Source organism: Panulirus ornatus, chromosome 3 (genome assembly GCF_036320965.1).
Source record: "Panulirus ornatus isolate Po-2019 chromosome 3, ASM3632096v1, whole genome shotgun sequence".
NCBI classification, from domain to species: Eukaryota; Metazoa; Arthropoda; class Malacostraca; order Decapoda; family Palinuridae; genus Panulirus; species Panulirus ornatus.
Window position 1 is genome coordinate 71,198,313 of NC_092226.1, and position 72,089 is coordinate 71,270,401.

The 72,089-nt window shown below is 45.8% G+C and overlaps 3 protein-coding genes across 6 annotated transcripts in view; all 3 read left to right on the plus strand.

Moving 5' to 3' along the window:
* LOC139763269 (uncharacterized) overlaps positions 1-1,513 on the plus strand; it is a 36,897-nt gene extending 35,384 nt beyond the window's left edge. For all 4 annotated transcript variants that reach the window (XM_071689235.1, XM_071689216.1, XM_071689229.1 and 1 more), the window contains exon 4: positions 1-1,513. This exon is cut by the window's left edge and continues 6,927 nt beyond it. The gene's annotated coding sequence lies outside the window, so the exon portion shown is untranslated.
* A 21,577-nt stretch (positions 1,514-23,090) lies between these two features.
* On the plus strand, positions 23,091-32,369 carry LOC139759594 (dipeptidase 1-like). The gene is made up of 10 exons (XM_071681902.1): positions 23,091-23,164; positions 24,201-24,351; positions 24,611-24,743; positions 25,498-25,648; positions 28,722-28,764; positions 29,247-29,303; positions 29,527-29,611; positions 30,110-30,185; positions 31,267-31,405; positions 32,067-32,369. Exons 1-10 carry the CDS (start codon positions 23,091-23,093, stop codon positions 32,163-32,165), a joined length of 1,008 nt encoding a protein of 335 aa, XP_071538003.1. The 3' UTR covers positions 32,166-32,369.
* Positions 32,370-32,516: 147 nt separating this feature from the next.
* Positions 32,517-43,062, plus strand: LOC139763287 (cubilin-like). Its single transcript, XM_071689250.1, has 8 exons — positions 32,517-32,786; positions 36,574-36,871; positions 37,907-38,046; positions 38,708-38,832; positions 40,528-40,594; positions 41,373-41,540; positions 41,923-42,036; positions 42,591-43,062. Exons 2-8 carry the CDS (start codon positions 36,670-36,672, stop codon positions 42,756-42,758), a joined length of 984 nt encoding a protein of 327 aa, XP_071545351.1. The 5' UTR covers positions 32,517-32,786; positions 36,574-36,669; the 3' UTR covers positions 42,759-43,062.
* The last annotated feature ends 29,027 nt before the right edge of the window (positions 43,063-72,089 follow it).

Here is a 72,089-nt window from a genome sequence, read left to right on the forward strand (position 1 = left end):
TGGTCAAGGGTCGTACCGTCTTGGTCAAGGAGGTTAATAACACATGCCTTATCATGCATTTCTTGACGCCATCTGACCCATCACAACATTCATAACCTCTCCAGTTAGTATAGACTCGTTACATTTACCACTGAATGATTTGCACATATTTCATTCACATTACGTCCTTCCAGAGAGAGAGAAAAAAAATCATAAAAGAGCAAGAAAGATCAAATATTCATTCCAGTCCAAACCAATATGCATATGAGAAAATACTATGTTAGTTACATTCACCAATATATAGGTCATGTAATTCCCCATACAGTCTTGTTCTCTCCATTGTGTATATTCCTCTCTAACGGGACTATGGTTAAAACTGGGCTGTTAGGTCTAGCTCCTGTAGTCGATTTCGTTACAAGAATAAATCCGTCATTATTGTTGATGAATCAGCTAAATCGTTTGTTACCATCGTGGCTATAAGATCCAATTCCATGTTATCTAATTTCATGAGAGCCAATCCCATGTGATCCAGTACCATGAAATCCAATCCCATATAATCCTATCCATGAGATCCAGTCCCATGTGATCCTATCCCATGAGATACAATCCCATAGAACGTAAGAAGGAGAAGGAGCAGGCTCTCCTCTTACAAACTATTATGTCTACCAACAGAACACTTCCATTTAACGGATCATCTTTCGAAAAGACTCAGAAGACAAACGCTGTTCAACTTCATTTGATCATTTGTAGAAAAAATACTGATGCAGTTTATGTCAGATATTTCCATCTTTACAATGTAATGTCATCAAGAAGAAATACAAGGCTTCCTGGGTGTCGAATCACAGAGGCGATGTTTCCATAAAGTTTCTTCTCTGTGCGACAAATATGTATGTAAGAACATGTTTAGTATAGTTAGGCATACACTTCGGAAGATTTATTCCGTTTTCTTTGGTATTATTTAGAGCACGAATGTTTTGGCGAGCCTAAACTGATGTGTTGTACGTGTGCATGAAGTATGTCCAGAGATAAGCATTAAGGTTGATAATCCTAGCTTTATATGCTTGAGATTTATTGTTAGTGCAGACAAGCAGGGGTAGAAATATGATATGAATTGCTAGCTAAACCAGTGCAAGGGTCACTCTGGATGTTCAGCTGATCACTACCGATGGGACGACCTTTGAGTACGACCTATGACCATGACGGTAAGGCCTTTGATGTGACCTTAACGGTCAAGGGAAAAAGGCCAGACTATCAAGCATCGTACCGTCGTTGCTCAAGGGTCGTCCTGACGTGCTCAAGGGTTTGTTAAAGTTCCGAATCACGTGATACATTTCTATCCACCAAAAACAAGAAATTCACGCAGGGAAGAAAAGCCAGGAACGTCTTCTTACTAATGGAATACAAACATTGACCCAGACTTTTGATTAGAGAGAGAAAGAGAGAGAGAGAGAGAGAGAGAGAGAGAGAGAGAGAGAGAGAGAGAGAGAGAGAGAGAGAGAGAGAGAGAGAGAGAGAGAGAGAGAGAGAGAGAGACCGGTCATAGCGCCCATCATGATGCTCTGAGCGAGGATGTCGCCCATCAAACTTTTCAGGGCACTGAACACATTCCCCTTTTGAGGATATTACTGAGCGCCTCCCACGATGACACCCTGTGTGTGTGTGTGTGTGTGTGTGTGTGTGTGTGTGTGTGTGTGTGTGCATCCCTCGCCACCCCCTGGCTCTCCACCCTCGCATTCTCCCCTAACTAGACAAACCCCACACAGCAACCCCATCTTTGCTCTACCCTTTAACCCAACCCATCCCCTACCCCTTACATCTGGCACCCCCATCTTACCCCCTCTCCCCCAGTGGCACTGTTGGCACCCTCTTCCCGCCCTCAGAGACTCGACCCCTGGCACTATCTACAACATGGCAGCTCCTGAGCATATTTTATTGTAAGAGAACCTCGATATATTAATAAAAACAATGTTTTCAGACGTCTTTGATTATCCCCTACTAATGACAGTGTCTGTGTCTAATGATCATCATCTCATTAGCTGTAGTTCTTAATTACCTGTGAGGTTAATTTTTGAGGTACATTTAATCCCAAGAGTTAAAAAATTTAGACAAAAATAAATCAAAGAACATGAATGAAAAATAAACCCATGATTTGGGAAGAAATCTGGGGTAGGTCTCCACCATATGGGGCGAGACGCCACCGTTGCCCCTCTTTCCCACACCCCACAGGTAGGGCTGTATCAAGGCTGTGAGGGGGCGCCCCTCTAACACGATACAACCTGATCCTAATCTTAAGGTTAACCTTGTCCTACCTACGTCAGGGGATGTCTCCATGACACCTTCAACATCACTGGCCTTACGTCTGAGACGCAGGCTCGGGTGGAAAGCCACAAAATAAAGGGAAGATACATTGTCTGTACCTCCATGAGGAGGTCAGGTCAGATGTATCTTTACTGTGTACATATAAAGACTGAGAGGGTTTGCGGTTGGGAAGAAGAACACAAGTACGGAAGAACACAAACACATGACTGTTTTTCTTACAAAGTCTTTATGGTCGGGAAGACGAAGACACTGAAACATAACAGTAAATCTACGATTGTTTTCTCCTGTGGGAAACGTAAAATGCATTAAAAATACACCCCCACTCCTCTCCCATCATTTCTTTTTAGTTCTTTATAACAGACCAGACACAATATCTCTCCCACAATAGACCACCACGAAGGTATATATGTAAATCATATATATATATATATATATATATATATATATATATATATATATATATATAGATCCTAAAACACAAAGCAACATTTAATTCCTTCTGTCCCCAGATCACATTTCCGCCCTAATCCAACACCCTCTCATGATCAACGACAGAACAATGTATATATATAACATCACCACCAAACTAACATCCCAGTGACACACTCTCACCTTCTCAGAACACAGCTACAACACTCGAAGGTTCAAGCCTGTAAACCAAAGGTCCCAAGATGTTACAGATAAAGACATTGATATGAAAAAAAATTCATTAAACTATTGATCGCGTCGAGGGCCAAGTATACTCATGGTAGGTTGTGAGGGCTGGCCTGATGATGTGGTGAGTGTGTGTGTGTGTGTGTGTGTGTGTACCTCAGCCGCTGGGGAGAAATGATGGGTGTCGAGGGATTTGATCAGTCACGTAACTATGGCTTCTTTTTTTTCTAGAGAAATCAGTGTGGGTGATTTACTATTGGGTGATGGTGATCGGATTACATTAATGATTACATTTAAGCTGTGGGTGATTCTGTGATCTTCATCACATCCCCTAATTACATTGACTGGTGGAGGATGGTGATCTAATGACATTAACTGGTGGAGGATGACCTAATTACATAGACTAGTGGATGATGGTGATCTAATCACATTAATTGGTGGAGGACGGTGATCTAATTATATTTACTGGTGGATGATGACCTAATTACATTAACTTTTGGATGATGGTGATCTAATCACATTAACTAATGGGCGACGGGGGATCTATGATGAAGTAGATATGACGAATGGAGGGTGAAACCACATTAGACAATCACTAATTCTCTGTACTGGCAGGGACTGTCTACGATCATGGCATATGTGTGGAACTACTCCCATGGTACACATGAGTGGGACTAGACCCATGGTGTGCATGTGTGGAGCTTCCCCCATGGTACACATGAGTGGGACTAGACCCATGGTGTGCATGTGTGGAGCTTCCCCCATGGTACACATGAGTGGGACTAGACCCATGGTGTGCATGTGTGGGACTAGACCCATGGTGTGCATGTGTGGAGCTTCTCCCATGGTACACATGAGTGGGGCTACTTTCATGGTGCACATGTGTGGGACTGCCACCTCGGTGCACACGATTCCTGGACATGATGAAAGACACTAAAATTGTTTACCCTCCCACTCGTCCAGTCATTCCTCGTTGTTTACCTTTGGTTGCATCAATGCAGGGATTGTAAGGATCACAATGCCTCGTGTGGGGCAGAGGGCCGGTATATAAGCCCTCCCTCAACACCTCCCTAGCATATAGTGTGTCTGTGGAGGAGGACATGGACGACCAGCTGCTGCTACTCCCGGTGGTCCTGCTGCTGGGGTCGGCCCTCCTCAGCCCGGGTCTAGCCGAGACATTCTTGCGTCGCCAGTGTGAGGAGGTCGACGGTGACTTCTACCAGTTCTCCGCCAGGAGGCTCAACGATTCCCAGCTCATCAGCTTTGAGGAGTATCGGAACAAGGTAGGTCGTGGTCCTTGTGTTGCTGTAGCTTGCTTGCACTTGCACTGGTGGTGTCCACCTGGAGACGCTAAGTGAAACATGCAGTGAGTATGACTCGATCTTACCTCAAAAAATTGTTTATCTTATACGTAATGTACTTCTTGGAACTCCTTGGGTATTCCTGGGGTTGTCCTTCCTGTGATCCATGAGATGAATGACTTGATTATTCCTATTCACGTGAATGATTGTGTCTCATGTGGTCGTAACTAATGCACGGTTTTGTATCGCCAACAGCCAGTCTTGACTGAGGCTGATTATGTTTTCAATGTTTCTCTTGTTTCTAACACTTCCCTTCCCTGTACCTTCATCCCAGACAGCCACTGACACAGTCCCAGTGGTCATAGGGCATGTCCTGTGTGGACAGACGAGCCCCACTCTTGCCATAACACAGTGTCCTCATACCTACATTCTAGTACACCAGTTGTCATGTCATATATGTCATGTGGTCTCCTCAAGACACGACTACCAACTTCATGTCCCTCACAACACAACAGATTATCACTAGGTTCTTCCATAGACTCTTACAACCAACAACCTCCAGGAATGCTATGACATATAACTCTAAATCTATAATAATAATAACCTCCTGCCCTCATTCACCTCTCCAAATTAACAACAAACATCCTTCAGGGCATGCAAAAAAAAAATTCCCATTTTTCTTGCATGTTTGACGTCTTAGGTAATGTGATCCACTGACCTGTCTGTCCCTGCAGGTGTTGCTGGTGGTGAACGTGGCCACGTACTGAGGCCTCACTACCGACTCCTACCTCCAGATGAATGCACTGGCGCACTCCTTCGCCGACGAAGACTTCGCCATCCTCGCCTTCCCCTGCAACCAGTTTGGTCAAGTGAGTCACAGAAAGTTCCTCTCGTGCATTCCCGAGTTCCCATGATATATTCACGTGGCTAATATGATAACAGAAAGTATATTATGAGATCTGGCTAATATGATAAGAGAAAGTATATTATGATATGTGGCTAATATGATAAGAGAAAGTATATTATGATATGTGGCTTATATGATAAGAGAAAGTATATTATGATATCTGGCTAATATGATAAGAGAAAGTATATTATGATATCTGGCTAATATGATAACAGAAAGTATATTATGCTGTCTGGCTAACATGATGATAGAAAGTATATTATGATATCTGGCTAATATGATAACAGAAAGTATATTATGATATCTGGCTAATATGATAACAGAAAGTATATTATGATATCTGGCTAATATGATAACAGAAAGTATATTATGATATGTGGCTTATATGATAAGAGAAAGTATATTATGATATCTGGCTAATATGATAACAGAAAGTATATTATGATATCTGGCTAATATGATAACAGAAAGTATATTATGATATCTGGCTAATATGATAAGAGAAAGTATATTATGATATCTGGCTAATATGATAACAGAAAGTATATTATGATATCTGGCTAATATGATAAGAGAAAGTATATTATGATATCTGGCTAATATGATAACAGAAAGTATATTATGATATCTGGCTAATATGATAAGAGAAAGTATATTATGATATCTGGCTAATATGATAACAGAAAGTATATTATGATATCTGGCTAATATGATAACAGAAAGTATATTATGATATCTGGCTAATATGATAACAGAAAGTATATTATGATATCTGGCTAATATGATAACAGAAAGTATATTATGATATCTGGCTAATATGATAACAGAAAGTATATTATGATATCTGGCTAATATGATAACAGAAAGTATATTATGATATCTGGCTAATATGATAAGAGAAAGTATATTATGATATCTGGCTAATATGATAACAGAAAGTATATTATGATATCTGGCTAATATGATAAGAGAAAGTATATTATGATATCTGGCTAATATGATAACAGAAAGTATATTATGATATCTGGCTAATATGATAAGAGAAAGTATATTATGATATGTGGCTAATATGATAACAGAAAGTATATTATGATATCTGGCTAATATGATAAGAGAAAGTATATTATGATATGTGGCTAATATGATAACAGAAAGTATATTATGATATCTGGCTAATATGATAACAGAAAGTATATTATGATATCTGGCTAATATGATAACAGAAAGTATATTATGATATCTGGCTAATATGATAACAGAAAGTATATTATGATATCTGGCTAATATGATAACAGAAAGTATATTATGATATCTGGCTAATATGATAAGAGAAAGTATATTATGATATCTGGCTAATATGATAACAGAAAGTATATTATGATATCTGGCTAATATGATAAGAGAAAGTATATTATGATATCTGGCTAATATGATAACAGAAAGTATATTATGATATCTGGCTAATATGATAACAGAAAGTATATTATGATATCTGGCTAATATGATAAGAGAAAGTATATTATGATATCTGGCTAATATGATAACAGAAAGTATATTATGATATCTGGCTAATATGATAAGAGAAAGTATATTATGATATCTGGCTAATATGATAACAGAAAGTATATTATGATATCTGGCTAATATGATAACAGAAAGTATATTATGATATCTGGCTAATATGATAACAGAAAGTATATTATGATATCTGGCTAATATGATAACAGAAAGTATATTATGATATCTGGCTAATATGATAACAGAAAGTATATTATGATATCTGGCTAATATGATAACAGAAAGTATATTATGATATCTGGCTAATATGATAACAGAAAGTATATTATGATATCTGGCTAATATGATAACAGAAAGTATATTATGATATCTGGCTAATATGATAAGAGAAAGTATATTATGATATCTGGCTAATATGATAAGAGAAAGTATATTATGATATCTGGCTAATATGATAAGAGAAAGTATATTATGATATCTGGCTAATATGATAAGAGAAAGTATATTATGATATCTGGCTAATATGATAAGAGAAAGTATATTATGATATCTGGCTAATATGATAACAGAAAGTATATTATGATATCTGGCTAATATGATAAGAGAAAGTATATTATGATATCTGGCTAATATGATAAGAGAAAGTATATTATGATATCTGGCTAATATGATAAGAGAAAGTATATTATGATATCTGGCTAATATGATAAGAGAAAGTATATTATGATATCTGGCTAATATGATAAGAGAAAGTATATTATGATATCTGGCTAATATGATAACAGAAAGTATATTATGATATCTGGCTAATATGATAACAGAAAGTATATTATGATATCTGGCTAATATGATAAGAGAAAGTATATTATGATATCTGGCTAATATGATAAGAGAAAGTATATTATGATATCTGGCTAATATGATAAGAGAAAGTATATTATGATATCTGGCTAATATGATAACAGAAAGTATATTATGATATCTGGCTAATATGATAAGAGAAAGTATATTATGATATCTGGCTAATATGATAACAGAAAGTATATTATGATATCTGGCTAATATGATAAGAGAAAGTATATTATGATATCTGGCTAATATGATAACAGAAAGTATATTATGATATCTGGCTAATATGATAAGAGAAAGTATATTATGATATCTGGCTAATATGATAACAGAAAGTATATTATGATATCTGGCTAATATGATAACAGAAAGTATATTATGATATCTGGCTAATATGATAAGAGAAAGTATATTATGATATCTGGCTAATATGATAAGAGAAAGTATATTATGATATCTGGCTAATATGATAAGAGAAAGTATATTATGATATCTGGCTAATATGATAAGAGAAAGTATATTATGATATCTGGCTAATATGATAACAGAAAGTATATTATGATATCTGGCTAATATGATAACAGAAAGTATATTATGATATCTGGCTAATATGATAAGAAAAGTATATTATGATATCTGGCTAATATGATAAGAGAAAGTATATTATGATATCTGGCTAATATGATAAGAGAAAGTATATTATGATATCTGGCTAATATGATAAGAGAAAGTATATTATGATATCTGGCTAATATGATAAGAGAAAGTATATTATGATATCTGGCTAATATGATAAGAGAAAGTATATTATGATATCTGGCTAATATGATAAGAGAAAGTATATTATGATATCTGGCTAATATGATAAGAGAAAGTATATTATGATATCTGGCTAATATGATAAGAGAAAGTATATTATGATATCTGGCTAATATGATAAGAGAAAGTATATTATGATATCTGGCTAATATGATAAGAGAAAGTATATTATGATATCTGGCTAATATGATAAGAGAAAGTATATTATGATATCTGGCTAATATGATAAGAGAAAGTATATTATGATATCTGGCTAATATGATAAGAGAAAGTATATTATGATATCTGGCTAATATGATAACAGAAAGTATATTATGATATCTGGCTAATATGATAAGAGAAAGTATATTATGATATCTGGCTAATATGATAAGAGAAAGTATATTATGATATCTGGCTAATATGATAACAGAAAGTATATTATGATATCTGGCTAATATGATAAGAGAAAGTATATTATGATATCTGGCTAATATGATAAGAGAAAGTATATTATGATATCTGGCTAATATGATAAGAGAAAGTATATTATGATATCTGGCTAATATGATAAGAGAAAGTATATTATGATATCTGGCTAATATGATAACAGAAAGTATATTATGATATCTGGCTAATATGATAACAGAAAGTATATTATGATATCTGGCTAATATGATAAGAGAAAGTATATTATGATATCTGGCTAATATGATAAGAGAAAGTATATTATGATATCTGGCTAATATGATAAGAGAAAGTATATTATGATATCTGGCTAATATGATAAGAGAAAGTATATTATGATATCTGGCTAATATGATAACAGAAAGTATATTATGATATCTGGCTAATATGATAAGAGAAAGTATATTATGATATCTGGCTAATATGATAAGAGAAAGTATATTATGATATCTGGCTAATATGATAAGAGAAAGTATATTATGATATCTGGCTAATATGATAACAGAAAGTATATTATGATATCTGGCTAATATGATAAGAGAAAGTATATTATGATATCTGGCTAATATGATAAGAGAAAGTATATTATGATATCTGGCTAATATGATAAGAGAAAGTATATTATGATATCTGGCTAATATGATAAGAGAAAGTATATTATGATATCTGGCTAATATGATAAGAGAAAGTATATTATGATATCTGGCTAATATGATAACAGAAAGTATATTATGATATCTGGCTAATATGATAAGAGAAAGTATATTATGATATCTGGCTAATATGATAAGAGAAAGTATATTATGATATCTGGCTAATATGATAACAGAAAGTATATTATGATATCTGGCTAATATGATAAGAGAAAGTATATTATGATATCTGGCTAATATGATAAGAGAAAGTATATTATGATATCTGGCTAATATGATAAGAGAAAGTATATTATGATATCTGGCTAATATGATAAGAGAAAGTATATTATGATATCTGGCTAATATGATAACAGAAAGTATATTATGATATCTGGCTAATATGATAAGAGAAAGTATATTATGATATCTGGCTAATATGATAAGAGAAAGTATATTATGATATCTGGCTAATATGATAAGAGAAAGTATATTATGATATCTGGCTAATATGATAAGAGAAAGTATATTATGATATCTGGCTAATATGATAAGAGAAAGTATATTATGATATCTGGCTAATATGATAAGAGAAAGTATATTAGTATTGTTTTATTTACACATTTGGCCCGGATTTTCCACACACACACACACACACACGGGCCTTCGTGGTGTAGTGGCTACTGTTACTGACCATGAGTCACCAAGGGTTACCCAGAGGTCGGATCCGCATGGGTTCGAATCTGCGGCGTGAAAAACCGGCCTACACCCAACCCAGGTGTTCATCCTCCCCTTGCCAATGGCTACCTATCTTACCCATGTGTGTGTGTGTGTGTGTGTGTGTGTGCATACATATATGGGAGTAAAAACATGGTATACATGTACATGGATAAGAGACGGGGGCAACACTAGTGTTAAAACTCTTGAGTCGGATCCCCACGAGTGTAAACTCCCTCCCAGTACGGCAGAAACTGGCTCTAACATCACGAAACGATTAATTAGAGAGAAAAAAAAGAAGACGATTACTCAAAACTTCATGGTTAAGGTTCCCACACATCACTTGGCATTAGAACCACGACTGCGAAGTCTGTGGATGACAATGTAGGCAACATCTTGTCCCATCTCCTCTCTCATTATACTCAGGGCTTATCATCAAAGCTTCTAGACAATTAGAAATTAGAAAACCTTCGATGTATTGAAGGAAAAGCGACGCTGTGTGGCGCGTGACGAAGAGCTTCCTCGAACGCATATGCATTCGAGCGTCGAACAGAGGAGGCTGTGGAGAGGTAAATATTGAAAGCTGGCTGGTGCACCATGGGCGAACCTGTCGCCACGTAGCTACGGGACGGGCAGGTGGGGGAGGTATCTGGGGGAGAGGAGAGAGAGAGAGAGAGAGAGAGAGAGAGAGAGAGAGAGAGAGAGAGAGAGAGAGAGAGAGAGAGAGAGAGAGAGACGTAGAAGGGCATGTCGGGAGAGGAGGGAGGTGAAGAGGCATGTGGGGAGAGGCAGTGAGCAACTATGAGAGGCAGGTAAACACTCGAACCTGCAACAAACACTTGAAGGAGGAATGTCATTCTCTCTGAAGGCCAACACTGGATCCCCAAGTTAGCGATGGCGATTCCATGACTCTCAAGAGATTCATTTTCCTGATTCCCTCATCCAACGAATCACGGAATGACGTTGTAAGTTCATGATAAGTCATTGTTTTGCTTATCTCTTGGCTGTGAGATCTGCCCTTCGATATATAATCCTGTGTCTCCTACTGACGAGATCATGACTGGAGATCACACCGTTATGGGTCATCGAAGTCCCTCCTCTCTGTCATATGTCCTCATTGCCTTCATGTTTCGGTGGTCGTTATACAGCCGACATGGCGGAGGTTTGATGCTCCCCAGAGAGAAGAAGGAGGGAAGGAGGAGGAGGAGGTGGTTTGTCTGCCGTTATCTCGATAAAGGCGGCGTCCCATGTGACCCTGGCGCCTGGCATAGTCTCCAGGCATGCCACATCTGTCACCTTTCCCGAGGTGTCACACACCTGACGCTCTCCCGTATGTACTGGCTGGGGTGTCGGGGGGAGGTGAGGAGTGATACTAAGGAGGGAGAGGTGGCTGGACCTGTGTGAGGCGAGGGGTGAGGAGAGGAGTTGTGGTGTGTATACCGGCAGGGGTAAGGACCGAGGTTTGGTTCTGGGGGACGTCGTTGTATGGGGTCGTGTGTGCTGATCCCAAGGAGGAGGGAGAGGAGGGACAGGGACTTAGGGGCTGGTGTTGGGGACCACTTGAAGGGGTCGTCTGTGACCTAGGGATGGGAGTGGGAGGGAGTGAGTTAGGTGGGGTGGCTGGTATTAGCGGCAGCCGGTGTTGGGAAAACAGATAAGATCACACAGAACAAGAGCCGAGACAGAGCAATGGCCACGCCAGATGTTTATAGTGAAGCAATCGGGAATTCGACAGTGTGTGTGTGTGTGTGTGTGTGTGTGTGTGTGTGTGTGTGTGTGTGTGTTGCTCAACCTGCTTGCTGGTAGTGAGGAAGAAGCATGATAATCTACCCGTCTGTACGAGTATGCTGACATACTATCATGCTTGTATACTGTGATGTCTGTGTAAACAAGTTTTTATACTTGCGTGAGGCGATGGTGCGGCTCCAACTGGTCGTCAAGGACTTCTTGATGGTTGACATGAATCTGGTGTACTGTCTTGCTGGGGGGGAGAGAGAGAGAGAGAGAGAGAGAGAGAGAGAGAGAGAGAGAATTTGGTTATCATGGTGTCATCTGTGTAGACATGGGGCCCCCACGGGTGGAAAACTCTCTCCCTGTAAAGTACAAATAGGTATTTACACATACACACACATGCACACACACACACACCCACACACACACACACACACACACACACACACGGGCCTTCGTGGTGTAGTGGCTACTGTTACTGACCATGAGTCACCAAGGGTTACCCAGAGGTCGGATCCGCATGGGTTCGAATCTGCGGCGTGAAAAACCGGCCTACACCCAACCCAGGTGTTCATCCTTCCCTTGCCAATGGCTACCTGTCTTACCCATGTGTGTGTGTGTGTGTGTGTGTGTGTGTGTGTGTGTGTGTGTGCATACATATGGGAGTAAAAACATGGTATACATGTACATGGTTAAGAGACGGGGGCAACACTAGTGTGAAAACTCTTGAGTCAGATCCCCACGAGTGTAAACTCCCTCCCAGTACGGCAGAAACTGGCCATAACATCAAGAAACGATAATTAGAGAAAAAAAAGAAGACGATTACTCAAAACTTCATGGTTAAGGTTGCCACACATCATTTGGCATTAGAACCACGACTGCGAAGTCTGTGGATGACAATGTAGGCAACATCTTGTCCCATCTCCTCTCTCATTATACTCAGGACTTATCATCAAAGCTCCTAGACAATTAATAATTAGAAAACCTTCGTTGTATTGAAGCAAAAGCGACGCTGTGTGGCGCGTGACGAAGAGCTTCCTCGAACGCATATGCATCAAGTAGCTAAGGGACGGGCAGGTGGGGAAGGTATCTGGGAGAGAGAGAGAGAGAGAGAGAGAGAGAGAGAGAGAGAGAGAGAGACGTAGAAGGGCATGTCGGGAGAGGAGGGAGGTGAAGAGGCATGTGGGGAGAGGCAGTGAGCAACTATGAGAGGCAGGTAAACACTCGAACCTGCAACAAACACTTGAAGGAGGAATGTCATTCTCTCTGAAGGCCAACACTGGATCCCCAAGTTAGCGATGGCGATTCCATGACTCTCAAGAGATTTATTTTCCTGATTCCCTCATCCAACGAATCACGGAATGACGTTGTAAGTTCATGATAAGTCATTGTTTTGCTTATCTCTTGGCTGTGAGATCTGCCCTTCGATATATAATCCTGTGTCTCCTACTGACGAGATCATGACTGGAGATCACACCGTTATGGGTCATCGAAGTCCCTCCTCTCTGTCATATGTCCTCATTGCCTTCATGTTTCGGTGGTCGTTATACAGCCGACATGGCGGAGGTTTGGTGCTCCCCAGAGAGAAGAAGGAGGGAAGGAGGAGGAGGAGGTGGTTTGTCTGCCGTTATCTCGATAAAGGCGGCGTCCCATGTGACCCTGGCGCCTGGCATAGTCTCCAGGCACGCCACATCTGTCGCCTTTCCCGAGGTGTCACACACCTGACGCTCTCCCGTATGTACTGGCTGGGGTGTCGGGGGGAGGTGAGGAGTGATACTAAGGAGGGAGAGGTGGCTGGACCTGTCTGTGTAGGGAGACGACGGGTGAGGAGAGGAGTTGTGGTGTGTATACCGGCAGGGGTAAGGACCGAGGTTTGGTTCTGGGGGACGTCGTTGTATGGGGTCGTGTGTGCTGATCCCAAGGAGGAGGGAGAGGAGGGATAGGGACGTAGGGGCTGGTGTTGGGGACCACTTGAAGGGGTCGTCTGTGACCTAGGGATGGGAGTGGGAGGGAGTGAGTTAGGTGGGGTGGCTGGTATTAGCGGCAGCCGGTGTTGGGAAAACAGATAAGATCACACAGAACAAGAGCCGAGACAGAGCAATGGCCACGCCAGATGTTTATAGTGAAGCAATCGGGAATTCGACAGTGTGTGTGTGTGTGTGTGTGTGTTGCTCAACCTGCTTGCTGGTAGTGAGGAAGAAGCATGATAATCTACCCGTCTGTACGAGTATGCTGACATACTATCATGCTTGTATACTGTGATGTCTGTGTAAACAAGTTGTTATACTAGCGTGAGGCGATGGTGCGGCTCAAAGTGGTCGTCAAGGACTTCTTGATGGTTGACATGAATCTGGTGTACTGTCTTGCTGGGGTGAGAGAGAGAGAGAGAGAGAGAGAGAGAGAGAGAGAGAGAGAGAGAGAGAGAGAGAGAGAGAGAGAGAGAGAGAGAGAGAGAGAGAGAGAGAGAGAATTTGGTTATCATGGTGTCATCTGTGTAGACATGGGGCCCCCACGGGTGGAAAACTCTCTCCCTGTAAAGTACAAATAGGTATTTACACACACACACACATGCACACACACACACACACACACATACACACACAGACAGACACACACACACACACACACACACAACGAGGTGACGTAATCAAACGCGTACGTAACAATAAACATTATCTGTGATACGTATATTAATATCAAACTGTGTATCGACAAGCTGCGTACGGCAGGGAAAAATACAGTTAACTACCAAACTATCAACGATCGTAACGAGACGGGTTGGTAGTTACGTAACTCGACCCCAATTCCAGTGACGCTCACCTGAACCTTTCTTTACTTAACCTGTGAATTACGACAGTCGCAGGGGGGAGGTCATAGCCGAGTGGTGAGCGTAGAAAAGGGCCTGATTTCCAGTCCTAGGCCGTGTGGAGGATACAAAGTCCAGCATCTGCCCTGCCACTTGGGGGCTAATATGGAAATGTTATACCAAGGCTTTGCCTCAACCTTGCCCAAGCGAGATCACCCTAAACCCAGGCGTCATCGAACACCTACGACGGGAGAGCGAGCGAGCAAGCGTCCTGTTTATACCACATGTCCTCTGTTTACCCCAGAACTATACGTGAGGTTGCATGAGGATTTTGGGTGATCCTAACGGAGGATTTGGGTGATAAGGAGAACAAACAAGTCCAGCATTGATGTTGTTCTAGATAGTGAAGATGATTACACTAAGTTAAATCTTATCCTCAGTGGCAGCACTAAAAGTTCGCTGGATCAGCATTACCAGTCCTAATGAAGCGCTGAGGTAGAAGGTAAACAAAACTTGCCTCAGCTGATCAATAACACGTCTCTCTCAGTGCAGGACAAGTCAAGCCTTATCTGAAGCACACAGAAAGGATGATAAGAAAGGGTAGAGAAAGAAGAAGGGGAAAAAAACAAGCTAGTTTTTGGTGAGATTGGAAAACCTTCCCTTCAGGAGTGGTCAGGTCTCAGGTCGTAGGCATTAGGGAATGACATAAGGTGGTTAAGAGTTCCAAAGCTTAGCGGTGAAGGGAAAGAAAGAAACATCACAACGGCCCACCTTTGAGTTGTTAGCGGCCGCACATGTGCTTCAGTGGTTTGCTGAGTATGATATGATCTGCCTAACCAGTTGTGGGGAGCAGAAATCGAATTGTTAGCTATAGAAAAGGGGGAACGGAACCAACTATGGCGTATGCGAGGTTGGTATTTGAGGATCCCCAGTTTCGTGAAGACTGACTCAGATATATGTGTAATGTTGGGAGTTTCCAAGATAAATGTTACGGTGATACAAAGAGAGGAACACCAGGGAGTACTACAGTAAAGGTGGCTACAGTGTGTGTGTGTTGTGTGTGTGTGTGTGTGTGTGTGTGTGTGTGTGTGTGTGTGTGTGTGCCCATGGGGTATATGAGGGAGGCCGAGTCCATGGCTCAGTCACATCTCGACCAACATCACCATTACCTCAGCTCTCCACGCTCCCAAAGGTGAGTCTGCAAGAGAGAGAGAGAGAGAGAGAGAGAGAGAGAGAGAGAGAGAGAGAGAGAGAGAGAGAGAGAGAGAGAGAAGGACAACAAGACAACACAGAATCAACAATGGTTCACCTGTACCACACACGCCAGGTGACGAAGACGAGGACGAGAAAAAGTGAGGGGCTAAAATCGTGTGTGGACAGTTACCATAGTAGAGGGGAGCTGACAAAGGAACCCGAGTGTGACACCAGCTTTAAGGACGACATCTGTGGAGGTCAACCTTATACCGTAAAATGGAATCATTAACTGGTCATTGGTTAGACATCATCACCAATTTGGTTACCCGACTCTGAGGCCCTATTTTATAAGAGTTGCTGGAGAAGATGTAGAAGAGCAAATGTTGGGCCTCGAAGTATGTGAGGTGAGTTACTACAAGGGGGATCGCCACCAGGGTTATACACAAGCCTACGTTGGAAGACACAGAAGAGAATGGGAAATATATAAACAGACGACACAATGGGGGCAACTAAACTAAAGGAGAAAATGGGAAATCTTGGTCGTGTTAGAGGAGTGGATGAAGGAAATAAGAGGACTGAAGTAGTTGTGAATATGTAAGAGAAAAGAAAATAGAAAAAAAAGGTCCGAGAAACTAGGCCATAGAAATTGAAAATGGTTCGAGAAACTATGTCATAGAAAATGAATATGGGGTTTCCCAATATTGCAAAGAAAAAAAAAAAAACTTGCCATACGTATAAATGGGTAAAGTCTCTCTCTCTCTCTCTCTCTCTCTCTCTCTCTCTCTCTCTCTCTCTCTCTCTCTCAGAAAGCGGTACTCTCACCCACCAGATGTAAACAAGCGCCAAAATCATCACCCCCGCTGAGGGCAAGTGCTAGACAACAGGTGTCGACCAACAAACGTAACATAATTACTGATCATAAAGATCATTATTGTCTGAATTACCAGAAATTCTTATCAATCAACTTTCATCTTTACCGTATGACAAGTTCTACACGCTTGGGTAAATCTGGACACTCATCCTCGAACACTGTGGTACGACCCTTGGGCACGGCAGCGGTACGACCTTTGAAAACACGACGGTACGACACTTGGTTACGACCCCTCAAACACGACGGTACGGCTTGACATGACGGTACGACCTTGAGCACGAAGTTACGGCCCTTGAGCACGAATGCAAGGCCCCTTGAGCACGAATGCACGCCCCCTTGAGCACGAATGCACGGCCCCTTAAGAACGAATGCACGGCCCTTAGGCACGAATGCACGGCCCCTTAAGAACGAATGCACGGCCCTTAGGCACGAATGCACGGCCCCTTAAGTACGAATGCACGGCCCCTTAGGCACGAATGCACGGCCCCTTGAGCACGAATACACGGCCCCTTAAGAACGAATGCACGGCCCTTAGGCACGAATGCACGGCCCTTAGCACGAATGCACGGCCCTTAGGCACGAATGCACGGCCCTTAGGCACGAATGCACGGCCCCTTAAGAACGAATGCACGGCCCCTTAAGAACGAATGCACGGCCCCTTAAGAACGAATGCACGGCCCCTTAAGAACGAATGCACGGCCCCTTAAGAACGAATGCACGGCCCTTAGGCACGAATGCACGGCCCTTAGGCACGAATGCACGGCCCCTTAAGAACGAATGCACGGCCCTTAGGCACGAATGCACGGCCCCTTAAGAACGAATGCACGGCCCCTTAAGAACGAATGCACGGCCCTTAGGCACGAATGCACGGCCCTTAGGCACGAATGCACGGCCCTTAGGCACGAATGCACGGCCCTTAGGCACGAATGCACGGCCCCTTAAGAACGAATGCACGGCCCCTTAAGAACGAATGCACGGCCCCTTAAGAACGAATGCACGGCCCTTAGGCACGAATGCACGGCCCTTAGGCACGAATGCACGGCCCCTTAAGAACGAATGCACGGCCCTTAGGCACGAATGCACGGCCCTTAGGCACGAATGCACGGCCCCTTAAGAACGAATGCACGGCCCCTTAAGAACGAATGCACGGCCCCTTAAGAACGAATGCACGGCCCCTTAAGAACGAATGCACGGCCCCTTAAGAACGAATGCACGGCCCCTTAAGAACGAATGCACGGCCCTTAGGCACGAATGCACGGCCCTTAGGCACGAATGCACGGCCCCTTAAGAACGAATGCACGGCCCTTAGGCACGAATGCACGGCCCCTTAAGAACGAATGCACGGCCCCTTAAGAACGAATGCACGGCCCTTAGGCACGAATGCACGGCCCCTTAAGAACGAATGCACGGCCCTTAGGCACGAATGCACGGCCCCTTAAGAACGAATGCACGGCCCTTAGGCACGAATGCACGGCCCTTAGGCACGAATGCACGGCCCCTTAAGAACGAATGCACGGCCCTTAGGCACGAATGCACGGCCCCTTAAGAACGAATGCACGGCCCCTTAAGAACGAATGCACGGCCCCTTAAGAACGAATGCACGGCCCTTAGGCACGAATGCACGGCCCCTTAAGAACGAATGCACGGCCCTTAGGCACGAATGCACGGCCCCTTAAGAACGAATGCACGGCCCCTTAAGAACGAATGCACGGCCCTTAGGCACGAATGCACGGCCCTTAGGCACGAATGCACGGCCCTTAGGCACGAATGCACGGCCCCTTAAGAACGAATGCACGGCCCCTTAAGAACGAATGCACGGCCCCTTAAGAACGAATGCACGGCCCCTTAAGAACGAATGCACGGCCCCTTAAGAACGAATGCACGGCCCCTTAAGAACGAATGCACGGCCCCTTAAGAACGAATGCACGGCCCCTTAAGAACGAATGCACGGCCCCTTAAGAACGAATGCACGGCCCCTTAAGAACGAATGCACGGCCCCTTAAGAACGAATGCACGGCCCCTTAAGAACGAATGCACGGCCCCTTAAGAACGAATGCACGGCCCCTTAAGAACGAATGCACGGCCCTTAGGCACGAATGCACGGCCCTTAGGCACGAATGCACGGCCCCTTAAGAACGAATGCACGGCCCCTTAAGAACGAATGCACGGCCCCTTAAGAACGAATGCACGGCCCCTTGAGCACGAATGCACGGCCCCTTAAGAACGAATGCACGGCCCCTTAAGAACGAATGCACGGCCCCTTAAGAACGAATGCACGGCCCTTAGGCACGAATGCACGGCCCTTAGGCACGAATGCACGGCCCTTAGGCACGAATGCACGGCCCCTTAAGAACGAATGCACGGCCCCTTAAGAACGAATGCACGGCCCCTTAAGAACGAATGCACGGCCCCTTGAGCACGAATGCACGGCCCTTAGGCACGAATGCACGGCCCCTTAAGAACGAATGCACGGCCCTTAGGCACGAATGCACGGCCCCTTAAGAACGAATGCACGGCCCTTAGGCACGAATGCACGGCCCTTAGGCACGAATGCACGGCCCCTTAAGAACGAATGCACGGCCCCTTAAGAACGAATGCACGGCCCCTTAAGAACGAATGCACGGCCCCTTAAGAACGAATGCACGGCCCCTTAAGAACGAATGCACGGCCCCTTAAGAACGAATGCACGGCCCCTTAAGAACGAATGCACGGCCCCTTAAGAACGAATGCACGGCCCTTAGGCACGAATGCACGGCCCTTAGGCACGAATGCACGGCCCCTTAAGAACGAATGCACGGCCCCTTAAGAACGAATGCACGGCCCCTTAAGAACGAATGCACGGCCCCTTGAGCACGAATGCACGGCCCTTAGGCACGAATGCACGGCCCTTAGGCACGAATGCACGGCCCTTAGGCACGAATGCACGGCCCTTAGGCACGAATGCACGGCCCCTTAAGAACGAATGCACGGCCCCTTAAGAACGAATGCACGGCCCTTAGGCACGAATGCACGGCCCCTTGAGCACGAATGCACGGCCCCTTAAGAACGAATGCACGGCCCTTAGGCACGAATGCACGGCCCCTTAAGAACGAATGCACGGCCCCTTGAGCACGAATGCACGGCCCTTAGGCACGAATGCACGGCCCCTTAAGAACGAATGCACGGCCCCTTAAGAACGAATGCACGGCCCCTTAAGAACGAATGCACGGCCCCTTAAGAACGAATGCACGGCCCCTTAAGAACGAATGCACGGCCCCTTAAGAACGAATGCACGGCCCCTTAAGAACGAATGCACGGCCCTTAGGCACGAATGCACGGCCCTTAGGCACGAATGCACGGCCCCTTAAGAACGAATGCACGGCCCTTAGGCACGAATGCACGGCCCTTAGGCACGAATGCACGGCCCCTTAAGAACGAATGCACGGCCCTTAGGCACGAATGCACGGCCCCTTAAGAACGAATGCACGGCCCTTAGGCACGAATGCACGGCCCCTTAAGAACGAATGCACGGCCCTTAGGCACGAATGCACGGCCCCTTGAGCACGAATGCACGGCCCCTTAAGAACGAATGCACGGCCCTTAGGCACGAATGCACGGCCCCTTAAGAACGAATGCACGGCCCCTTAAGAACGAATGCACGGCCCCTTAAGAACGAATGCACGGCCCTTAGGCACGAATGCACGGCCCTTAGGCACGAATGCACGGCCCTTAGGCACGAATGCACGGCCCTTAGGCACGAATGCACGGCCCTTAGGCACGAATGCACGGCCCCTTAAGAACGAATGCACGGCCCTTAGGCACGAATGCACGGCCCCTTAAGAACGAATGCACGGCCCTTAGGCACGAATGCACGGCCCCTTGAGCACGAATGCACGGCCCTTAGGCACGAATGCACGGCCCTTAGGCACGAATGCACGGCCCCTTAAGAACGAATGCACGGCCCCTTAAGAACGAATGCACGGCCCTTAGGCACGAATGCACGGCCCCTTAAGAACGAATGCACGGCCCCTTAAGAACGAATGCACGGCCCCTTAAGAACGAATGCACGGCCCTTAGGCACGAATGCACGGCCCTTAGGCACGAATGCACGGCCCCTTAAGAACGAATGCACGGCCCTTAGGCACGAATGCACGGCCCTTAGGCACGAATGCACGGCCCTTAGGCACGAATGCACGGCCCCTTAAGAACGAATGCACGGCCCTTAGGCACGAATGCACGGCCCCTTAAGAACGAATGCACGGCCCTTAGGCACGAATGCACGGCCCCTTAAGAACGAATGCACGGCCCCTTAAGAACGAATGCACGGCCCCTTAAGAACGAATGCACGGCCCCTTAAGAACGAATGCACGGCCCTTAGGCACGAATGCACGGCCCTTAGGCACGAATGCACGGCCCCTTAAGAACGAATGCACGGCCCCTTAAGAACGAATGCACGGCCCTTAGGCACGAATGCACGGCCCTTAGGCACGAATGCACGGCCCTTAGGCACGAATGCACGGCCCCTTAAGAACGAATGCACGGCCCTTAGGCACGAATGCACGGCCCTTAGGCACGAATGCACGGCCCTTAGGCACGAATGCACGGCCCTTAGGCACGAATGCACGGCCCCTTAAGAACGAATGCACGGCCCCTTAAGAACGAATGCACGGCCCCTTAAGAACGAATGCACGGCCCTTAGGCACGAATGCACGGCCCTTAGGCACGAATGCACGGCCCTTAGGCACGAATGCACGGCCCCTTAAGAACGAATGCACGGCCCTTAGGCACGAATGCACGGCCCCTTGAGCACGAATGCACGGCCCTTAGGCACGAATGCACGGCCCTTAGGCACGAATGCACGGCCCTTAGGCACGAATGCACGGCCCTTAGGCACGAATGCACGGCCCTTAGGCACGAATGCACGGCCCTTAGGCACGAATGCACGGCCCCTTAAGAACGAATGCACGGCCCCTTAAGAACGAATGCACGGCCCCTTAAGAACGAATGCACGGCCCCTTAAGAACGAATGCACGGCCCCTTAAGAACGAATGCACGGCCCTTAGGCACGAATGCACGGCCCTTAGGCACGAATGCACGGCCCCTTAAGAACGAATGCACGGCCCTTAGGCACGAATGCACGGCCCTTAGGCACGAATGCACGGCCCTTAGGCACGAATGCACGGCCCTTAGGCACGAATGCACGGCCCTTAGGCACGAATGCACGGCCCCTTGAGCACGAATGCACGGCCCTTAGGCACGAATGCACGGCCCCTTAAGAACGAATGCACGGCCCTTAGGCACGAATGCACGGCCCCTTAAGAACGAATGCACGGCCCTTAGGCACGAATGCACGGCCCTTAGGCACGAATGCACGGCCCCTTGAGCACGAATGCACGGCCCCTTAAGAACGAATGCACGGCCCTTAGGCACGAATGCACGGCCCTTAGGCACGAATGCACGGCCCCTTAAGAACGAATGCACGGCCCTTAGGCACGAATGCACGGCCCTTAGGCACGAATGCACGGCCCTTAGGCACGAATGCACGGCCCTTAGGCACGAATGCACGGCCCTTAGGCACGAATGCACGGCCCTTAGGCACGAATGCACGGCCCCTTAAGAACGAATGCACGGCCCCTTAAGAACGAATGCACGGCCCTTAGCACGAATGCACGGCCCTTAGGCACGAATGCACGGCCCTTAGGCACGAATGCACGGCCCTTAGGCACGAATGCACGGCCCTTAGGCACGAATGCACGGCCCTTAGGCACGAATGCACGGCCCTTAGGCACGAATGCACGGCCCTTAGGCACGAATGCACGGCCCTTAGGCACGAATGCACGGCCCTTAGGCACGAATGCACGGCCCTTAGGCACGAATGCACGGCCCTTAGGCACGAATGCACGGCCCTTAGGCACGAATGCACGGCCCTTAGGCACGAATGCACGGCCCCTTAAGAACGAATGCACGGCCCTTAGGCACGAATGCACGGCCCTTAGGCACGAATGCACGGCCCCTTAAGAACGAATGCACGGCCCCTTAAGAACGAATGCACGGCCCTTAGGCACGAATGCACGGCCCTTAGGCACGAATGCACGGCCCTTAGGCACGAATGCACGGCCCTTAGGCACGAATGCACGGCCCTTAGGCACGAATGCACGGCCCTTAGGCACGAATGCACGGCCCCTTAAGAACGAATGCACGGCCCCTTAAGAACGAATGCACGGCCCCTTAAGAACGAATGCACGGCCCCTTAAGAACGAATGCACGGCCCCTTAAGAACGAATGCACGGCCCTTAGGCACGAATGCACGGCCCTTAGGCACGAATGCACGGCCCTTAGGCACGAATGCACGGCCCCTTAAGAACGAATGCACGGCCCCTTAAGAACGAATGCACGGCCCCTTAAGAACGAATGCACGAGCCAGGTCCCTCTCGTTGATGGGTGAGATGCCGTCTTACGTCTTCCCTGTCAGTGGCCTCCATCTCTCTCATGTTAAGAAATAATACTTAGACCATTTTTAGAAATCAATCATATCACGTTTTAATGACTTCCTTTCATGGGTGATTATTTTCTTACAGTTAAATGTAATCATCGATTTGTTCATTTCTTGTATTGGGAGGGGAGTTCTACACTCGTGGGGGAGGCGCCCCCATATCTTAAACATTCTCCATCATTGTTTGTATTTATGTATGCTGTCTACATTAAGCATGTCCTTGGTCATTTTATTCCATTCGTCCACCAACTCTTGTACAATGACAGAACTTCTTTACATCTTTTCTAACAAGTTTCTTGCTGAATATTAAGTTATGTCCTCTCGAAGAACTGTTCATTGTCCACGTCATCAATCTATTTAGAAAAAAAAAGAAATAATTTGTATGGTCAGGTCATCTCTAACCCTTACCGGACACGCAGTCGTAATAGTTGCGTAACTTGGAGTGACTAAGAGATCCATCAATAAGGCCATCTGTTTTATAAGCGAGGAATGCATTCAGAAACGCTCAATCCAATCGTCCCTCTACTCTTAGAAAGTATTATATTCCCTTTCGTAAAACCAGGGCGGAATTACGCTCTTTTAGCCTAAGGGAAGTCTGTTCCGCTCTACTTTGTGTGATATATTAACAAACTATGGAAAGAGAGTTAAGGATGTTATTTGAAATCTATGCTGTCTGGGCTGATGCTAAACACCCATTATAAACATGTGAATACTTCTTTATAGTTTATCATTACTGTTATTAGATAAATCACTAAAACTTACCAGTAATATAAGCTAGAGCATGAACGACTGACAATGAGGATGAGGTAAATCATATGGCAGAATATACCAGTTCACACAAATCCTTTGACGACGAATCGAAGCCTTTCAACACCTGCTTCACAAAGCGGTTCGTTCACCCCGGGATGGATGGATGACCTGTATGATCATGCTAATGTCCTTGTTTATAGATGATTTTAACCTGAACTCGTCACCTGTCTGCAGCCACAATGACCTTGCCCTGAACCTGCGAGACATCTTCCACAACCAGATCGCCGACTACCCCTTCGACCAGAATCTGACCCAGGTCGACTGGTGCAACCCTGGGTGTGTCACGGACATCCCGCGCCTGAGGGAGGGCAAAGTCGGGGCTCAGGTCAGTCCCTCAGAGCTTCGTAGGTCAGGGACTCTCACCCAGACTTGAACAATTCCTATGATGAAAACAAGTGTAAGAAAAAAAGAAAGAAAAAAAGAAAAATTTCAACCACTGGACTTTTCTTTTCCCACTGGACTTTGATCTTTTCCTTTCCCACTGGACTTTGATCTTTTCCTTTCCCACTGGACTTTGATCTTTTCCTTTCCCACTGGACTTTGATCTCACGCCTCTGTTCTGGGTGGGGTCTTGTGGGGTGTAGTTCTGGAGCGCCTTCGTACCCTGTGAGTCCCAGTACAAGAACGCGGTGACGCAGACGCTGGAGCAGATCGATGTCATCCACAGGCTGGTGGAGAAGTACCCAGACGACCTACAGTTTGTCACCACTGCTGACGGTGAGTCGGGATGGATTTTAAGGGTTAACTGGGTCAGGAAAAGCTCTTAGCTTGGTGAACTGGGTTAAGAAAGCTCTTAGCTTTGGTTAACTAGGTTAGAAAAGCTCTTAGCTTGGTTAACTGTGTTAGGAAAGCTCTTCGCTTGGTTAACTAGGTAAGGAAAGCTCTTAGCTTGGTTAACTAGGTCAGAAAAGCTCTTAGCTTGGTTAACTAGGTTAGGAAAAGCTCTTAGCTTGGTTAACTGGGTTAGGAAAAGCTCTTAGCTTGGTTGACTAGGTAAGGAAAGCTCTTAGTTCGGTTAACTAGGTCAGAAAAGCTCTTAGCTTGGTTAACTAGGTCAGGAAAAGCTCTTAGCTTGGTTAACTGGGTTAAGAAAGCTCTTAGCTTTGGTTAACTAGGTTAGAAAACCTCTTAGTTTGGTTAACTAGGCTAGCTCTTAGCTAGGTTAACTAGGCTAGGAAAGCTCTTAGCTTGGTTAACTAGGTTAGGATAACTTTTAGCTTGGTTAACTAGTTTAGAAAAGCTCTTAAGTTGGTTAATTAGTTTAGAAAAGCTCTTAGCTTAGTCAACGAGGTTAGAAAAGCTCTTCGCTTGAGTTGCATGAGGCCAACAGCATCAATAAACAGGAGACACTATACGAAACGTCTCTGGAAGTGATCTTCCGAGTGTGTGATAACACTGTGTCAGGACACCACCACGCCTGGCTGGACAGCCAGCAGCTGCAGCCTGAGGATGTGTTGTACGGTCCTTGCAGGTATCCTGGAGGCTCACGCTAGGGGCAAGATCGGCTCCATGATCGGCGTGGAAGGTGGCCACAGTATGGACTCCTCCCTCGCAGTCCTTAGACTCTTCTACAACGAGGGCGTCCGCTACATGACCCTCACCCACTTCTGCAACACTCCCTGGTAAGTCTACAACACTCATGGTGAGTCTACAACACTCATGGTGAGTCTACAACACTCATGGTGAGTCTACAACACTCCCTGGTATGTCTACAACACTCGTGGTGAGTCTAAAGCACTCATAGTGAGTCAACAACACTCATGGTGAGTCTACAACACTCATGGTGAGTTTACAACACTCATGGTGAGTCTACAACACTCGTGGTGAGTTTACAACACTCATGGTGAGTCTACAACACTCGTGGTGAGCCTACAACACTCGTGGTGAGTTTACAACACTCATGGTGAGTCTACAACACTCGTGGTGAGTTTACAACACTCATGGTGAGTCTGCAACACTCCCTGGTAAGTCTACAACACTCGTGGTGAGTCTACAACACTCATGGTGAGTCTACAACACTCGTGGTGAGTCTACAACACTCATGATGAGTCTGCAACACTCCCTGGTAAGTCTACAACACTCGTGGTGAGTCTACAACACTCATGGTGAGTCTACAACACTCATGGTGAGTCTACAACACTCGTGGTGAGTCTACAACACTCATGATGAGTCTGCAACACTCCCTGGTAAGTCTACAACACTCGTGGTGAGTCTACAACACTCGTGGTGAGTCTACAACACTCGTGGTGAGTCTACAACACTCATGGTGAGTCTACAACACTCATGGTGAGTCTACAACACTCGTGGTGAGTCTACAACACTCATGGTGAGTCTACAACACTCATGGTGAGTCTACAACACTCGTGGTGAGTCTACAACACTCATGATGAGTCTGCAACACTCCCTGGTAAGTCTACAACACTCGTGGTGAGTCTACAACACTCATGGTGAGTCTACAACACTCATGGTGAGTCTACAACACTCGTGGTGAGTCTACAACACTCATGGTGAGTCTACAACACTCGTGGTGAGTCTACAACACTCATGGTGAGTCTACAACACTCATGGTGAGTCTACAACACTCATGGTGAGTCTACAACACTCGTGGTGAGTCTACAACACTCATGGTGAGTCTACAACACTCATGGTGAGTCTACAACACTCGTGGTGAGTCTACAACATTCATGGTGAGTCTACAACACTCATGGTGAGTCTACAACACTCGTGGTAAGTTTACAACACTCATGGTGAGTTTACAACACTCATGGTGAGTCTACAACACTCGTGGTAAGTTTACAACACTCGTGGTGAGTCTACAACACTCATGGTGAGTCTACAACACTCGTGGTGAGTTTACAACACTCATGGTGAGTTTACAACACTCATGGTGAGTTTACAACACTCATGGTGAGTCTACAACACTCATGGTGAGTCTACAACACTCATGGTGAGTCTACAACACTCATGGTGAGTCTACAACACTCATGGTGATCTACAACACTCGTGGTGATCTACAACACTCATGGAGAGTCTACAACACTCATGTGAGTCTACAACACTCATGTGAGTCTACAACACTCATGTGAGTCTACAACACTCATGATGAGTCTGCAACACTCCCTGGTAAGTCTACAACACTCATGGAGAGTCTACAACACTCATGGTGAGTCACAACACTCGTGGTGATCTACAACACTCGTGGTGAGTCCTACAACACTCATGATGAGTCTGCAACACTCCCTGGTAAGTCTACAACACTCATGGAGAGTCTACAACACTCGTGGTGAGTCCTACAACACTCATGGTGATCTACAACACTCATGGTGAGTCTACAACACTCATGGTGAGTTTACAACACTCATGGTGAGTCACAACACTCGTGGTGATCTACAACACTCATGATGAGTCTGCAACACTCCCTGGTAAGTCTACAACACTCATGGTGAGTCACAACACTCGTGGTGATCTACAACACTCGTGTGAGTCTACAACACACATGGTGAGTCTACAACACTCGTGTGAGTCTACAACACTCATGGAGAGTCTACAACACTCGTGGTGAGTCTACAACACTCATGGTGAGTCCTACAACACTCATGATGAGTCTGCAACACTCCCTGGTAAGTCTACAACACTCATGATGAGTCTGCAACACTCCCTGGTAAGTCTACAACACTCATGGTGAGTCTAACAACACTCGTGGTGAGTTTACAACACTCATGGTGAAGTTTACAACACTCATGGTGAGTCTACAACACTCATGGTGAGTCCTACAACACTCATGGTGAGTCCTACAACACTCATGGAGAGTCTACAACACTCATGTGAGTCTACAACACTCATGGTGAGTCACAACACTCATGGTGAGTCACAACACTCGTGGTGAGTTTACAACACTCATGGTGAGTCACAACACTCGTGGTGATCTACAACACTCATGATGAGTCTGCAACACTCCCTGGTAAGTCTACAACACTCGTGGTGAGTCTACAACACACATGGTGAGTCTACAACACTCATGGTGAGTCACAACACTCATGGTGATCTACAACACTCATGGTGAGTTTACAACACTCATGTGAGTCTACAACACTCATGTGAGTCTACAACACTCATGTGAGTCTACAACACTCATGATGAGTCTGCAACACTCCCTGGTAAGTCTACAACACTCATGGAGAGTCTACAACACTCATGGTGATCTACAACACTCATGGTGAGTCCTACAACACTCGTGGTGAGTTTACAACACTCATGGTGAGTCACAACACTCGTGGTGAGTTTACAACACTCATGGTGAGTCACAACACTCGTGGTGAGTTTACAACACTCATGGTGAGTCTACAACACTCATGGTGAGTTTACAACACTCATGTGAGTCTACAACACTCATGGTGAGTTTACAACACTCATGTGAGTCTACAACACACATGGTGAGTCTACAACACACATGGTGAGTCTACAACACTCGTGGTGAGTCTACAACACACATGGTGAGTCTACAACACTCATGGAGAGTCTACAACACTCGTGGTGAGTCCTACAACACTCATGGAGAGTCTACAACACTCATGGTGAAGTTTACAACACTCATGGTGAGTCCTACAACACTCGTGGTGAGTTTACAACACTCATGGTGAGTTTACAACACTCATGGTGAGTTTACAACACTCTGGTGAGTTTACAAACACTCAGGGTGAGTCAAACAACACTCAGGGTGAGCCCCTACAACACTCTGGTGAGTCTACAACATTAAAGGTGATTTCTACAACACTCTGGTGAGCCCTACAACACTCGGGGTAATTAAAAACACCTGGTTTTTTCCAACAACACTCATGGGACTACAACACTCTGGAAGTTTAAAAACACTCTGGTGAGCCCTCCAACACTCTGGTGAGCCCTACAACACTCTGGGGATTTTTACAACACTCATGGGAGTTTACAACACTCATGGAGAGTTTTTTTTACAACACTCATGGGAGTCTACAACACTCTTGGTGATCAAACAACCTCATGGTGATCTACAACACCCCGGGGTGATTTACAAACCATAAAAAATCTAAAAACCCCCCTTGGGGGAGCCCTACAACCCCTCTGAGGAGTCCTCAACACCCCGGGTTTTTTCTACAACACCCGGGTGAGTTTTCCCCCGGGGGAGGGGGGCCCTCCCCCCAATACCCCAAGAAGTATTAAATTAAACCCGCCCCTCACTTCCCACAGGAACGCGCCCTTTGTAACATCACCAGGAACGTCCCCGATGACGTCCTCGTCAGGCTGGTCAGTTACGAGGTCTTCCCTTGTCGTAATGAGACGCTCCCCTAAAAAAAAACAGAGACAGACGTTCCACATAACTAGATATGATAATACCCGTCAATGCCAAAGAATGTTTTGAATCAGGGTTCAGAAGCAGCGGTACCCCGAAGCTTTTGCTTCGAAGCCCTCGACTCGGGGTCACCTCGGCGAAACCCGTGACAATAAAAAGTGAACTTGTGTCTTCCAGAGGGACGCTGGGGGCGTGGTCATGGTGAATTTCCTGCCGGACTTCCTGACGTGCTCCGCCACCGCCAGCCTAAAGGATGTTGTAGGTAAGTTGACCTCACAAACTACCCTCTTCCAGGGGAAGTTAATCAGGTGAAAACTCCTCCCTTTTGCTTGACGCTCCGCCACCGGAGCACGACCTTTTTGTGACTCTTGAGTACGATGGTGACGACCTCTGGGTATGATGGCGTGATGACCTCTGACCTAACACTCCCAATTGACACTCCCCTTGAGGAGTGTCAGTTGGGTGTGTTTGGATAACTTACAGAACGATAACTCAGTGTCACATACAGATCGTAAAGTCTCATGGTAGGGAGATGGTCCATCGTCTTCATGACCACAATGAATTGGCTGATTTGTTATGTCGTAAAAGGAAGACGAAGGTAAACTCCCGAACTCTTGACGTAGTTCCCTCGCTTTGAGAGGTTATAAACACGGGGACGTACGTATGGGTTGTGCTGAGTACGTTCAAAGTGCTGGCATTACTGCAGCACTTCTTGCATGTTATGATGAGGGAGTAACGCAGGATTTCCATGCCTCCACAGCTCACATCAACCACATCCGGGACGTGGCAGGAGTCGACCACATAGGACTGGGCAGCGATTTTGAAGGCATCTGGACGTTAGTATCCTTCACATATACAGTGATGGCTTAAGTTAGTATTCCTTCACTTCTTTCAAATCTGCTTCAATTTCTCTTGATTGACCTTCGTCTCATCACAAAAATAGACGGGATTTCTCACGGAGGCCGGCGTAGCCTAGCCAGTCTCAAACTCCAGCCTCTTCCCGATTCTTCAGCCTCTTCCTAATTCTTCTTCTTCTTCTTCTTCTTCTTCTTCTTCTTCTTCTTCTTCTTCTTCTTCTTCTTCTTCTTCTTCTTCTTCTTCTTCTTCTTCTTCTCTTCTTCCAAGACAAGTGTCCCATTTCCTTTAGAGGTTTTATTTATAATCCCACCGCTCAACCCCACAAAGAGACTCTGAGTCACCATAACCCATCTTACAAACCCCACAACACAGAAATGACCAAGTCTGCTTCTAAGACACCGCGAGTCCTGTACAGATGTGGACGCTTCGTCTGTACCATACAGCTACTCCGATTCTCTGGAGGGTTAGTTTGTCCCCGTAGGCAGCACCGATCTCATTCCTGGGGAGGTGTTTAGTTCGACAGAGTTACTGAACATAGTCCAGAGTAACCCCCAACTTATCATCTCTCCAGATGGACTTCGAAGCTTGGCTCACTTTCCCTTCCTCTCTGCGTTGCTTCTTTCTCCTTCCACTAAAGATATTACTTCGACTTCTACTCCCGGCAACTGGTTGGTAGTGTGCGCCCCCGCGGCATTAGCCAGACCACGCAATACTCGGCAAGTTACTGCATCATATGATTACTGTGTGGACGATGACAATTCAAGCATGGGCCGTTGTCACGTCTGTTTCTTTCCCTACACCACTAAGCTTTGGGACTTTATTTGGGACTTTGGGACTGCCTCGTTCTGAAACGCAGGTTTAAAGTCTTGGAAAAACTACAATCATTCTTTCTTCCTTAACTCCCAACTTCTTCGTCTCTTTATTTCTTTTTTATATTCCATTTACGACTTTGACAGGGAGTTTTGTCTGTGACTGAAAGCTTCATTATACAAATGCGTCTCACATAGTCACTGTTGGTGGACGTAATGACTAGTTAAGACGAGAAATTTTGCTTCCCAGGCAACCTGAAGGCCTGGAGGACGTAAGCAAGTACCCTTACCTGTTCGCCGAGCTCCTTCTGGACCCGAGTTGGACTGACGAGGACCTGAGGAAGGTGGCGGGGCTGAACCTGGTCAATGTCTTCAAGGAGGTCGAGAGGGTCAGTCTGAAGGTGTTCTGTCATGTTTAGGTATTCTCTCCTCACCTCCTCCTGCTGGCGCTGAAGCGTTCCCTCCTGACGGGACGCTCTCCTGGTCCTCAACCCCTTGAGTACGACGGATTAACTTCTTGAGTGCGATCAATAATCCCCTTCTATACGATGGATTAATACCTTGGGTACGATTAATCATATCCTTGAGTACGACGGATTAATTCCTTGAGTACGATTAATAATCCCATTCTAAAAGATGGATTAACCCCTTGAGTACGATCAATTATCCTCTAGAGACGACGGATTAACCCCTCGAGTACGATTAATTATCCCCATAAGTACGATGAATTAACCACTAGAGTACGACGAGGATTTTGACCCCTTAGAGAACGAGAGATTAATTCCCATGACTATGATGACTACATTCATCATACTCGTTGGTGAAGTCACCGTACTCAAGAGGTTAGGTCTTCATCCTCGGGACGTCAAACCCACCTCTCCTTCAGGAGCTTCCTTTAGATATCCCGGAACTTAACGTCAGTGAGAACATCTTGGCCATTGGATAACACTGTATTTCTGAACCTAATCAGAGTATTCATGAACTTCGTTTGATCGTTCTAAATCGTGTTAGAATCTAAGTTTTCTTTTTTTTCTCTCTCTCTTGTTTTAGGTCAGTCAGGAACTGGCGGCTTCGGAGGCGCCGTGGGACCAGCCCATCCCTCCAGAGGACGTGGCGCACCACCTGGACTGTGTCAACACCTGGCCATAAAAAAAAAAGATAAACAGCTGCTCTGAAACACCTGTTCCAGAACACTTGTTCATAATCATGTAGTCATAATCAACCAATTTGCATTAGTCCCCCCCACTGAGCATCATAGAAAACATGAGTGCATGTAACAGAGTGTGGGAGAGGTTGGGTAATAATGAATATATGCATAGCAGCGCTTACAAAAATTATATCAATGGAACTGTATCGTTTCTTTTTAAACCTCCAAGAACACATTCATAAAACAGTGTCATCAAGTTAATGTTAAATCTTAGCAGAGTTTTGTATATCAATGTGATGTGGAGAAACTGTGACGTGTGTGTGTGTGTGTGTGTGTGTGTGTGTGTAAGCCATCCCTTAGCAAACAAATTCCCTCAGAACGACTTCTTCCCTGTCTCGCCCTGGTTCCTGACACCTCCCTCCCTCCCTTCCCCCCAACCTCCCCATCTTCCTATAACCCTCCCTCACCCTCCACATCTCTCCCCTCCCCACACCTCATCACCTTGTGGCTCGGGAGGTGACGGTCGGGAGGACGTCAGTCGCCAGTTACACACAGCAGACGAGAGCTGGGACCACCACCACCTCCTCCTCCTCCTTCTGACGTCTTGGCCCTCTCACAGCCTGGTAACACATGCCTCCTCCTTCGTCTGTAGCTGCCTCGTCTTGACAGAGTCGCTTCACGTCTACCCACTACATCTCCTCTCTGAGTTTATTTTCATCTCTGTTGATTTCATAATCGCGTTTATCATTTATCAAAACCCAATTCTTCCACAGTTGGTGTGTCATATATGTCCATTCCAAGGGTACCGTCTGTCAAGATAAGGCGCGGTGAGGGTGTTATACCAGTCCCTCAGATTTCAAAGTGTTCATAACATTGGCAGGACATTATTCCTGTGTACACTCTAAGTGAGAACCTGTGTCTCCAGAACCTGTGTCTCCAGGACTCTTTCTCTTCATGAGAGCCTAGATTCTCAGTTTATATCTCTGTCACTGCCTTCCGACGTTGGCATAACTTTGTCTCGCCAGAGGAGTGTGTGTGTTTCACTGCCTCATGTACCATTTTGATTGCTCCTTCACTGTTCTATTTGTGAGGTTGTTTATTGCAGTTCTCTGGAGGGTTATTCATGATCATCTTCCGGAGTTAACTGAGTTACCCGAATGTATTTCTTCAATGTGACATTTTCCAAACATTCCTGGATCTTATGGCTGTCAGGTCTCCCCTTTTCTAACTCGGTCCTTGAATTTCGGCGTTTCACATTTCTTACATTTTCTATATCTATCTTGAGAGACGTTTTCTAGTGTGTGTGTGTGTGTGTGTGTGTGCTTGATTACTTTTTATTTTCATTATTGTCTGTGTGTTGCGGGGACAAAGTTTTACACTTGTGTTGCCCCGTCTTGTATATATATGTGCCATGTCTTTATTCCAATATATTTATGTACACACACACACACACACACACACACACACACACACACCAGCCTAAGAAAGGTACCCATTTACTGACCATCTCGAGAGGAGGATGAGCACCTGGGTTGGACGTAGGTCGACTGACGCTTCTAGGATTCGAACCCTTGTGGGTAAGATCCCCTGAGTGACCCACGGTCAGTAGCGCTAACCGCTACACCACAGAGGTGCATACATGTATGTGTGCTTGTGTGTGTTTTGTCTTTTAATGAGGTATACTGCTGGGTCTATGAGGAGGAGGAGGAGGAGGAGGAGGAGGAGGAGGAGGAGGAGAGGGTAGCACGTGATATTTGTGACATGACGACCGACCAGTTCATCTCCAAATGAGGCGGAAACGACCATGAAAGAGAGAAATGAGATGATGAGATTATGAGTGAGTGAGGTGCTCTGTCTCATATGCCTGCCGGGAGGGAGTGGGGGGGGGAGAGATTATGAGTGAGTGAGGTGCTCTGCCTCATATGTCTGCCGGGAGAGAGTGAGGGGAGGGGAGAAATTATGAGTGATGGTACGTCACGAGGACGTGACACTGTGAGGAGTAGCACCAGCGAGTGTACTACCCACCTTCCTGAAGGGGTCGGTGAAGGGGTCGGTGAAGGGATGATTCGTGGGAAGAATGAGTAGAGTTCTTAAGAGGACGAGAGAGATGGAACGATGGTGGGAACCCAGGGTTCGAAACGCACGATCTTGTGAGGGGGAGGAATTACGATGGTAAGGGGACCTGATTGTTGGCAGGGTGTGTGTGTGTGTGTGAGTGTGGGTGACACTTGCATGACCTGGTGGCTGCTGGGCGGGAGACCTGGCGCACGATTGGCAAGATGATGCCCGACGTTAGACGACCAGACGGTAGCGCACGGCTACGGTGGACGATGACCAGACGGTAGCGCACGGCTAGAGTGGACGACGACCAGACGGTAGCGCACGGCTACAGTGGACGGGAGGGTCGTACACTCGTAATCTACTTAGATGACAGAATAGACAGATAGACAGAGAGAGAGAGAGAGAGAGAGAGAGAGAGAGAGAGAGAGAGAGAGAGAGAGAGAGAGAGAGAGAGAGAGAGAGAGGAACTGTGTGGCCTCCCGCCTTTAAGCCTGCCAGAGGTCATTATCACTAACCCCCGCCTGACCTGGACGGGGCATTCCCGATATCTTATCTGCAGTCCCGCCACACGGGGCCCTCCCCACGGGCGGACACGATCCCACTCCCTCACCCCTGTAGGCAGGTCTCGAGGTGCACAATCACACACCCATGGTTCACCCACACCGCCTCCTCCTCCTCCTCCTCCTCCACTATACACACACCCACAAACAAAGCCTCCGAGACCAGAGACCACACTAAGAAGACCCTCTCACAGACCATATGGCCTCCCTCTCCTTTAAACGTAGAGGACATTATATACTCGGTTCCATTTGCTATCCAGGCTCCAAACCACGCACGCCCTATACTGAACAGCCCTACGCCTTCCCCTCCCCTTATCATGCACCAAGTGGCGTAACCTTTCACACTATCATTCCACAGAGAATTTTACGCATGCCTTATGTTTCTGAGGTTTTATTCAACCTATGCTCTCTTATCAACACTCGTTGTACGCATGTGCTTTTCGCATCTTATACGCAGCTACGTAATTGTGATCGATACGTCGTTGTATCGTTTCGTATCTGCAGCAGAGATAACACTGGGTGGTAGACCTCCTCCCAGCACGTAAGACTTGCCTCACACAGGACGCCAGCCACAGATCAATAACCGCGAGAAGTCTTGCCTCCACCTCTCTCTCCTGAGGGTGGGGAGAACTTCAGCTCCTCAAGCAAGTGGTCAGAGGACCTGACGGTGTAATATCGTATGCCTGAAGGAGGAGTAAGCATGAGGTGGTGGTGGACTGCATATGTATTCCCGTCTTGTCTGATACTCACCTAGGAAGGAGGCCAGACCATCATTGTGGTTTTTCCTATCTTTTTTTTTTAGGATATTTTGTGTGTTTGTGTTTTTAGGGACTCATTTCTAACGTGCTGCTGTATCCTGCTGTATTCTAGAGCTGTTACGTCCTGTAGCTGTAGCGATCTGTAGCTACAGAGTCCTTCATGCGTGTTTGAAAAGGTCGACACATTGTCGGGACGATGGTATGGTCATATTGCGACCGTAAAATCATCCGTGGTGGGTGGAGGAGTGGAGTGGAGTGGGGTGTGGGGGTGAGGGACGTGCCCAGTAGGTGGAGGGGGAAAACACGCACCCACTCCTCCTCCTCCTCATCATCACCTCCACCTGTGGGAGGAGGTGGTGGAGGCGGTGGGAGGAGGGTTAAGGGGGGACTAGCTGAATCTGACATACATTCTGTCCACGTCTCGGGCCCGGCTCATCGCGCGTACCTCCCCCACACCCACACTGATTATACCGAATTACACCTGCTGTTCAGGGTAATTAGCCAATTACAGTCATTACGCCTGGCTGTACAGGTGTCCCTCCTTGTCAGTCATGGGTTTCTGTCATCCAGGACCTGTTATTATCTGAGCTTACGTCACATGGGCAATTCAAAGTCAACGTGACATAGATTTAGAGGATTTTTCTTTTTTTTCTAAAGCAAGGCAGCCTGAAGAACAGTATGAGCTTGGTGTTCTCCAGATGCAGAACAATGCGAGAACAATAACATTTAAAGCCAGATGCTGTCTGTAGGGTGTTCACGTGAACGGTAAGTCCTGGATGTTCTTCAGACGCAGAACAACACGAGAACAATAACATTTAAAGCCAGGTGCTGTCCTTAGGGTGTTCACATGAACTGTAAGCTTAATCTGGATGTTCTTCAGACGCAGAACAATACGAGAACAATAACATTTAAAGCCAAGTGCGCAGTTTAGTTCACCTAACTTGGATTTTAAGTATGAATACACACACACACACACACACACACACACACACACACACACCATGCTTGACTACGTCTCTCATTACCTCCAGCGTCGCAAGGTCTACGTCGTGATTGTAGCTGTGACGCTCTGTGTTCGGACCCTGAGCTGCGACGTGTGACGGAGTGTCCTGAGGACTCCAGTACCCATGGGTCGTCCAGCCCCTCCCGTGGCCACCTGCCGCCACCACCTCCTGCCTCTACTCGTCCTTCTACTGCCACTGCTGAGCCCCTCACACGCTCGCCCCAAAGAGGACGACCTCGGCCAATCGATTGACTTATACGACTTCGATGACGGCGACGACCACGACCTCCTCCAGCAGGAGGAACAGCAATACGATGAACGTTACGGTAAGGCTCGTGGGCACTAATACAGGAAGGTGCTGAGGTCTTAAAGTAAGTAAGGTCATGTGAATAATACAGTAAGCCCCAGAGGCCATAGGGTTAAGGTCATCAGGACAATACAGTAAGGTCCTGAGATCACAGAGTAAGGTCATTAGGACAACACAGTAAGCCCCTGAGGTCACTGAATAAGGTCATCAGGACAACACAGTAAGGTCCTGAGGTCATACCATCTCAGCTGTGAGAACTCAGATCCACATGACCACACCTTAGTGAACACTGTGTTCACTCCCTACTGAACATAGATATAGTTCATAGAAGACTAGAGGGCTCTATAGCTAAGTCTGGGAACAATACTTCTAACACAAATATAGAAAATCTATCATTCATCTATGTCATGTCTTGAAGGTCATATGAATAACTAATGTACTGGACTTCTGTATTTATGAAATGTATGACATTGATGCATTACAGGAGTTAGAGGTCACTGATACAGAATCTGAATGTATAAACCCAATCTATAAAGATTTGGTTGAAGGGAAAATAGGGTCAGAGTTAATGAGGTCAGAAGTGATTAGCTAATCTGTATATGTGGGATTGTGTGAGATGATGACTATGGTCTGGGCTGACTGGCTGACAATGATGACTGGTTATAGCTAACTGGATAATGTGATTGACTGAGTAATGAATTAGGAATGAGTACAGCTAACTGGATTATGTTAAGTGAGTGGCTGTATCTAGCTGGCTTCTCCCCTGGGGGAGTGACTGTATCTAACTGGCTCCTCTCCTGGGGGAGTGACTGTATCTAGCTGGCTCCTCTCCTGGGGGAATGACTGTATCTAACTAGCTCCTACCCTGGGGATTATGACTGTATCTAACTGGCTTCGTCCCTGGGGAGTGCGACTATATCTAAGTGGCTCCTCCCCTGGGGCAAGTGACTGTATCTAACTACCTCCTCCCCTGGGGTAGAGCAACCACATCTAACTACCTCCTCCCCTGGGGGAGAGTAACTATATCTAACTATCCACATGTGCTCTCCGGCAGTCGGCCTCTGCAAGACCTTCACCGTCAGGATGTGGCCAGGTAACTCCCGCAGGTTCTGGTCATACGGCTACGTGTACCTGAAGCAGCCCTACCTGGCCAACTGCACCCTCAGATACATCTACAAGACCCGCATCCACACCGTCAGTAGCGCGCGCGCGCACCGACCACACGTGTATACCGCACCAGAGCACGTGCATGTCTCACGCACTTAACCCGACGCACTTTGACAGAGTTCTTCGTTGTTATTATGTATAAGTGAACTTGCACAGCCCATGCACTTATTTGTAAGTACTCACACTTATAAACTTACGTTTCCCGGCAGATCTAAAGTATATATATATATATATATATATATATCATACAAACCTCCAACAGCCAGGATCGAACCCGGGACCCCTGTGCAACAGGCGGGAGCGCTACCGCTAGGCTATGATCGCCCCCTCCGTCTCACCAACGTGAGACGAAAGGTATTCGAGTACATAGGATTCGAATAGCCATTTCCCTATTGAGGGCGATCATAGCCTAGCGGTAGCGCTCCCGCCTGTTGCACAGGGGTCCTGGGTTCGATCCTGGCTGTTGGAGGTTAGTATGTTCCGTGAAGGTGAGCGTTCATATGCACTTTGTTCGTGTACATAAATAAATTTTTACGTCACCCTTGTACTGTGAACCACCCCTGTTATCCCCCTAGTATTGCCCCCAGGTACTGAGCCTCTCCCTAGTAACCAGGACTGATTATCCCCCCTTTTTCCCTTACTAGTGACCAATGCTGACCCAACCACCTCCCCTCTCCCCCTCCAACAGAGTGACCCCTTGAAGAAGTTCGGCTTCCGGGTCACTGGGTCATTCGATGGCGTGAATGACGGTGCCACCTCCTGTAGTGACACTGATTACGTCTACCTGGACGACACAGCGGGGGTCAACGCCACGTACGTATATACAGGCAAACCCATACTTCATGGGTTCAGAGGTCATGGGTCAATATGGGGGTTGAGAGGTCATGAGTCAATATGTGGGTTGAGAGGTCATGGGTCAATAGGTGGGTTGTAAGGTCATGGATTCGTGTTCATGAGCTCAGAGGTCATGGGTCAATATGGGGATTGAGGGGTCATGGGTCACTATGTGGGTTGCAAGGTCATGGGTTCAGGGGTCATGGGTCAATAGATGGGTTGTAAGGTCATGGATTATTGTTCATGGGTTCAGGGATCATGGGTCAATATGTGGATTGTAAGGTCATGGATTAATGTTCATGAGTTCAGAGGTCATGGGTCAGTAAGAGGGTTCAGAGGTCATGGGTCAGTAAGAGGGTTCAGAGGTCATGGGTCAGTAAGAGGGTTCAGAGGTCATGGGTCAGTAAGAGGGTTCAGAGGTCATGGGTCAGTAAGAGGGTTCAGAGGTCATGGGTCAGTAAGAGGGTTCAGAGGTCATGGGTCAGTGTTCATGGATCAGAGGGTTTTGTTTACACTCGCATCTTACGGGACAAAGGTCAAAGTTCAATGGGCCAAATCATTTCAAATTCAAAATAGAATTTATTCGTCCCTTTCTTGTAATAATTATACTTCAATTAGGCAATGATAATTACCCAGTCATCTAGTAAATCACTTAATCACTGGAATGATAACTACCTTTGCAGCCGAAGGTCATAAGTGGGGGAAAAAAAAAGTAGACAGAAGTTGGGAAACACACGAAAGGTGAAATTTTATACCATAAAAATTCATCCATTCTAATTACCTATGATGGTTAGATTTAAGGCACTAATGACAGTAATTTGTTAGCAGTTGGGCTTTATGTTTTCCCTTTAAAACCTTAATTTGTGAACCCCCTTGAACACGACCGGACGACGACCCTTGAACACGACCGGACGACGACCCTTGAACACGACCGGACGACGACCCTTGGGTTCGCAGATACCACTTTTGGACATATGCCAGGCGTCATCATGGTTCATGGTCGTATACCGTCGTGTTCAAGGGTCGTATACCGTCGTGTTCAAGGGTCGTATACCGTCGTGTTCAAGGGTCGTATACCGTCGTGCTCAAGGGTCGTACCGTCGTGCTCAAGGGTCGTATACCGTCGTGCTCAAGGGTCGCACCGTTGTGCTCAAGGGTCGTATACCATCGTGCTCAAGGGTCGTATACCGTCATGCTCATTTGTCGTATACCGTCGCGCTCAAGGGTCGTTTCCCGTCGTGCTCAGGGGTCGTACCGTCGTGCTCAAGGGTCGCACCGATGTGCTCAAGGGTTTATATCATTTCGGATTCTCTTACAGTTCACTTATAAACGCTTCGTTGCCACAGTATTATATAGACTTGTCTGTGTGCAGCAGAAAGAATTAAGAAAGAGACAGACAATAGTCGGAAAAGTCGTCTGCTACACTTACGTGGCAAGAAAGAGATATATCCCCCCCAAACCCCACTTAGGGCCATAGGGTCGTTTGCTCCATCAGAATCTAGGGAAGGTAGCGTCTAAGTCACGACACTAAAAAAAGAAGAGAGAAAAAAAAAGAATAAGCATTTGTTTACTCATGGCATCTCTCTCTCTCTCTCTCTCTCTCTCTCTCTCTCTCTCTCTCTCTCTCTCTCTCTCTCTCTCTCTCTCTCTCTCTCTCTCTCTCTCTCCTCCCAGGTACTGCGGGGCGCATTCGAACATCTCCTTCGTCACGAGTTCGGACTACTTCGAGTTCAACTTCGTCGTAAGTAAAGAGTTTCGTTCTCTCTATCCCCCTCATTGTTGTATCGTCCTGTGAGAGGACCAGAGTTAACGTGGAGTGGGGTTGGGTCGGGTGTGAGAGCTGGTGGTGCAGGCAAATAGTCCTCAATACCTTATGAATTACAATCGTGGTCGGTGGAGACTTAAGATATCATTCACCCACGTCTCCTGAAGGAAAAGTGAAGAAATAACGTATGAATTAAGCAAAAAATTAAGATACGTTGATTGGAGCACATTAAAGATGAAGATGCATTGATTAATCACATTAGAAATTAAGATACATTGATTAAAACACATTAAACATTGAGATACATTTATCAAAACACATTAAACGTTAAGATAAATTCATCAAAATACATGGAGAATTAACATTTATTGATTGAAACACTTAGAAAATTACGATACATTGATTAAAGCATTAAGAATTAAGATACATTGATTAAAACACTTTAAGAAATTAAGATACATTGATTAAAACCCATTGGAAATTACAGTTTCCTTGCTAGGAGGCTTCGATCCCATGTCACTGAGATGGTGGACATAACCCATTATCTTTTTGCAGGTCTGAAAAAAGGTGACGTGGGGGGAGGGTCTACATCTGGCCTGGCGGATAGGGTGGATAGGGAATGACACACTTCAGTAAAAGGCTAGGTTTTCAAGGAGGACGGGGCGCTGCAGGGACTGACTGTTTATCTGTCTTTTATCCATTATTGATGACACTGTCTGTCTGTCTGTCTGTCTGTCTGTCTTTGTCTTCACAGACCAAGGAAAACTCGCCCCGAGCCAAGGGCTTCTTCGTGGTCATCGAGAGCTTCCTGCTGTGTGGGGGCACCTACACCCACCAGAGCCATGGCCCTACTGGCGTCATCACCTCGCCTCTCCACCCAGAGAACTACCCTGCCGACCTCACCTGCTCCTGGTGGTTCACGGTGGGTCCTCCTCGCGCCTCGACTCTCTCTCTCTCTCTCTCTCTCTCTCTCTCTCTCTCTCTCTCTCTCTCTCTCTCTCTCTCTCTACTCGTTTGACCATCCTCCTTCAAGTTTCCGTCGAAAAAAAACCCTGTAGTCCTTCCTGCTGATGTCAAAAACTTGACAGTTGTGACTAAGGTACGACTTAGCTCTTCTCGAACTGGTTCATACGCTTTCTAGAACATGACTCTATAAGGCTCAAAACCGCCAGTGTGTTGTGATTGGGTTTGTGGCGTTCGTCTTATGTTTTTTTTTTTCTTTAGATCGAGTGTTGTTGATGATAATGGGCGCCGCGCCATTAATATGACTGCCTCTCTCTCTCTCTCTCTTCTGGTACCATCAGGCCATGGATGAAGCGACCATAAGGTTGATGTGTTCTGCCTTCCTGCTGGAGGACCAGCAGACCATCGCCCCGGGAAACACCACCTGCTTGGACTACCTCAGCTTCACCTCGGAGGTATTGAGGCGACCCAGTTCTTCTTGTTTATGTACTTAAACGACCCAGTTCCTCTTGTTTAGGTACTGAAACGACCCAGTTCCTCTTGCTTATGTAAAGTCCAAGAGCCGCTTGTGACCAAGATACGATAGCCTTCCCACACAGGCAAGGCGATCATGTGTGATTCCTGCTTGAATTCTCATATTCTGTTGCACATGATTGGCTATAGGAGTACTCTATTTGCTGAGGTCAATTTCCATGACCTTACATGACCTTTAATTCAATCTCTTGACCCCCCCCCCCTGCTCCTCATGTTCATACTTTCGCTTCGTCTTCATCAACTGTAAACATACCTATACTTACCGGCATTCCAGGGGATAGAACACTGAAACTATGGTAAGCAACACGTAAGACACACACACACACACACACACACACACACACACACACACACACACTGAGTCAACCATATCCGACACATCCCTCCACTCAATGACCTCCCTCAAACCCCATACACTTACCGACCCTATAACCTCCTCCTGCTACGAGTTCTCACAGCCCCTGTGGTGTTGCAGGTGGGCAGCAGCCCCCAGACCACCACCTACTGCAGCACGGAGTTGGCCGTGCTCCACCGGGCTGTGTACAGCAGCGGCAGCAGCCTTCTGCTCGGCTTCCGATCCGACTCTGTGAACCAGTACTCGGGCTTCAACTGCACCTATGAGTTCATCAAGTACTCCGAGTAAGGAGTTGGATCCCCTTGTTCGGAACTCATTTCTGATGGATAAAGAGAGGGTTATAGCGGCTTCAAAAAGAGGATTATAACGGCTTCAAAGAGGATTGTGATCGTTCCATCTATACCCTGTGAATGCTGAAGGAATAAAAAGATAAACCAATTATGCAAAAAGGTTTTTTATTCATTGATTGTGCATGATTATAAAGTCCTATTGTTTTGGTTGTAGAGAGGTTATTGATAACTACTTCATGGTCAAATATCATAGCTAGTTTATAGGCTTCAGAGTCTTGTAAAGTCACAATTAAAACATTGGCAAATTACACCCTCTTTGCTCTCTCCCAAAGCAAGAACACAAGCAACATGTTCCATATATAACAAAGGACAGTGAAGAAAAACACTGGGAAAGTATTCTTCCTTATGAATCAAAGTTTTTCAAAACTGCATTCAGTAACACGGTGTTGGGTACTATAAACTGAGCTCGCACTATACTACAAGTAGCAGTATGAACAGTTTTCAAATTCCTAGGTAGATTTCCCACTTTGAATATCAACCAGGTCGAGGGAATAGGGAGGAACAGATCACCTAGAGGTCAGAACACCAAACCACCCAAGTTATGATGAACAACAACAAGTGTTGTGAAGAGCCTGCCGCTCAGTGCTGCGCTCTGGTGGCGAGCGCGTGAGTCACGGTGGCGTCTTGTTGTCATAGTGACCCACTAATGCAACATGGTGAAACCCCGGCCTACCGTCCCGGTAATAGCAAAAAGCGAAATTAATCCGTGACAGTGAACTATGATGGCCAGTGTAGTGACCTCGGATGTGCTGTGTAAGCCCCTGGGCGAGAATCATGTAAGTGGAGAGGAGTTAAGTGGAGTGTATGTACGAGAACAGCCATTGTTTACATTTGAATGCTCGAAAACTGCTGGCTGGTTGCAGTGTTCAGTAGTTTGTGATGAAACGTTGGGGATTAGTAACTTAAAGAACTGTTCATCTGTGATTTGTAGTCAGTTGAAGTACTGGCAAAAAGAGATGATTCAGTGTAATCGTGTTTTTAGTCGTTCATGGTTTTTAGTGGAAAAAATTATATTTACATGTTTCAGCCAGTGTAGATAATGTGCAAATCAGTGAAAAAAAATATTCTAAGATGTTAAACATCGTTTTATAACACCGATACAACTGAAAGCATTTTATTATCAGACAGAAGTAAACTTACTCCGGGCGAAAACCATTTTTTAAAACTTAATTCACAAATAAATCCGACGCTGGCAACTGCTGGGGGTGGTTGGTGGTGGTGGTCGTCACCTGGGCTCGGGTGAGCTTGGCCGAGCATTCCTCTCCCAACCACTGTACGGTGAGGGTCGTACCCGCTCGTGAGTAACAGACTAAATACGGAGAGTGTCTGTTGCTAGTCGGTAAGCTGTTCGTTGTTGCTAGTGGAGACACACGCAGTGTGAGTGAGTGCGGGGGAAAGTGTCGTGCACTAGTTTGATGGACAGAGGAACAACAGCGGATCGATATAATTGATTCCTAACGTTGGGTTTATGCCGTTAAACCAACTGTTGCCCTGTGGCGCTACACTTGGGGAAAGGCACTTCGTGAACCCCTCCTCGTGTGTGTAGATCGTTAAATGTTTACAGTGAAGGATAACGAGCGTATTGTGTGCAGCCGCAATATATATATATATATATATATATATATATATATATATATATATATATATATATATATATATATATATATATGAAAAAATTACACATCTAGCTAGTTTTACCGCAGACATGACGCAAGCAATACAGGCCCTAATAATAGTCATTTCAGATGAAGATAAATATATAAGAGAAGAAATACGGAAGAAATTCACCTGTGCTTCTTAATGTGTCCGTAGAGCTGACTCCTGAAGGAGGAAGGGTCATCGTAGGGGGGAAAAGGTAAAGGAAGGAAGAGAATTCCACAGTTTCGCTCTCCTGGGAATTGAGGTATCGTAACGGTCCATCCTCGTGGATGGTCCCCACAAAATCCGTGGGAAGGAGGGACAGACGCGTGATACAGGCTTCAGGGCTTGGCCGAAGGGACACACGCAGACATCTCATGAGAAGAGTTGATAACAGGAGAGTTGATAAGGCTTTTGATTCCACTAAGAGATCGATGGAGGAAGAGTGACCCCAGACATGCGAGCAGTACTCGATACTGGGGCAGCTAAGATCCATGTAGATATGGAGTAGTGTGTTAGTTACAAGGAAAAAAAATGATGATTGTGGCGCCCTGCACAATACTCCAAGCTTGTGGGAAGTAGATTATGTTTCGTTGTTTGTGTGTGTGTGGGTATACAGGACAGAGTAGAGGGTATGGTTACGTCCCTTTTATGCCGCTACAGGGTTGACTACTAGTGATGTGAATTTTAACTGTGGAAAATTTTGTGATATTTAGATATAGATGTAGGAAGGAACGACTTTTGTCACTATTAGATTGAACTAGAGTTTTGCTCATTCGAGGTACAGCAAAGGGTCTGAATTAAGAGAAGCGATATATTCAGTGCGAGTAAAACAAGTATTGGAGTCAGAAGGGGAGGGAAAGTGACCTGAAAGTTGTAGAGTGGGTAGAGTTAGAGCTTGGAGAAAAAAGAAGGTCGTTTATGTGAAGAGGAAACAGTGGAAGAACGGCCTCATTTGCAACTATCCACTTACTGGTTATTATACTGCACCGGAGCAACAGCCCACTGTAAACAACCAGGCCTCCACATACCTTTCCGTGGTTTCCCGCCACCACCGCTTCATATTCTCGAGTTCATCCCATTTGACAGTTCGTCGCCCCCTATATACCACATCGTTCCAGTTCGCTCTATCCCATGCACGCCTATAGTCTCCTGAACGTTCGGGTCTCGATGTTTTAAAATGCGTATTTCACTTCGTTCACCCATCTCCTTTGTCATCCCTACCCTTCTTCACTTCCTCCACTTCTGACACCCGCATATATATATATATATATATATATATGTTTCCTTGCGCTACCTCGCAAACGCGGGAGACAGCGACAAAGTATAATATAAAAAAATAAATATATATATATATATATATATATATATATATATATATATATATATATATATATATATATATATATAATCTTCGTCAGTCGCTTCTCTCGTCCTCACTCATCCTCTCCAGATGTCCAAACCATTACATCACACCTTCGGCTCCCTCACCCATATTCTTCATACCACCACACCTATTTCTTACACTGTCGTTCCTTACACATCCATCCTCCTCACACTACATAGTGTCGTAAGGCATTTCATGTCCAGTACATTCGCCCTCTACCGTTACTTTGTATTTATGGCCCACTACTCTCGATGGCAGTAGTATAACCAGTGAGGTCAGGAGGTGTTACTGCTGCAGAAGGGGCTCGAGAATTGGGAAAAGTTGAGTTTTAGTGTCCTATGGCATATCTAAGTCTTACCCCGCCTTCTCGTGGTGACCTTCGTCAGTACAGCCTTAGTGTTGGAACAGAACAGGAAGAGGGAGGCGTTGCCCTGAGGCAGTAGATATTCAGACACTTGAGGTGTGCTGAGGTTTTAGTGTTTTTTTTGGGGGGAGGGGCGATCTGAGAATCCCTCTGCCTCTGGGAAACACTGCACCAGAGTTTCCCTCTGCCAGTTTGGTCTGTTAAGGATGAGGTACTTAAGGCTGAGAAGCGACACTCTGGCTGGAGTTCAGAAGTTATGCCGGGGAGGAAAGGGACGAGCGATTGAGGGTGATGGCTCTGGGATGCCAGTGGGACGGCTGGTGCGAGTAGAAGGAAGGAACTTGGAGATAAAAGTTTGTATTTCGGATGTGTTGGGCATTCGAGTGCGTCCTTGGGCAGGGGATATGGAGTGAAAAATGGCAACAATGAATGCAAGTTGTGGAAGGAGTGGTGGTATAGACGGGAATGAATGAAAATGATCAGGGAAGAGGGAAGGAAGGACGTGAAATTCTGCGATCATCGAGAATGTGGAGGGTGTTATAGAGCATGGATGTTATGGACCAAGAATAATGCGAGTGAAAGGAAAGATTGGCATCATGAATTATGTTTTGGTATGTGTATCTAAGCCTTTGAGTATGAAGACTGTAAGAGGAAGCGTTTCTGAGAATTTTTGGATGACTGTATAAATGATTTGGAGAAGGAGAGAAAGGCTTTTCGTAATGGATGATATGAATGCAAAGTGGGTTGTGATGAACTTGGTGAGACACTTGGTAAATGAGGAGTGACTGGAGGAAATGAGAATAGAAGTTATCTTATGGATGGCTGTGATGAGAGGGTATTTTGCCCCATGCAAACATCATTTTTTTCTTTCAGTACAAGATGATCCACAGGTATACATGGATGAGGTAGGATGGAAGAGAAGACCAAAAGGCTTTGACTGACTGTGTGGTAGAGGATGAAAGGTTGTGATGGACGCTAGACTTGTGAGAGGATTCTTTGGAGACTTTGGCCATTTTGCAGTTCTTGTGCAGGTGAGGATCAGGGAGAAGTGGAGTCGTGACGTGGAGAGGTAGAGGTGCTGGCAAGTGTGATGATAAATCAGAAAGAATGCAAGGAGGAAAGAGTGACAGGAAGTTTTGATGGAAGTGCAGTAGATATAGGAATGTAGTCGTGTGTGAATAAGGTGTTTCAAATATTTAAAGAAAAACTGTTGAAAGTTAGAATGAGTAGTTGGTTACAAGGTCGTGAAATACAGAAATAAAAAGGGAAATGCATTGTTCATGGATGAGACTAGCAATACCATGGAAGAGAAGAAAAAGGCATATGGAAGATTGCTCGATAGGTATGTACCAATGGAAGCTCAGCAAAGGAGAAAGAGGAAAGAATGTAAGATGTATAAGCAGAATGTTAAGAATCAAGAAGGGAGGGGAAAAAAGGGCGATAATGAGAGAGGGAGGAAAGACACCTACAGTGGATAGGATTACAGCTGAAATGCTGAAGTATGGAGGAGAAAGTGTGACAGAGTGGATGCGTCTGATATGTAACCTTACATGGAAACAGAAGGTTGTGCCTGAGGGCTGGATGAACGCTGTTATAGTTCCATTGTTCAAAGGAAATGTTGCTAAGGATGTCGCAATCACGGGGGAAGAGGTCTGCTAAGTACACCTGGAAAGTAGATGCCAGAATGTTGAGTGGTAGAGTGTTGGAAGTGACTGAATGCACTTATGGTGCAAAGATAAAACCCCTAATTAGCACAAGAGTGTTGAATAGTGTTGCACAAAAGGGGTTTTCTCTGCTCCAAGCAGGGTTTTCTCCTGTCTCTCTCGCCAAGCGCTTCATGTAACTCATCCACGGGGTCTGGAAGCCCAAAGACCATCCCTCATTGATGAGGGGGTGGGTCCAGTGCTGCCCTGGAAGGCCATAGTGCTCATTGTCTGTATCTCAGGGATCACCAGTTCGACTCTCTTCTCGTTGTTGTGCACTGTCTTGAACCCGATGAGTATATCGCATGCTTAGCGGTGTAGTGTGAAAGTGGCATGTTTGTTCGTGTGACTTTGACCTTACTATATGAAAACCTGGATTCCTGGAACTGTTGTTTACCCTAGAGGCAGAGGACACGAGAACATTTCAAGGGTCGTACGAACCTACTAACTTCGCAGGGTATGATGGGACGACCCCTGAGCATAAGTGTACGACCCTTGAACACAACTGTTACGACCCTTGGGTATGTTGACGTGGTCTATGAATTCAACCCTAAGGGCCGGATCAAAGATCATCCCATCATACTTAAGGGTCGTACCGTCATACTCAAGGGTTGTACCGTCGTGTTTAAGGGTCGTACCGTCGTGTTTAAGGGTTGTACCGTCGTGCTGTAGGGTTGTACCGTCGTGTTTTAGGGTCGTACCGTCGTGCTGTAGGGTTGTACCGTCGTGTTTAAGGGTCGTACCGTCATGCTGTAGGGCTGTACCGTCGTGTTTAAGGGTTGTACCGTCGTGTTTAAGGGTCGTACCGTCATGCTATAGGGTTGTACCGTCATGTTTAAGGGTCGTACCGTCGTGCTCAAGGGTCGTACCGTCATACTCAAGGATCGGACAGTCGTGTTTAAGGGGACTGACACGGAAGACCCATAAAAAGCCTGAGCTGACAGTGGCTAGACTGAGAAACTGCTGTAATACGGGACTTCTGCCCAGCAATTTGGAGCGCGCGTTTTCGCACACTAAATCCGTCTTCGAAAACGGAACTTTATGTTTTCACCGAGTACCGCTATTATTACGCGCGAGAGATTTTTCAGCTGATTGGTCCGAAAAAAAGAATAATTCATATTACGAATATTTGGAATATATTTTAGAATATCGCTCCCACTAGGTCTAATTGCTATCATTGTTTCCAACAGGTTGAGAATCGAAACTTTCCAAAGGACAGAAACCTAAAAGAACTGACTTGTAAATGCTAAAGAGACGGTGTTTGTGTTGTCGAGTGTTTTGTTTTGACGATCTGTCTCTCTCGTGACCTCCATCCTAGCCGCTAGGTGTGCCCAGCCGTCTGGGAAGGCTTCCAGCCACTTGACAGTCTCTCCTTAGCCACTCGAACAGTCAGTGTCAGCCGACTGTCAGCCCCAGTCAAGCAGAATGACTGAGGTTATGACGATGGGGTCTCCAGGGGGCGTCAACCTGAGCACATACACCTACACCTCGGCCCCAAGGATCGTCCAGAACAACAGAAAAAGTGCCAAACGGTGAGTACTTTACCCACTTGTCGTTCGTGCCTTACTCATCCCTACTCACATTCCTTTACCCATGGGACTCACTGCCTGGAATCGCTAGTAAGTAAGAGAGGGGATGGGGAAGGCCTTTGCTTCATGCATGACTGCAGACCATCACAAGAGATGGTCTTGTATTTATGTGTAATATTGAAAGCCATGCTTGCGTCTCTCCCTGGAAGACACATTTGTCATGTCCCTTTTATTTGTTGTTGTTGTTGTTGTTGTTGATGTTATTGTTTTCTTGAAATCTTTTGATGTTACTGTGGCCTTCAAGTCCTCGTTGGTATATGACCATAAGGTCATGAAAGTTCCATTGGTGGTGGAGCTCTCTCTCTCTCTCTCTCTCTCTCTCTCTCTCTCTCTCTCTCTCTCTCTCTCTCTCTCTCTCTCTCTCTCTCTCTCTCTCTCTCTCTCTCTCTCTATCTCTCTCTCTCATCCCTATTCTAAAGGACATTTAACATATTCCTGTTTGAAGTAGTAAACATCGTGAGGATTGGGATGTTTATATTACCCCATAGACATCCTGATGTTGATGTTGGTATTCCTGTTTATATAGGTCGTGCGACCACTTGAGCACGACGGCACGACTTGTAGGTATAACCTTCCATCCGATCCCTGAGGATCAGGTCAAAGGCGCGGGTCATCATACCCAAGGGTCGTCTACCGTCGTGCTCAAGAGTCTAAATCTTGCTTTCGGAGCGATTTTTATCTATTGTCGACCGACAGACAATATACCTTGATAACACGAGTTCATATGTAGTGAGGTAGCTTTTATAGGCGAGAAAGTGAATCCCTTATATATATATATATATATATATATATATATATATATATATATATATATATATATATATATATATATATATATATTTGGATGATGGGAATGTTCAGAAGATCAGAGAGGAAGAGATAAAGCAGAGAAGGTAAAGATACCAATTATTCGTCCTTTTCATTGGCAGTATAGAAGTTGCTAGGTTAGAGTGAGATGTAATTTCGGGAAAGTATGTTATTAATGAGCGAGTAGCTGAGACGCCGATATAGGAGGTATGAATAAGAATGGAGGAATGAGTGAGTATACCACTGAACAATGCCATTCCGCCGTTCTTCCAGAGAAGCGATCAGACGAGAGCCCGGAGCGCCCGAATATGCCAGTAATACATATGTGTGTGTGTATGTATATATGCTAATGGAGATGTGGATAGATAAGGTGGGAGTTCCGATGCTTGGGAGGCAATTTGTATCGACAACAAAATGTGACGTCGGAGAACATGTTGTGTGGAACCCTGAGCACTGTCTCCTTGTCCCTTGACATTGTCAATGTTGGGGATTCTACTGAACCACCAACATCGTCCCGTTGAAGCAGAACATTCTTGTATTTTCACCCCAGGAATCCGAGACTCCGGCAGTAGTAGTGATACGACGAAAATCAGCCGTGTTTTATAAGGAGGAAGTAAACTATCAAGAAATTAGGACGTGGGGGAAGACGTGTATATCCCACAAGCCTCACTGTTTCAGGATATGTCCCATATGGTCCCCTTCAATCACAGACCCCCAACCGTGAGCCATCTAGCATGTCAGTGTATCAGTATCACAACCAGTGTGATACGCCACAACGCAAGTGGCTGTATATAAACACAACAGGAGCCTCTCACAGTCTCGGACATACGCGAGGGAAAGAAACTCGGGTGCATGACGAACTCAGCGCCTTCAATGCACTGCCTCGCATGAAAGAGTAATAGTGGCTATTTTGGGTGGTCTGTCCTTTGAGGCGAGTCGTCAAACAGCGGCTGGCACACACGTCTGGGGGACGCGAGATGACGGGAAGGGGGTTTAAGGTCAGCCACCGATGCTGGGTTTTAACGTGTGCATTATTCCCGTGGATTTACTCTTACTAATATTTGATGGCTTAAAGACTTCTCGTCATCGGTTGTGAATTTGAGCTTCGATATAGCAATGGATTTTTCTTCTTTTTTCTGCTTTGAAATATCCTGCGAAGCGGATTGAGCTCGGTTCTTGCATCGGGTCTGAGTGTAAGGCGTGCATGTGTACTTACGATTATTTCTATTTGATTGGTGCCTCCTCATGGCTGCTTCGGTCACTGTCAATTGTCTTCATTGGAGATTGGAGACGTTCTGTTGTGGGTAATCCGTCGCTGGTATTTCTCGTTCGTTAATAAAACAATGTGTTAGTGGCCTCTTAGGAATTCGACCTCCACACACACACACACACACACACACACACACACATATACATACGCTAGAGGAGGGTACTGGGCCAAGGATGAGGGCAAATATCGTGCCCGTCTCTAACATAGAAGATTTAGAAGTTGCACTTAACCACAGACCAGTGTCTCTGACAGGTAGAGGCTGGAAATGATGATCAGAAAGCAGTTGGATGACTGCTTGCTGATAGGAAAGCACAAACGTAAAGGACATCTTGGATTCTGAGACATGTCATGCGTAAACAAAACCTCTTAGACCCGTGAGAGAGTGAGGGCTGTTTTAAGACGAAGGAAAAAGACTGGATGGATTGTCTCTATTTGGATTGCCAGAAAGCTTTTGACACTGTCATCAAATAGGAGCTTGGTGAAGAAGCTGGATCTTCAGGCATGATTAAAGAGGAAGACTTCCTCAGTGGATTGGAAATTACTTCAGTGTCACAGGAGCCATTTCGAGATAGGTTGAAGTCACCACTGATTTGAAGCAGGTTCTTAGTCCTGCCACTACTGATCCTCTTGATCTATGGAAAATGATTCGTCAGAGGGACTAGACTTACACTTAGATATGTTTGCGGATGATGCCGAGGATTGCATGAGATTACAAGGGGACCTAGGCAGAGTCCAAAGGTGATCGGATACTTGGTTTATGAGACTCGACCCAAGTATAAAGTAATGTAGATGGGACACATAGAATCAAATCCTCGATACGAGTACAATCCAATAGGATCCAAACCACAGTTAACTGTGTGAGAGAGGCTTCATCCTCCACCAGCTGATGTTGGAGTGTTTCTGGTGCTGGAGATTTCGTAGGGTAACACGATTTTCTTCGGTAGTGTGTATTTTGCCTACTAATTTCTTGAGGATGGGGTGGAGGGGTCTTGTAGAGGTGTTTGATGTTGTGACATACGGTCAGGTCTCGTCGCTGCAATTGGTTTCGTGTTTGTAACACCAGGGCACTTCGGCTGGGAGGTGACCCAGGAAACATGGGCTGGGTTTGACCCAGGGCGTGTCAGATGGGTATGACCCAAGTCATATCAGATGGGTATGACCCAAGTCATGTCAGATGGGTATGACCCAAGTCACGTCCGCTAAATATGACCCCAGATCACTTCAGTTGGGCTCATACTATCATCTCTCTCTCTCTCTCTCTCTCTCTCTCTCTCTCTCTCTCTCTCTCTGGAATGAAGCGGTGGTAGATATATGAGGATACCGAACACTTCCATATCCGAAGTAAGCAGTAACCGGCCTCTCTGTCTCTCGTCATCCGGCCACAGACACCCGGATAAGATGAAAGGACCTTACCGTCGGTAGGTGGATGATGTGTTGCCTGGTATGAGCCGACCCAACCCTGAAATTGGCCTCATCCACCTCACACTTGACCCCTCACTCCTCATGATATTCGACTGTGAGGCGGGGGTGGACGGCCTTCCTCATAGTCGTATAGTACCGCAGTGTGTGTGTGTGTGTGTGTGTGTGTGTGTGTGTGTGTGTGTCCGAGATATGCAGGCGATATGGACACGTATTTTTTGAGAATGCCGGTGGATTTCTTGAGGGGGGGGACTCTGAGCCACGTGTAATGAGGGGTTTGCGTGCAGGGAACACACTCTCTCTCTCTCTCTCTCTCTCTCTCTCTCTCTCTCTCTCTCTCTCTCTCTCTCTCTCTCTCTCTCTCTCTCTCTCTCTCTCGTCCCGACTTTGGGATAGAAGGTTTGGGTTTGTGTGGGAATGGGGTGAGGGGGGAGGGGAAAAGTAGTAGTGATATCCACTTATGATGGCCCACAGAGAGAGAGAGAGAGAGAGAGAGAGAGAGAGAGAGAGAGAGAGAGAGAGAGAGAGAGAGAGAGAGAGAGAGAGATTTGATAAGTATTTAATTAATCTAAAGTCTTCTTGATATCATATCTTTGAATTGTAGGATAAAGAATTGGTTATGACTGGTCTGGGCTAACGGTGATGTCTTTAAAATTAATGAAAAGAAAAAAAGAATAAATGTAAATATTATTGCTACGGGGAGGGGATATGTTGAGAGGAATAGCTGTAAACATATAGAGGCTGATCCATCCACCAGACCGCCTCCCTCCCTGCTAGGTCCGGTCATGGCCATTCCTTACGTATATTGACGGGGAGGTCAATATACGAAGCTATAACGTAATGAAGAACGCTATAAGACCCTTGGTGTTTTTTATCAGAGCTTCTGTTTTTCGCCGGCAGAGCGACTCATCATTATTGAGATAATTGTTATACAACGAAAACGTTCGTTAATTCTGGATTTCCTTGTGGGGACGAAATTTATGACCTGGGGGGGAGGGGGGGGGTCCTTAACCCCTTGAGCACGACGGTGGATGACCCTTGAGCGCGACGGTGTACGACTCCTGAGGACGACCTGTGCGTATGATGGCCTGGCTTTTGATGGTCAAGGGTCGTATACCGTCGTGCTCAAGGGTCGTATACCGTCGTGCTCAAGGGTCGTATACCGTCGTACTCAAGGGTCGTATACCGTCGTGCTCAAGGGTCGTATACCGTCATGCTCAAGGGTCGTATACCGTCATGCTCAAGGGTCGTATACCGTCGTGCTCAAGGGTCGTATACCATCGTACTCAAGGGTCGTATACCGTCGTGCTCAAGGGTCGTATACCGTCGTGCTCAAGGGTCGTATACCATCGTACTCAAGGGTCGTATACCGTCGTGCTCAAGGGTCGTATACCATCGTACTCAAGGGTCGTATACCGTCGTGCTCAAGGGTCGTATACCATCGTACTCAAGGGTCGTATACCGTCGTGCTCAAGGGTCGTATACCGTCGTTCTCAAGGGTCGTATACCGTCGTGCTCAAGGGTCGTATACCATCGTACTCAAGGGTCGTATACCGTCGTACTCGAGTGTCGCACACTATCCTACAGAAGGGGAACCTCGAAGCCCCGTTTTCTACACCTCATCATCCCCCCCCCCCACAATAACAACCCCCCCCCCCCCCCCCAGACACGGCCCTAGCGTGGACAGGGAAAGATCAGGATCCCAGGTGGATCTGAAGCGACGACGCGTAAGGTTGGGTAATCCTCCAGTACAGCATGAGTCAAGGTCAAGGTGGATCAGCCAGCCTCTCTCAACCCCCGGGTCAATGAGGAGCGACCCGGAGGTAAACAAAGGCGTACGTAACCCGCGTTTTCTTTTGTTGTGGGGTTGGGGTTGAGGGGGGGGGGGGATGTGTGCCCCAGCTGTGTGTTTACAGATGGCGTCCTCGTATTTCCCTCCCCCCCCCCCCCCCTCTCTCCGTCCATTTCCCAGGGCAAACGTTGCTCATGAGGTCAGCAAAGCTTAGGGAATTTATTTTTTTTCTCCCCCTTCCATTGCGTAAAAAGCTCTGAGAATTTTGTTTATTTCCAAGTGACATCGGGGTGAGGAATTACGAGGTGAAATATTTTTTTTCTTTCTTCCTTTTTCTTTAGTGTTGATTTGATTTTTTGTTTTTGTTTTCTTTCACTTTTTTTCATTTTCTTTATATTTTTTCTTCTCATGTTGCTCATCGATCATGACCAGGTCAGCGATACCCAAGGGTCGTACCGACGTACTCAAGGGTCGTACTGCTGTACTCAAGGGTCGTACTGCTGTACTCAAGGGTCGTATTGCTGTACTCAAGGGTCGTACAGACGTATTCAAGGGTCGCATCTCTGTACTCAAGAGTCGTACCGACGTACCCAAGAGTCGTACAGACGTACCCAAGGGTCGTGTGGTAGTGTTCAGAACGCTGAGAATTGAGTTGGCAACGATGACCTACATAATAGATAATGCGATAGATTATAGATAATGCGATAGATAAGATGATGGTTGTGATCAAGAAGTAATTTCCCAAATCTTGTGAATTACGGTTGTTACATTTCATTCCTCCAACTATCCTGAGATACTTCGTCTGTAATATACTTTCTTCCTTTGATGCGTAAAGTAATTACCAGGATTAGGATTACATTAAGACCGTATCTCTAGGATTGGTTTAGGATTACCATGGTACAGCATAGCTAGGATTACATTGGGATTACACCATTACTCTATAGCTAGGATTAGATTAAGATTACATTTATAATGTATAGCTAGGATTGGTCTAGGATTACATTGTATGGCTAGGATTGGATTAGGATTACATTAATACTGTATAGCTAGGATTGGGTTGGGATTACATCAGTACTGTATGGATAGGATTGGATTGAAATTACATCAAGTAGTGTATTGCTGGGATTGACATAGGATTACATGGATACCGTGCTGCTAGGATTACATTAGGATTACATGAATACTGTATGATTAGGATTTCATATTACGCTTGTGTCTTGAATCACATAGATAGGATTTTGGAAGATTTTTCTCAAAAAGGGACCTTTTTTTTTTCTGGCCATTAGCATATCACTTAGATGTTGGGCAACGTCTGGGAAGTAAAGGGTGTGTGTTGGAAACCTCGGGCATAGATAAGAGTATAGATATAGATGGATATAGACTATTGTGAAGGCTATAGATGCAAAGGAGCCATTGCTAGGACACTCAAAAGGACTTTTTTTTTTTTCTCACAAATTTTCGGTAAAAGGATTTCTTGGGAAAGGCGTCAGATGTAGGAGCCGTGGTCAGTGGTGAAGCAGGATTCAGTAGGGGACATTGCTGGAATAAGGGTGAAAAAGTGGCACAGATGGAACGGTAGGCAAGTGGGACGTTAGCGGAACAGTATTCCAAAAAGGTGCATTGATGGAATGGCATGTTTAATGGAACAATATTTCAAAACTTGGTCATTTGATGGAACAGTGTTCTGAAAGAGGCTTCAGTGGAACGGTAGTGAAGTGGAACAGTATTCGAAAAGGGGTGTTTTAAGGAAGGGGAGTGGCATGGTACAATATTCCAAAAGAGGCTTTTAAATGGAATGGGTTAAAGTGGAACAGTAATGGAACGGTCATCAAGCAAGGAGGGTTTTGCTTCATGAGGCATTACTGTACATGATTGCCATGTGAGGCATTTGATAGAAATTTGAACCTTCTCTCTCTCTCTCTCTCTCTCTCTCTCTCTCTCTCTCTCTCTCTCTCTCTCTCTCTCTCTCTCTCTCTCTCTCTCTCTCTCTCAGCCCACTTGGACATAACATCGAGGCAGCTGTCGTGTCTAGTGTTCCAGGAAACATTCGCTAGCAAAACCCTGCTACCTTCCCCAACTGTCTCCCACCGAATGATATATTACTGAAAATGATCAGTCATTACTGTTATTTACTGCTTGCCCAGGACAGTTGGCACATTAAGATGACTACGGTACGTCTGCAACGTCTGGCATGACACTTTTGTGCGTCCAGTAGTGATGGAGGAATAAGATGTAGCTAAAACTTTGTTAGTAAACAGACTGCCATCTTGACGAGCAAACATCCCTAGCGAACAAACACCCTTAGCAAACTAACACGTCAGGCGGAAATAAATGGTAGCGAACAGGCAAACTTCCTCAGCAAATAAGCACCTAGCAAACAAACAACTTTAGTGAAGAATTACCTCTAGCGTGCAAACACTTCCCGAACAAACACTTATAGAGAACAAACAAACCTACCCCTAGCACATAAATACCCTATAGCGAACAAGCAAACACCTCTAGCGAACGAACTCCTAGAGAACAAAAGCAGTTTTATTTGTTCCCTTTCAGAAATCTCAAGGTTTAGTAGCCTGATTATAGTATTACGTTGGGGTCTGGACAAGCCTGACCTTCTGACACGGAAGCCCTCAGTCAAGGTTGCTATATCTAGGTCCCCAGTCCGTCTATAGCTATATAGGATCAATATGACCAACGATTACTCTTGACCCCTGACGACTGTGATCATCTCATAGCCTCTATAGAACTATAGAGCTAAGATAACTATACTTAGGAGGCTCGCCATAGATCGCCATAGATATTCAAATTGTCTTAAAGAGATGCAGAGAATTTTCCTTTTTCGAATTTTGAATTATTATTGTCTTAAGAAGTGTGTGTGTGTGATTTCGAGGCAAGATGAGTCCAGTATCTTAGAATGTCTCAATTATCATTTATTATTTCAGATAATTAACGATATAAGACCTTCATAATCATATCGAGCTAGTACTGATTATCTCCTATGATAACGGGAAAAAACCAGAGAGATAATGTTTTAAACATTATTTAACCATATACAAGAAAGGGGGAAAAAAAAATAGAGATAATGTTTTAGCCATTATTTAACCATATACAAGAAAGGGGGAAAAAAAAATAGAGATAATGTTTTAGCCATTATTTAACCATATACAAGAAAGGGGGGAAAAAATAGAGATAATGTTTTAGCCATTATTTAACCATATACAAGAAAGGGGGAAAAAAAAATAGAGATAATGTTTTAGCCATTATTTAACCATATACAAGAAAGGGGGAAAAAAAATAGAGATAATGTTTTAGCCATTATTTAACCATATACAAGAAAGGGGGAAAAAAAATAGAGATAATGTTTTAGCCATTATTTAACCATATACAAGAACTCTCCTTAAATCAAAGATATTTTGTGAACTGATTTTCATGTCTTGATTAAGACAGCGTCTCTATAATCATCAGGGAAACCAAGCGGTGTTCATCTCTCTAACGCAGGACGAAATTATAGACCCCCTCAGCCTAAGACCTTGAGTTGCTGATGAACTTCTATATCTATAATTATTATAGATACAAGATTGAAACCTATGATTATAGTCTTATGAGATTGGTGTGTGTGTGTGTGTGTGTGTGTGTGTGTGTGTGTGCGTGTGTGTGTGTGTGTGTGTGTGTGTGTGTGTGATGAATGGTAACTGCTCTCTGTGTGTGTGTGTGTGTGATGAATGGTTACTGCTCTCTGTAATCCGTGATTAACTGGTATAACTTGAGCCTATAATCAAGAGCGAGGCTTAATATAATCCTTAAGAAGCCCTCAGGCTGCTGGATAAAGCCAATGTAATTATAACCGAACACGAGACATATGTATGTGATTGAAATGTAATCCTTTTTTTTTTCATTTGGTGCTGTGGTGTATAGTTGGATAAGATTATCTTTTTTTTTCAAGTAATCTTGTGGGATAAGTGTCAGAGTTAAATGTAAATATTACCTTTAGGGAAAGTAATGTAATTCAGTATTGAGAATGTAATAGTTCGTCCAACGACTCTCAATAACTTACACACCGACTTAGTTCAAAAATTTAAAACTTGTTTCCTTTGTCGAGTGTCTTACTGGAAAAAAAATATTAATGTAAAGATAATTCTCTCTCTCTCTCTCTCTCTCTCTCTCTCTCTCTCTCTCTCTCTCTCTCTCTCTCTCTCTCTCTCTCTCTCTCTCTCTCTCTCTCTCTCTCTCTCTCTCTCATTGTTCTCCTGTTCTTCTCTGAACTGTTCTCTCTCGTGCAGTTCCCCTTTCCCATATCTCCCGTTACCGCCTGACTTGCCCGCCTTTCCTTTTTACCATTCCGGCTCTCCTCTTCCATGCCTCGTCTCCTGGAACAGGGAGGAGGAGGGTTTGACTCCCCCCCTTCCCCACTGTGGTAAAGCTAGCTCACTTGCCGCTCCTCTCTCTCTCTACGTAGGGGAAAGAGGGGAAGGGGAGAGAGAAAGAGAGAGAGGGAAGAAGAGAAGAGATGGGTTTTGAGAGAGAGAGAGAGAGAGAGAGAGAGAGAGAGAGAGAGAGAGAGAGAGAGAGAGAGAGAACCACAAGCCCATTTCAACACCACACACGGAAATGAGAATATAATCCTCACAAATCCCGGCTGGGACCACAGATCCCGTCCCGTCCCTCTCTGTGTAACCAATCTCTCTCACTCCACACACACACACACACACACACACACACACACACACACACACACACACACACACACACACGAACGCAGCCAGGAGCTGGGGTCCGCCAGCAAGCACGCACATCCACAAACCTCCCCTTCCCCTCCCCACACACACACACACACACCCTTAGCATTGCTTACAATCGTGATCTGATGGTTTCATTGCATATAAGTGTGTGATCGATCGCGCCAGCTATCCTCGAAATCAACACCATGAGACTCGGGCCCTTCTGCTACGTAGGGTGATTACAAGCAAGATAAATGATGCCACTTGGTCATTACGTCCTACCTCTCATAACCTTTGGGCACTATCTAACCACTTCTGTATGTTGGTTTAAGGAAACCTGGAGCCTGCTTGAGAATAGGATCCTCGCCTCTAACGTCTCAAAGACTCGGATTCAATGAGCGTGGAGTATGTAGGTAGGGAAGATAATGATATATATACACTGCTACATTATGGCTCGGGTCTTCGCTCCACGTACCTCGCATTACTATCTGAGGTCTAGTTAAAACAGGATGAAATTATTATTAGCACTATCATGAGTATTGTTTTGTTTTTTCCCCTCCTCCATACTTGATCGCCGTTTCCCACGTTAGTGAGGTGACGCCAGGAACAGACGAAGAAAGGCCCCATCTGCACATATCCATTTTCTATAAGTTGTTGTCATTATTATTATTATTAGTAGTAGTATTATTATTGTTGTTGTTGTTGTTGTTACCTGGCGAATATTTCGTTATAACTTATAGATCAATATATAAACAAATATGATAAATATATTCACCTAACATCTCCTGTTAGCCAGGAATTGTCTGTTGTTATTTTTATTCATTTCACGTTATTAGAGTATCCTGATTGTGATTCCCTTAGTCAGTTAAAGCATTGGAATGTTTAAAAGAAAATGCACTTGTAATTCAGTCGTTCTCAGTATCCGTTTTCTTCTTTCGTAAAAATAGAACTAAGAAATAGGAATCCTTTCAAACATGTACCTTATCAAAATACTTCATTCTTGACTGGAACCCTTAGGGTCTTTGGACTCTATCTCTCTTCGTTCTGACTTGAAGCCCCGGAGAAAGTGGCCGTCAGCAACTCAAGGGTGGGCCGTTTTGATAACTGTTTCTCCTCCTACACCTTGAAGCTTTGGAACTCTCTACCTTCTCATGTCTTTCCTCAATAACTATGTCCTGGCACATTATAAAAGACAGGTTTTTTCCACTTCCTCTAAACTTCGTATCAATACCTTTCCCCTGTCTCTTTGCTTTTCCTTTCATTATCTTCTCTGTAGTTCATTTAAGGCCCGGCTTTGATGTGGAGTTTTTTCTTTTGAGTGAAGCCTTCATAGTAAAAAGAGAAGAACGTGTGAGAGAGAGAGAGAGAGAGAGAGAGAGAGAGAGAGAGAGAGAGAGAGAGAGAGAGAGAGAGAGAGAGAGAGAGAGAGAGGTGTGTGTGTTTGCGTGTTTAGCTACCTATCGGTGTTGTGACCTTCACCCTGCCATCGACCCTTGACCCAGCACCTAACCCTTCTCTCCCCCTGGCCGCCTGCTGGGACCAAGGCAATTCGAGCCGTCGGTAGTTATTCTGGAGTTTGTAGAGGTCATGGGGGTGGGCAGGGTGGGTGGCGCCCCTGTGTGTGATCATGGGAGTTTAGATTTTTTTTTTTATGTTTGCTGGGATGGCAAGGGCAACCGAGGCCCTAATCCAGGCCCTTATTTACTCTCTCTCTCTCTCTCTCTCTCTCTCTCTCTCTCTCTCTCTCTCTCTCTCTCTCTCTATCTCTATCTATCTATCTATCTATATCTATCTATTTATCTATATATATATATATATATATATATATATATATATATATATATATATATATATATATATATATATATGAAACACACATACACACACACACACACACACACACACACACTAGCTTGAGCCAGGTGCCCATTTTATCGACCAATCCCATAGGGTGGATGAACAGCTGGGTTGACTGTGGACCGACTGCTACATCCGGGATTCGAACCTATGCGCGGCCTGAGTGTTGTATTATCTATAACAGTTGTTCTTGGTTGGTGTTGGATGTTGAAGGTAGGCATGTGATTGTGGTTGTCACAACTACGTTGTGAGTTGTAACCAGCCGTTGACAAACGTCATCATCGTCAAACTGAACCCTGATTGGTTGACAAACGTCATCATCGTCAAACTGAATGCTGATTGGTTGACAAACGTTATCATCGTCAAACTGAACCCTGATTGGTTGCTCTTACATTGCGTCATCGTGTCATGGAAAGAGAGACGGCTCTGCTGCTGTTGAGTTGCGTCGATAGATATATTTAACGTAGGTTTAGGATTTGTCAGGGGCTCTTCCTCGGTCTCCATGTCTGAAATCAGAGACAAAATGAGTTTTGCTCATACGCTTATGCCATGTTGGCCTGACATGTGAATTATCCAATCAGCCCGTGACTTTATGCAGGTCAGTCAGTCACAGCGTTGCTGGGAAAGGATCGTGCAGTGACGTCATGTGAATGGACCAATTAGATTTTTTCTGGGTTATGACGTTATGGAGATGAACCAGTTAGATCGTTTTTTGGTTATGACGTCTTGGAGATGGAGCAATAAGGGTGTTTATTGGTTTTAATGTCTTGGAGATGGACCAATTAGAGCGTTTCTTGGTTATGACATCACAGAGATAGACCAGTTTGAAATGTTTCTTGGCCGTTTAGAAGGACTAAGTAGAAGTTGCCTTAGTTGTGATGTCATAGAGACAGACCTATCACAGCGTCTCTTGGTTATGACGTCATGCAAATTAATTCATTTCGTTAGACGTCATATAACCGAACTAAACTTGAGTTTCGCTGTATAGTATTGTATCTCTTTTCGCTATAGTGTTTGACGAGAACCTCCTTTGCCTTAGAGCAAACGAAGGGATGGTGAGGCAATTAGTTGATGACTTGCCATTAGAAATTATATGACACTCGTTGTAATCATAAATTCTTGTTATTTCATGGCAGCTGTGGTGCTCGTGCCTTGTCAGGGGGTTTATGACTGGAAAACAAGTGACGGTTACGACAGTTATGACGGTTAGGACCGTTATGACGGTTAGGACAGCTAAGACCGTTATGACGGTTAGGACCGTTATGACGGTTAGGACAGCTAAGACCGTTATGACGGTTAGGACCGTTATGTCGGTTAGGACAGCTAAGACCGTTATTAATGTTAGGACCGTTATGGCGGTTAGGACAGTTACGGCGGTTAGGACCGTTATGACGGTTAGGACCGTTATGGAGGTTATGACGGTTAGAACAGTAATGACGGTTAGAGCCGTTATGACGGTTAGGGCAGCTAAGACCGTTATGACGGTTAGAGCCCTTATGACGGTTAGGGCAGCTAAGACCGTTATGACGGTTAGGACAGCTAAGACCGTTATGACGGTTAGGACAGCTAAGACCGTTGTGACGGTTAGGACAGCTAAGACCGTTATGACGGTTAGGGCAGCTAAGACCGTTGTGATTGTTAAGACCGTTATGGCTGTTAGGACTGTTAAGACCGTTATGACGGTTAGAACAGTTATGACGGTTAGGAGAGCTAAGACCGATATGACGGTTAGGACCGTTATGACGGTTAGGACAGCTAAGACCGTTATGACGGTTAGGACAGCTAAGACCGTTATGACGGTTAGGGCAGGTAAGACCGTTATGACGGTTAGGACAGCTAAGACCGTTATGACGGTTAGGACAGCTAAGACCGTTATGACGGTTAGGACAGCTACGACCGTTATGACAGGACAGCTAAGACCGTTATGACGGTTAGGACCGTTATGACGGTTAGGACAGCTAAGGCCGTTGTGACGGTTAGGGCCGTTATGACGGTTAGGACAGCTAAGACCGTTATGACGGTTAGGACAGCTAAGACCGTTATGACGGTTAGGACAGCTAAGACCGTTATGACGGTTAGGACCGTTATGACGGTTAGCACAGCTAAGACCGTTATGACGGTTAGGACATCTAAAACCGTTACGACGGTTAGGACAGCTAAGACCGTTATGACGGTTAGGACAGCTAAGACCGTTATGACGGTTAGGACCGTTATGACGGTTAGGACAGCTAAGACCGTTATGACGGTTAGGACCGTTATGACGGTTAGTACAGCTAAGACCGTTATGACGGTTAGGACATCTAAAACCGTTATGACGGTTAGGACAGCTAAGACCGTTATGACGGTTAGGACCGTTATGACGGTTAGGACAGCTAAGACCGTTATGACGGTTAGGACAGCTAAGACCGTTGTGACGGTTAGGACCGTTATTACGGTTAGGACAGCTAAGACCGTTATGACGGTTAGGACCGTTATGACGGTTAGGACAGCTAAGACCGTTATGACGGTTAGGACCGTTGTTACCGTTAGGACAGCTAGGACCATTATGACGGTTAGGACCGTTATGACGGTTAGGACCGTTATGACGGTTAGGACCGTTATTACGGTTAGGACAGCTAAGACCCTTATGACGGTTAGGACCGTTTTGACGGTTAGGACAGCTAAGACCGTTACGACGGTTAGGACAGCTAAGACCGTTACGACGGTTAGGACAGCTAAGACCGTTACGACGGTTAGGACAGGTAAGACCGTTATGACGGTTAGGACAGCTAAGACCGTTATGACGGTTAGGACAGCTAAGACCATTATGACGGTTAGGACCGTTATGACGGTCAGGACAGCTAAGACCGTTATGACGGTTAGGACCGTTATGACGGTTAGGACAGCTAAGACAGTTATGACGGTTAGGACAGGTAAGACCGTTATGACGGTTTGGACAGGTAAGACCGTTATGACGGTTAGGACAGGCAAGACCGTTATGACGGTTAGGGACCGTTATACGGTTAGGACGTATGACGTTAACAGCTAAGACCGTTATGACGGTTAGGACGTTATCTTAGCAAAACGTTATGACGTTAGGACAGCTAAGACCGTTATGACGTTAGACGTAGACGTTATGACGGTTAGGACAGTAAACCGTTATGACGGTTAGGACAGCTAAAACCGTTATGACGGTTAGGACCGTTATGACGTTAGACGTAGACGTTATGACGTTAGTAACAGTAAGACGTAGGACCGTTATGACGGTTAGGAAGCTAAACGTATGAGGTTAGACCGTTATGACGGTTAGGCGTAAACCGTTATGACGTTAGGACAGCTAAGACCGTTATGACGGTTACAGCTAAGACCGTTATGACGTTAGGACAGCTAAGACCGTTATGACGGTTAGGCGCTAAACCGTTATGACGGTTAGGACGTAAGACCGTTATGACGGTTAGGACAGTAAAACGTTATGACGTTAGGACAGCTAAGACCGTTGAGGTTAGGACGGTTTGACGTAGGACAGCTAAGACCGTTATGACGGTTAGGACGCTAAGACGTATGACGTTAGGACAGCTAAGACCGTTATGACGGTTAGGACAGCTAAGACGTATTGACGGTTGGACAGCTAAGACCGTTATGACGGTTAGGACCGTTATGACGGTTAGGACAGCTAAGACCGTTATGAGGTTAGGACCGTTATGACGGTTAGACAGCTAAGACCGTTATGACGGTTAGGACAGCTAAGACCGTTATGACGTTAGGACCGTTATGACGTTAGACAGCTAAGACCGTTATGACGGTTAGGACAGCTAAGACCGTTAGGACCGTTCTGACGGTTAGGACAGCTAGAACCGTTATGACGGTTAGGACCGTTATGACGGTTAGACAGCTAAGACCGTTATGACGGTTAGGACAGCTAAGACGTTATGACGGTTAGGACAGCAAGACCGTTATGACGGTTAGGACAGCTAAGACCGTTATGCGGTTAGGACGTTATGACGGTTAGGACAGCTAAGACCGTTATGACGGTTAGGACCGTTATGACGGTTAGGACAGCTAAGACCGTTATGACGGTTAGGACAGCTAAGACCGTTATGACGGTTAGGACAGCTAAGGCCGTTATGACGGTTAGGACCGTTATGACGGTTAGGACAGCTAAGACCGTTATGACGGTTAGGACCGTTATGACGGTTAGGACAGCTACGACCGTTATGACGGTTAGGACTGGTATGACGGTTAGTACAGCTAAGACCGTTATGACGGTTAGGACAGCTAAGACCGTTATGACGGTTAGGACAGCTAAGACCGTTATGACGGTTAGGACCGTTATGACGGTTAGGACAGCTAAGACATTTATGACGGTTAGGACAGCTAAGACAGTTATGACGGTTAGGACAGCTAAGACCGTTATGACGGTTAGGACAGCTAAGACCGTTATGACGGTTAGGACAGCTAATACCGTTATGACGGTTAGGACAGCTAAGACCGTTATGACGGTTAGGAACGTTATGACGGTTAGGACAGCTAAGACCGTTATGACGGTTAGGACCGTTATGACGGTTAGGACAGCTAAGACCGTTATGACGGTTAGGACCGTTATGACGGTTAGGACAGCTAAGACCGTTATGACGGTTAGGACAGCTAAGACCGTTATGACGGTTAGGACCGTTATGACGGTTAGGACAGCTAAGACCGTTATGACGGTTAGGACCGCTAAGACAGTTATGACGGTTAGGACCGTTATGACGGTTAGGACCGTTAAGACGGTTATGACAGCTAAGACCGTTATGACGGTTAGGACAGCAAGACCGTTATGACGGTTAGGACAGCTAAGACCGTTATGACGGTTAGGGTCCGTTATGACGGTTAGGACAGCTAAGACCGTTATGACGGTTAGGACCATTATGACGGTTAGGACAGCTAAGACCGTTATGACGGTTAGGACCATTATGATGGTTAGGACAGCTAAGACCGTTATGACGGTTAGGACAGCTAAGACAGTTATGACGGTTAGGACCGTTATGACGGTTTGGAAAGCTAAGACCGTTATGACTATTAGGACCGCCATGACGGTTAGGACAGCTAAGACCGTTATGACGGTTAGGACAGCTAAGACCATTATGACGGTTAGGACCGTTATGACGGTTAGGACAGTTAAGACCGTTATGACAGTTGATACCTTTATTACGGTTAGGACCGTTAAGACCGTTATATCGGTTAGGACCTTTAAGACCGTTATGGCGGTTAGGACCGTTAAAGACCGTTATGGCAGGACCTTTATGACGGTTAGGACCGTTAAGACCGTTATGTCGGTTAGGACCGTTTTGACGGTTAGGACAGCTAAAGACCGTTATGACTGTTAGGACCGTTAAGACCGTTGCGGCGGTTAGGACCGTTAAGACTTGGTTACATCCACACACACACACACACACACACACACACACACACACACACACACACACACACATTCAAACACCCCAATCTGAGGCCTTGGGAGAGATTCAAGGCTTTCGCAAAACGAACTTAAACCCAGCCTTATATATATATGTTAACAACGACTGGCTGGCCATTCGTTAGCCAGACACTGGTTACACCGCGCACTAACCATAAAGATATATATAGATACTGGATCATTTCTCCAGGTGGGTTGACACTGTAGATGTATATGTATATTCATTGCAGGGGATGAATAATGCATCCACGTACCAAGAAATGTATAATGACCATGGCCCTTGCCGCTGCCTTAGGGGGGTATATCAGGTATTTGCAGAACGGGACACAGAGAAGGTGATCTGTTGCCACAGACGCGGAGGCATAGACCGTGCGTAACAGACCATCAGGCATTAGACCCACGCTGGGGGACAGGGTGGTGGAGGTTCGATTGCGATTCTTCGTCACTTTTGGCAAATACTGAATCATTCATGACCACGATCTGTGGTACCATGGGGTGAACTGTGGGGGTGAGGCTGCAGGGCTGCTCCCCCACACTGGTGGTTGTGGGGGAGAGGCTCCAGGGCTGCTCCTCCCACACTGGTGGTTGTGGGGAGAGGCTCCAAGGCTCCACCCACACTGATGGCTGTGGGGAGAGGCTCCAGGGCTCCCCCCACACTGATGGCTGTGGGGAGAGGCTCCAAGGCTCCCCCACACTGATGGCTGTGGGGAAAGGCTCCAGTGAGAGGCTCCAGGGCTTCCCCCACACTAGTGGCTGTGGGGCGGGAGACTTCTGGAACCGCAGCATTAGTGGCTACGCACATGAGAGAGAGAGAGAGAGAGAGAGAGAGAGAGAGAGAGAGAGAGAGAGAGAGAGAGAGAGAGAGAGAGAGAGAGAGAGAGAGACCGTGTCAGTGGACGATATGTATCCTGCGTCATGATCACACACACACACACACACACACACACACACACACACACACACACGTCAGAGGTAAGAATACTCCGCCACTCATTATCTGTTGCTAATTACAGGGCTGCTTATTAGTGGCAGGCTCATTTGTGGTCCCCAGTGGCACAACACCACCCTCCCCCACCCCACCTCGTCACGGTGTGGCACTCAAAGGGCGTTACAGAGGGAAAGGGAAGAGGGGGAGAGGGAGGGGAAATTGAAGAGGTGGGAGGGAGGTGGCAGGAGGGAGGGGCGGCGACTTTGTCCCTCCCTCTCTCCCTCCCTCCCTCCCTCCCCCGAACTAACCCCCCCTTCCCCCCTTTTCCCCCTCCTCGTCACCCATCTCCTTCGTGACCTCAAAGTGTCTCGAGATTGGCTAAGAGATATACGGGTCACGTGATGTCATGATGTGGAGTCTTGAGGAAGAGGGAGGGAGGGTGTGGAAGGGGGAGACGGAGTACCTGGAGGGAGATTGGAGGGAGGGAGGGGTTGGAGGAGGAGGTGAGGAGGGGGGGGGGGGGATTGCTAGCTTGGAAGAGGGAGTGACATGACAGGTCAGCTCTGGTGCTGTCATGATACGCTCCAGGTGGCTGACACTGTCAGTGTGATACTGTCAGCGGTAGAGGAAGGGCGATCCTACTGGTATTGTCAGCCCCACGAGTGAGCTGACGTCATCTGACATCGTCAGCCACATGTGAGCTGACGTCATTTGACATCGTCAGCCACAAGTGAGCCCCCCCCCCGAGTGAGCTGACATCATCTGACATCGTCAGCCACAAGTCAGCCCCTGCGTCAGCTGACGTCATCTGACATCGTCAGCCACAAGTGGGCTGACTTCCTTCCACCCAGGTGTAACATGATGATGGCGTCAGGAGGTCGTCTTGGTAATGTCAGGCCCTCGCCGCCAGCTGACGCCTCCTGACACCAGGGGTTGTGGGAGAGGGGTTGGGGTAAGGGGTTGTGGGTTAGGGGTTGTGGGTTAGGGGCTGGGGTTAGGGGCTGGGGTTAGGGGCTGGGGTTAGGGGCTGGGGTTAGGGGCTGGGGTTAGGGGTTGGGGTTAGGGGTTGGGGAGGAATGGTGTCACCGTAATGACCTGTCGTTGTAATGGTGGTTATTATTTCCTGACATGCTGACGACATTCGAATAGCCCGCAAACGACTGTACTGCACAACCACTAATTAGCCATTCCCCCCCGCCCCCCCCCCCCCCCCCCCCCGACGGTACACGACCCCCGAACATGATCCCGGGGTACGACGGTACGCGGCCCCTCAACACGACCCTGGGGGTACGACGGTACGCTTCTTAAACACGACGGTACATGACCCATGAACACGATCCTGGGGTACGACGGTACGCGGCCCCTCAACACGAGCCTAGGGGTACGAAGGTACGTTTCTTAAACACGACAGTACGTGACCCCCCTTTGAGAACGACAATAAGACCCATTAGCATAGCGGTTCGATCCATACATCAATAACACCGAACATAGTTTCCTTCCTTGAAAAAAAATAAAGGTGTTTTTTTTAAAAAAAAACGTCATAAAATCAACCTTTCAACCTCATGTATTATGTAAGTATACAATGAGGTATGTTCCTCCCATTATTCATTGTATAATACAGTAGCCTGTCGCTACAAGACTCTGAACAATGGCTTCGTTACCATTGTAAGGAGAACATTGTTGGTATAATTACGGAATAGAAAAGCAAACCAATTCCAGCTCATGTCATACTATCGAACAAATTACTCAGCGAACAAAAACGCTACGATGTAAATAGCCCATTATTTTTCATATTGATCGCTCAGTAAAATAGCTCATGAAATGTCATTTCTGTTCTTTTCTTTTATGTTGAAGGCTCCAGTCAGGGACAACAGTCCACATCAAGACTCGGCTTTAATTAGAATATAAAGGGAATTGTGAAAGGGAAAAAGACAAGTGAAAGTACTTACAATTGCTAGTGGAAGTGAAAAGCCTGACTGATAAAATGTGGTAGTTCATAGTTATTGGGAAAGACATGAAAAGGTAGAGAGTTCCAAAACTTGGAGGTGTAGGGAAAGAAACAGTTATCAAAACGGCCCACCCTTGAGTTGCTGACGGCCACACAATAATCATATGATGCACCAGTTTGTCGAATATTGCGTGGTCTAGCGTGGTGGTTGGGGTACACAAGCAGCCTGCTGTTGGGAGTAAAAACCCAAAGTAATACCTATAGAAGAGGGGAAAGTGAACCAATATTGCGGCGTAGGGCAAGGGGGTGAAGTTACATGTACCCTAAATGTGGCAACTTGTCCATACAAGGATGGATCAAATTTCTTGAATAAACGAAGCAACTGTTTAGAAGGGAAGTTTCGACATCTAAACAGGACACCCAATTCCTTAAGAGACAGACTTAGCCATACCTGTAATGTAGGGTTTCCAAGAAAGAGTGGATGTTACAGTAATACCAAGTATGTTCATTGAGTCAAGCGGTGGAATTACAGAACCGTCAAAGGAAAGACGAGGGTTGTGAGGAGTTTTCGATAGAGAGATGGGTAGAAAGTGGGTCTTGGAGGTATTAAACCTCACTAGATTTCACCTACCCCACTGAGATATCCTGCGTAAGTCTCGGTTTATTGATGAAGCTGTGTCAAGGCGAGATTCAGAATGTGTGAGAGAGGGAGCAGAATCGAAGGATGTGGATGAATGCAGTGTTCAGTCGTCAGCGTATGAGTGCATTTGATTATTTTAGGAGGGGAGGAACTTGTTGGAAAAAAGGGAGAAAAGGTGTAGGGGACAGGAGAAAACTTTCAGGGACACCAGTATTGATGTAGAAAAGGGGGGAGGCTAATCCATCAACAACCGCAGAGATAGATCAGGCAGAGAGGAAGCTTGATATGATGGAGCAAAGTGTCGGAAGAAAGCCAAAAGAGGGGAGCTTAAAGATGAGACCCCTATGCCACACCCTGTCAAAAGCTTTGGAGATGTCAAGGGCAACTACATTTGACTCCCTCAAATCTTTCAGAGATGATGACTAGACATTAGTATGTTGGGAAAGAATATCATCAGTGGACCTCGCCTTACGGAAGCCATACTGGTGATCATATAGAAGACTGTGGTTTTCGAGGTGTTTAGAGATGTGGGAGTTGAGGAGGGATTAAAAGACTTTGGAAATGGTAGATGTCAAAGCAATAGGACGATAGTTAGAAGAGCCAGAACGGTCACTTTTCTTAGGGATGGAATCTACCAATGCGTGCTTCCAAGGAAGAAGAAAAGTTTTGGGTTTTAAATACAAATGGAATAGACGAGCAAGGACAGGCGCAAATTCAGAGGCACACTCTTCAGTTCACGGTGATGGATGCCATCAGGACCATAAGAATTGCTTGTGTTCAGAGATAGAAACCTGCTTCGGACAGTACGAAAAGAGATTACAGGAAGAGGCATAGGATGAGTAAGAGGAGCATCGGGGATGAAGGAATGCTGGAGTTCATCCAACGTGGAGTTAGAGGAGACACGGGAACCAAAGAGAGTCACTTTGTCTACGGGAGAGACAGCTATAGTGCCGTCATGACGAAAAAGTGAAGGAAAGGTGGAGCGACAGAAGTTGTTAGCGACGCCCTTAGCTGAAGACCAGAAAGACCTAACAGATGTTGACGAGGAGAGGTTATCGTACTTTTGATGAATAAAGGAACGCTTTCGCCTCATGGATAACGTGCTTGCAAAGCCTGCGGGCAGGGATCAAAGGTGAACGGGAGCCAGAGGAAGGAAAGAGTCTTTCCAAGCTCAATATGCCTAGATCCTGAATGCCCTCACAACAGGGACGGTGGAACGTTTGTCGTGGCGAGGAAGATTACCAGCGACTATTTCCGGGCGGTCGGTTAGGCTCAGGTGGTCGCGTTTCATATGTTAACGCAGAGGTTGGCGTCCCTCTGACGTAAACAATGGTGTGTTTGAGCTCATAAGGTCTTTGTCTGCGGTAAAGATCTGTGAATTATGGTCCTCGCTGGCTGGCGTCTGGTGTCTAGGCGATGTTCCTGGAAAGCTGAGAAATTTTGTTTTGGTGGGAATTTAACAAAACACTGTTTTCGTAAACATATCTCGGTTCCCAAACAGCAAACAATCTCTTCCCACAGACATCATACATCTTTAGCAAACAATAAACAGACTTGCTCAATTCTTTTATCTTTCTTTTTTTTTTTGCAGTCAGCAAAATCCTGTATGATTATAGACGCAGATTTTCAGCCTCTCTCTCTCTCTCTCTCTCTCTCTCTCTCGTCCGGGGAGGGGGCATCGCGTGCCATCCTCTGGTAATTACAGTCCCGGGGTTCATGTGGTCATTGGCCAAGGGGGATGTGTGTGTGTGGGAGGGAGGGAAGGCCGTGGGGGATGG

What these genes read in the sequence shown, in the direction of transcription:
- LOC139763287 (XM_071689250.1), top strand. Translation starts at nt 36,670, where the DNA reads ATGGGTCGTCCAGCCCCTCCCGTGGCCACCTGCCGCCACCACCTCCTG. An exon ending in ACAGCGGGGGTCAACGCCAC is followed by an intron (nt 38,833 to 40,527) that starts GTACGTATATAC and finishes CTCTCCTCCCAG; the next exon opens with GTACTGCGGGGCGCATTCGA. An exon ending in ACTTCGAGTTCAACTTCGTC is followed by an intron (nt 40,595 to 41,372) that starts GTAAGTAAAGAG and finishes TTGTCTTCACAG; the next exon opens with ACCAAGGAAAACTCGCCCCG.
- LOC139759594 (XM_071681902.1), top strand. Translation starts at nt 23,091, where the DNA reads ATGCACGGCCCCTTAAGAACGAATGCACGGCCCCTTAAGAACGAATGC. An exon ending in AGGGCAAAGTCGGGGCTCAG is followed by an intron (nt 24,352 to 24,610) that starts GTCAGTCCCTCA and finishes TGTGGGGTGTAG; the next exon opens with TTCTGGAGCGCCTTCGTACC. An exon ending in TGAGCCCCTACAACACTCTG is followed by an intron (nt 28,765 to 29,246) that starts GTGAGTCTACAA and finishes CACTTCCCACAG; the next exon opens with GAACGCGCCCTTTGTAACAT.